This window comes from Nicotiana sylvestris, chromosome 9 (assembly GCF_000393655.2).
Source record: "Nicotiana sylvestris chromosome 9, ASM39365v2, whole genome shotgun sequence".
NCBI lineage: Eukaryota > Viridiplantae > Streptophyta > Magnoliopsida > Solanales > Solanaceae > Nicotiana > Nicotiana sylvestris.
In genome coordinates, this window is record NC_091065.1 from 41,467,817 (window position 1) to 41,539,905 (window position 72,089).

Sequence of the window (72,089 nt, forward strand, 5' to 3'; positions counted from 1 at the left end):
ACAATATACTCATGACAAAATGATAAAAAACCCCAAGTAATGTGGTCACATTTTAAGATTTACAGAAGAAGAAGAACCTATTGCTCTCAATACTACAAAAGTTATATTGCAAATCCAAAGTAGATACTATTCACGAATTCCGATACTAAATGACAGGGAAGCAAAATCATGCAGCTTTTAATTAAATACAATCCGAAAACTAACTCACAAGCAATTACATTGAGCTTTAAACCTTAACCAAGACCTTTCAACAGAATACCCAATATCAACACTTAATGCAACACATCAGGCTTAACCTTATAGCATTCAAATGCTAGCAAATAATTCAACACCAACCTAAATGTTACTGCCAATATAAACAAAGCATTTATTTCACCTATAGCCAATTTCATACAAAACTGACAACTAAATAGAAGAATCAAACCACTTACAACTTCGATTTCATACTATGACATCCTATTCATGATCAACATACTAATTAGAACATTTCCAAGGCTAAATATTACAACCATACATGAGATTGAAAGAATAAGAAATGAGATTCAACAACAAATAACATCAGTTTTCATCATATTTCTAGATCCAAACTTCATACTACACTTAAGTGTTGTCCATAGTGCCGGAAATACCTGGAGATTAAAACAGGAAACAAAGAAGTGAAGAATCAACAATAAGCAGCAGCAAAAACCAACACAGAACCAGCAATGAAATAGTGCTAAGATCAGCAAATCAAGTTTCAGATTCTTGAACTAACTCCCATATTCAAAACCCCAAATGCTCGATTTTCTGACTTATCACATTGGAGTCAGAACTTGAAATCAAGCAGAAATTTAAACTGTTTTCAGCATTTTCTTAAAAGAAAGCACTCAGTCGTTTCGGTTTTTTAGAATTTTTAATCTCTAAAAATCTGACTTGAGAGTGAAGAAACAATGCCTTTTATAGGGAGCTTTAGGGCAGCAGAAATGAGTCAAGTTATTTGCTTTTTACCCCTTCTCAAATTTTTATTTTTGCTATTGAATCCTTAGTTTAAAATCAGTTTTTCAAAATAGGTCCCAATTCCCCACCTTCTAGGCAGCTTCCTAAATCAGTTACTAAAGATTCCCTTGCCTAAATTCCCCAAACTAATCCTTAAACCACTGTCAATTACCCCAGCCTACCTCACATGTCAAGTTGACCCAATAGCTTAAACTCAATTGAGCGAGCTTCCCTTGAAAATGGGTCAGAAATAACCCCAAAGCCCAAAGCCAATCAGAAAATCCATATGGTAATTCATGAAAAGCAGAAGAAGAAACCAATTAAATGATTTCAAAACCAGAATCTAAACTAAACGACTGATTTAAACCAAATAATGAGCTAGAATTAACTATATTACCAAGTCAACAACATCTAATTAAACTAATCATACGACTAAAAATCAAAAGCTTATAGTCATGAGTGACAATTAAGCATGGCGAGTGAATAAAGCAACGTTTAAAAGTTGAAAGGAAAACTGAAAAACAGCCGGAACAAATACAGACATGGATCGATCTAGAAAAAAGAAAGCCTAGGTTCAGAACCTTGGTCAATTTTCAGTTTACTCACGAAAAAATAAGAAGAGAGGAAGAGGAATAAGTGATGAAATAACAAAATGGACAGAAAAGATAAGAGAAAGGAGGACTTACCAACTCAAATAAACACTTCTGGATGCCCTGATTTAAACAAAATTGATGCTAATCACTTGTTCTTTGTCAAGAACAAACGGACAACATTAATTTTGCCTTGAATCAGATTTCAAAACTCGGAAAACTAGAAGCCTATGTCATGCATGCCACAGATTAAAGAGATTCTGATTTTGGGCTTTTAAAGCTTCAACTTCCATTCAAGATTCGACGAAAGTTAGGGCTATTCGAGGGAAAAGAGTGACAGATTTGGGACGAGGAAGACTTGGGGGTTCTTTGGTGTTATTTTGGGGTCGATTGGTGGTGGCGCCGCCAACGGAGAAACTATGATGGCGCTAGGGTTCCAAGTTTTAATATGATATTCGAGGAGCTTAGGTCGGATTTGAGGGAAAGCGAATGGGGATTTGGAAAGAGGGGGGTGAAGAGAGTATTTGGTGTTAATTTCATGGCGATAGGACGTCGGCCGCCGCCGTGGGCGATTTCCGGCAGGCGGCAAGCGGTGGCGTTACATGAGAGACTGAAGGGGTTGTGAGAGATGAGTGAGGGGGTAGGGGGGGACGTTTTCGGACATTAATATATTAAGTGCTCCCCCACTTCTGAGCCGTTGGATTAAAGAACCTCGATGGCTCAGATCTGTTGGTCACCTAAATGATGTCGTTTGATGAGTGGGAGGGTTGGACTGGTTTACAGGCAAGTTTGGGCCGGGTATGGTCATTATTTGGACGGGTATTGAGAGAGTGAAACGATTGGGCTTGGGATTTTAATCTGAATGGCCCAAAATATAGACCTCTTTTATTTAAAAATCTTTTCTTTTTTTTTTCAATTTCAAAAATCCTTTTTTCTTTTAGAATTAAAAATTAAGAGTAAAAACCTAAATTAATTCTTAAAAACTAAATTAGCATAAATAATACTAATCAATAATTATCACAAATAATAAAAATCCAAATTTTAAAGGGAAACTACCTGAATTTGAAAACACGCAAAAGATGCAAAATAAACTATTTTTTGTGATTTTCTTTTATTTTGTAATATTAATTAACTAATTAGCATAAAATATAAAATTGGATCCTAAATGCAAAAAATGCAATGTATTTTTAATAAATTAAAAATGCACACAAAAATGCAAACAAACACGAAAATTGAGCAATTCATTCCTAAAAACCAGATAATAAAAAAATCCTAATTTTGGGGATTCTGTAGGAGTAATTCATGTGAGGCAAAAATCACGTGCTCACAGCTGCCCCTCTTTGCTCTGAGACACGAAGGGTTTTCGGGCAAAGTTCGATCAGACTCTTTTCAAAAATGCTTCTCCTGGACTGTCAAACATGCAAAAATCCCTCATAATTGCTCATTTTATCCTTGCTTCAAAAGTTGCCTACATATCCTTGGCTATAAAGGAATCAGGTCAGTGTAGTTCTGGAAGTTTTGGTAGCTGGGACTACAGGGAAGCTGTGATTTCGCTGTTGTTGTTGCTGCTACTGCTTATTGATCCCCTTATTACACCAAAAGGAAAATCAAAAGCTAAGCTAGCTAGGCCTATCAACTACGAGTTACAAGATCCCTATCTATAAATCTCTTGAAGCTTGATCTCGGATCTTGGCTGTTTCTTGACGTGGACTCCGATCTGAATCTTGATGCTCGTCAGCTGTAGGTACTGGTTCTTTATTCAGTTTTGGATCCAGGCGGGACATGCGAAGTCTATGACTTCAATGATATCTTTAATAGTCCGCATCCTTCTCCACTTCAGCACTTTGAGTTCATTTCTTTTTCCTCTTTTTCTTCTTTTCTTTGTTCTGGATTGAGACTCATTCTTTTGGTCATCTCAAACCCTGCGCCTCGAGGAAAAACCTGCTCAGACAACAAAACAAATAGACGAACGATATTTTCTGCCCCAGTTTATACTAGGAAAATTTTGTGAGTTATTTGCAACCAACTTTCGGAAAGCGATAACATACGGATTGTGTGCCTTCAGGAGGAAGAGATTAGGGAATGGAACCCTATATCTAAAAAAAATCTCAACTCAAGGATTGGAGCCCTAATGTTGGTAAAAAGGGGACTAGGGAATGGGGACCCTATGTCTAAAATTCCCAACTCAGAGATTGGAGCCCTAATATTGACAAAAGGCGACTAGGGAATGGAGGCCCTATGTCTAAAAATCTCAACACAGGGATTTGGGCCCTAATGTTGGTAAAAAGGCGACTAGGGAATGGAGACCCTATGTCTAAAAAAACTCAACTCTGGGATTGGGGCCCTAATGTTGGCAAAAGGCAACTAGGGAATGGAGGCCCTATGTCTAAAAAGCATCAACTCAGGGATTGGAACACTAATGTTGGCAGAAGACTAGGGAATGGAGGCCCTATGTCTAAAAAGCATCAACTCATGGATTGGAGCCCTAATGTGGGCAAAAGGCGACTAGGGAATGGAGGTCCTATGTCTAAAAAGCATCAACTCAGGGATTGGAGCCCTAATGTTGGCCAAAGATGACTAGGGAATGGAGGCCCTATGTCTAAAAAGCATCAACTCAGGGATTGAAGCCCTAATGTTGGCAAAAGGCGACTATGGAATGGAGGCCCTATGTCTAAAAAGCATCAACTCAGGGATTGGAGCCCTAATGTTTCCCAAAGGCGTAAAAGATTGAGGTTGGGAATCTAAGATATCATTTTGTTTGGATTTTCTTCTTTTCTTCTCTCTTTTTTTTTTATTTTTTATTTTTTTTATTTCCATAAAATGCAGGAAAGAATTTTGGAGGAAAACTTCCCTTCTGGATTGATTGTTACTGCGAAGCTGTTTCTAGCTATCGCGCAGTTTTTCTTTTAGCTGCACCTACTTTTGCACGGTTGCCTTGGGCTGCACTTATTTCAATTTTAAACGAAGAACAATTGTTACTTTGAAATGGTGGATGGTTGTGGCCTTAATTGTTTTGATCACTCGATCTTGGCTCAACTCTTTTGGTGAGAACCTCTGCTGTTTGCTAGATTTTCTGAAGATTGATCTCTCTCCTAAAACCGAGGAACTCAACTTTTAAAGATTTCTCATGATGGCTCGCCTGTATGGGTTTTTGGCCCTTTCACTTTATTCTGCCTCTAGGGGCTTTTGACTTTGTATTTCTTTTCCTTTTCAATAACTTTGGTTTCAGAGCATCAACCATTATGGCCAGTCGGGATCGACTTGATGCACCCGCTGAGGCTGGGTGCTTTTCTTTAGCTTTTGTTAGGCAGAACCCTGCAAAGTCGGTCTTGCCACCTTTTCTTTGTATTAATTTCGGAACAGAGTTAAACCAAAAGGGATTCAAGGAAAAGTAAACAAAGGAAAAGAAAATGAATTTAAGGAGAAGTATCCCTTTCGGGGAGGAAAGAAGGACTTATCTAGGGTGTATGCAGACTTTAATAGACATGACATGCTTCTTGGATTGGATACCCGATCCGCATAACTATCCAACTTCTCACATACCCATTATGACCCATGTTTTTAAACTGAGAAACCTTGCCAAGACTCTTTCAATACCAATGGTGGTGAGGGGTTTCTTCTTTTCGATCAACAGAGCCCTTTGTGGGTTTTCGCCAATCGACCTCTCTCATTTCTCTTCTCACCGTCGCCTTATAGTGCTCTTTACGAGTTTTTACTAACAAGACTCTCTCATTTTTTATTTCTCTGCTTACCATCACCTCATGGTGCCTGTGTGGGTTTTCACCAATAAGACTCTCTCATTTTATTTCTCTTGTTTTGATTGCGGATCCAAACAACTGCATTCTCGGATTTTGAAAACCTTTCGCCGATTGATCGGAAGGACTTGAACAAGGTTTGGGGTAAAAAGAATTTGGATTGAATTACAACTTTGGAACCATTCAGGTGGGATCATCGCCGAACAATTATAAAATCTGCTCTAGTTTCACTTTTTGGGGAACTTTGAATTTTTATTTTGGTGTGACTGAACCCCAGAGAGAGGCTGCCTACGTATCCTTTCGGAAACAAGTCAAACGTAGTTCAGGAAAACATTTTTTCATTTTCTCATCATTTTTTCATTTTTTTTGTTTTCTTTTTTTTCGTTGTTTTTTTTTCAAAGAGGGTAATGAAATAAAAAGAACCGACTCAAAGGGTTAGCAAAAGGACTGGAGTGTTTGGGGTAGCGAGATTTAAATCCTTCGTCATCCCAATCGGATAGTGCTATTGCTGCAGAAGGACTAGACATAGTACCTTTTGACTGTGTTTGCGTTCACAACTGCCTCGGGATTATTTCCTTCGATATCTCCCAAGTACAATGCTCCTCTGGGCAATATCTTTCTGATGATGTATGGGCCTTTCCAATTGGGAGCAAATTTCCCTTTTGCTTCCTGATGATGGGGAAGAATACGCCTTAGAACGAGTTGACCCACTTCAAAATTTCTAGCCGTACTTTCTTGTTGTAATCACGGGCCATTCTTTGTTGGTACAACTGCCTGTGACAGACTGCGGCCATTCGCTTCTCATCAATCAGGGTTAACTGTTCCAGGCGGGTTTTGACCCAATCACTGTCTTCAATTTCAGCTTCCACAATGATCCGGAGAGAATGGATTTCGACCTCTACAGGTATTACGGCTTCAGTGCCATAAACCAAAAGATACGGAGTTGCTCCAATCGATGTGCGCACCATAGTGCGATATCCCAACAATGCAAAAGTCAACTTTTCATGCCACTGCCTGGAACTTTGGATCATCTTTCTCAAAATCTTTTTGATGTTCTTGTTTGCTGCTTCGATGGCACCATTGGCTTTAGGGCGATAGGGAGTAGAATTCCGGTGCGTTATCTTGAATTGTTCATATATCTCCCCCATCAAATGACTATTCAAGTTTGCAGCACTATCGGTGATAATAGTTGCAGGGATACCAAAATGACAGATAAGATTGGAGTGCACAAAATCTACCACAGCTTTCTTGATGAAAGATTTGAGAGTGATTGCTTCAACCCATTTAGTAAAATAGTCAATGGTGACCTATATGAATCTGTTCCCATTTGAGGCTTTTGGATCGATCGACCCAATGACATCCATGCCCCAAGCCACAAATGGCCAAGGCGCTGACATGTGATGCAGTTCTGTGGGAGATGCATGAATCAAATCACCGTGCACCTGACACTGATGACATTTCCGAACAAAACTGAAGCAGTCTTTTTCCATGGGCATCCAGTAATAACCCACTCGAAGGATTTTCTTTGCCAAAACATACCCATTTATGTGGGGTCCGCACACTCCTGCGTGGAGTTCGAACATGATTCTTCTAGCTTCTTCGACGTCAACACATCTTAACAAGTTGAGGTCCGGGGTCATTTTGTATAAGACATCACCACTCAAAAAGAAACCACTTGCACGCCGTCTAATGGTTCTCTTTTGATCCCCACTGGCTTGCTCGGGGTATTCTTTAGTTTTCAGAAATCTCTTGATGTCATGATACCATGGATGAATATTTGGTTTTGCCTCAACTGTATTGCAGTAATCGTGCCACTCCCGAATTTGGATTTCCAAAGGATCAATGTGGGCATTACCTGGGTATGGCAGCATCGATGCAAAAGTAGCAAGTGCATCAGCTAATTGATTATGACAGCGAGGGATGTACCTGAACTCTATTGACTTGAATCGCTTGCCAAGATCTTCCACATGTTGCCTATAAGGAATAAGCTTGACATCTCGGGTTTCCCATTCTCCTTGAGCTTGTCGGATAATTAAATCCGAGTCTCCCATGATTAACAATTCTTCAACATCTTGGTTGATTGCCATGTTCATACCCATAATACAGGTTTCATACTCAGCGGTATTGTTTGTGCAGAAAAACCGAAGCCGGGCTATGGCTGGATAATGCTGGCCGGTGGGTGAGATCAAGATTGCTCCAATTCCAAAACCTTTTGCGTTCACCGCCCCATCAAAGAACATTTTCCAAGCATGGGTGTCTTCAGATACTGACTCAACTGAATTTACCTCTTCATCTGGGAAGTAAGTACTCAAAGGTTGGTATTCATCATCAACCGGGTTCTCAGCGAAATGATCTGCTAACGCCTGGGCTTTCATTGCCGTGCGAGTGATATATACTATGTCAAACTCTGTGAGCTAGATCTGCCACTTTGCTAATCTCCCAGTGGGCACTGGTTTCTGGAATATGTATTTTAAAGGATCCAACCTAGTTATGAGGTAAGTAGTGTAAGCTTGCAAATAATGCCTCAGCTTTTGAGCGACCCATGTTAAAGCGCAGCAAGTCCTTTCCAATAAAGTGTACTTGGATTCATAACTAGTAAACTTCTTGCTCAGATAGTAAATGGCCTGCTCTTTCTTTCCGGTCACATCATGTTGCCCGATGACACAACCGAAAGAATTTTCCAAGACTGTCAAATACAAGAACAGAGGCCTCTCTGGCTCAAGTGGGACCAATACCGGCGGATTCGACAGATATTTTTTGATTTTATCAAAAGCCTCTTGGCACTCATTTTTCCATTTGATTGCCGCATCTTTCTTCAACAATTTGAATATGGGTTCACACGTGGATGTCAATTGAGCAATAAATCAGCTGATATAGTTCAATCTTCCCAACAAACTCATAACATCTTTCTTGGTTATTGGAGGAGGCAACTCTTGAATAGACTTTATCTTTGTTGGGTCCAACTCGATGCCCCTCCGAGTGACTATGAATCCCAAAAGTTTGCCGGATGGTACCCCAAATGCACATTTGGCTGGGTTCAGCTTCAAATCATATTTGCGCAACCGCTCAAAGAATTTTCTCAAGTCCCGAACATGGTCGTTCTGAGTTTTGGATTTGATGATTACATCGTCCACATACACCTTTATCTCTTGGTGCATAATATCATGAAAAATGGCAGTCATGGCTCTCATGTAGGTTGCCCCCGCATTCTTCTGAACAAATGGCATGACTCTGTAACAGTATGTACCCCAAGGTGTGGTAAAAGATGTCTTTTCTGCATCTTCTTCATCCATCAACACCCAGTGATATCCTGCATAACAATCCACGAAAGACTGTATCTCATGTTTGGCGTAGTTATCAACAAGGATATAGATGTTCAGCAAAGGGAAGTTATCTTTAGGACTTGCCTTGTTTAAATCTCTGTAATCCTCACACACTCGAATTTTCCCGTCCTTCTTTGGCACTAGAACTATATTGGCTAACCATGTGGTGTATCGAACCACCCGGATCACCCCCGCTTTCAACTATTTTGTGACCTCTTCTTTAATCTTGTCACTGACCTCGGTTTTAAACTTTCTTTGATTTTGCTGGATAGGGGGACAATGGGGGTAAGTTGGCAACTTATGAACCGCCAAATCAACACTTAGTCCTGGCATGTCATCGTATGACCAAGCAAACACATCTTTGAACTCAAACAAAAGTTGGATCAATGCATCATGGGTTTATCACCTGTGTGAATGCTTATCTTGGTTTCCCTGACTTCTTCAGAACTACCTAAATTAAGCGGCTCAGTATCATTCAAGTTCAGCTTAGGTTTATTCTCAAACTGTTCCAATTCACGATTTATTTCCCTAAAAGCCTCTTCTTCATCATATTCCGGTACTTGGCTCATTATTTCACAGTTAGACAGCATGTTTGGATCTGGGCATGAAGTCCGCAAGCATGTCATGTTACTTAAAGCCGCATTATTAGAATTGAAAGAAGAAATAAAATAGAAAAATAACCTAATTAGAAAGAATAAAGAGAAATGGACGATGAAATATTGATTTCATTTCATTGAATTTGAAGATAACAGGGGTTACATTGGAAATTAAAAGACAGGAAACTAAAGGAAACATCCGAGTTACACCCTAGAATAACTCTTGATGCAGAAAAAGTGGCAGGAAAGGTCTACCGAGACTCCCGCCTGATTGGGAATGGTGTAGCCTTCCAATTCTGCAGTTTGGCATTAGGTCCCATACACAGCACCTCAGTGGTGCTTGTGCCTTCCCCTAGTTGAACCATGTGGGCTTCATACAGTATCTTTTTCATGGCCCCACAGATTTCTTCAATTTCTTCGGCCGTAAAGGCCTTCTGTTCCTCTTCTTCATTGTATTTTGGCTTGACAAATGTTCTGAACAGATACGGCACTGGCTGAGGCAAGACCCAACCATCATTCTTTCTATCATCTGTCCATCTTACATCAGCTGGAGTAGGTTGGAAGCCTACCCCAAAGAACTTTTCACTGGCGGTCAGGGTGGTAGGTTCAGCTATTCCTTGCAACGATTTCCCAAGCCTTTTCCCAGGTTTGTAGCCATGCCTGATCATTTCTTTGGCCACCATGATTGATGCATTAGAAAGGAAGGGTTGAGGGCAAGGTTTTCCTTGTTCACACTGATTAGCGACCACGATTTCAAAGGCCTGATAGACTATGTGCTCACTCACCTCTCTTGCTTCAAGACACGGGACTGATGGGTCCCGATAAATTGATTTCTCATCTTCCCCGTGGACCACAATCTCTTGATCCTCCTACTCGAACATCACCATCTAGTAAAGAGTAGAGGGTACAGTCCCTGCTGCATGGATCCACGGCCTCCCCAAAAGAAAGTTGTAGGATGCGTCCATGTCCAGAACCTGGAAGGTTACTTCAAAGTCTACTGGGCCGATGGTCAGAATCAGATCAATCTCTCCAATTGTGTCCCTTTCGATACCATCGAAGGCACGTATACAGACGTTGTTGGGTCAGATTCATTTGGTACCAATTTCCATACGCTGCAGAGTTGAGAGTGGGCAAATGTGTACCCTGGAGCCTCCATCCAACATAACCCTTTTCACGTAGTACCCTTCACATTTGACTGTCAGGTGCAGGGCTTTGTTATGTGCGGCCCCTTCTGGGGGCAAGTCATTTTTGCTGAAGGAGATATGGTTAATTGCGAAAAATCTCTCAGCCATTCTCTCCAACTGCTTTACTGAAGTCTCAACAGGCACATATGCTTCGTTAAGGGTTCTGATCAATACCTTTTGATGTTCGGTGGAGTTCATCAATAAAGATAATAAGGAGACTTGCGCGGGAGATTTTTGAAGCTGGTCGATCACCTCATAATCCGTCATTTTCATCTTTTGAAAGAAGGCCTCCGGTTCTTTGGCACTCACGGGCTTCTTAGATGAGAAGCGCTTTCTAGTGGCATTGTTCACCTCTTGCAAATTGAAATACTTTTCATCCAGATTATTTTCTTGAACTTCTCCCAAGATTTCTTTGCCTTTGTAACTCACCACTGATTTGTTGTAGTCCCAGGGCAGAGCGGTAGGATTCGTCATAGGCTTTTGTGGTGCGCGACCAATAACCACAGGCTCACTCAGCCTTAGTGGATTAATTGGCCCCGGCATCACATAAACTTCCTTGGGCACATACATTTGGGTTGTCTTATTCAGTTCAAATCTCCTGGGAGGACTCAAAGTCATCTGCATTTATTTGCGACCTCGAGGTACATAGAGAACAACATCTTTGGGAGGCATTGCCCCAGCTTCAACTTCAACTTTCTTTTCTAACTTTGGAAGGGTGGTTTTGTTCTTTTTCTCTCCTTTGTCTTGCTCCGGGGCAGATTTTGGTTTCTTTTCTACGTCAGCGATGGCAATGATGGATTTCAATGCCGGGTCAAATTCCTTATCCTCACAAATCATTCTGATTACCGACCCGTTGTGGGCCGGCAGCGGGTTGTTAGTCACATTGGGAATATCTTCATCCCTTAGCACTATCTTCCTTTGTTCTATCAAGTTCTCCATGTCTCTCTTCAGAGTCCAATAGTCATGAGTGTCGCGCCCTTCTGTCCCTGAGTGATAGGCACATCGGGTACCGGCTCTGTAAGCGAGTGATGCTAGGTTTTGCCTGGTTTGAGGAACAGGCTGTAGCAGACCCATTTGAACAAGCTTTGGTAACAGGCTGGAGTAGGGTTCGCCAATTGGTGTAAAATTTATCCTCTTGGGTGGTTCACGAGGGTGGAAATTGTTTTGTGGAGGCCGAGGGTTGTAGTGGTTTTGGTAAGGGGGCTGGTTTCTAGGAAATGAAGCTTGGTTCCGGTTGGCTTGTTGTTGTGGCCGGACGTAAGGTTGAGCATTAATGACCGGGTATGGCTGAGGAGCATAGGCTACGTCTTGGTGGGGGTAACAGTGTTGTGGGGACCTTTATGGGCAAAAGGATCCGGGAGTATGGTGTTTTCTTGCACCCGACGCTGCCATGGATGTTTCTTCCTTTTTCTTTCCCTTTGCTACTCCTCCAGACCCACCCTGAATGGCTTGGGAGGTAGCTCTGATGGCGGATTGTCTTAGAATTCGACCCGTTTTCATCCCATTTTCAACCATTTCGCCAATCTTGATGGCTTCAGTGAACGGTTTACCCATTGCGGACATCATATTTTGGAAGTAGTTAGCTTCCTGAGCTTGGAGGAAAACTGTGACCATTTCAATCTTATCCATCGGAGGCTTTATCCTGGAGGCCTATTCATGCCATTTAACTGCATGCTCTCAGAAGCTTTCCGAGGATTTCTTCTTCAAGTTTGTCAACGAGTTCCTATCTGGAGCAATATCAATGTTGTACTAGAATTGCCTTACGAAATCTCTATCAAGGTCATCCCAGATGTGCCAGCGGGATATATCTTTGTCCATGTACCACTCAGATGCGATGCCGACCAGACTTTCTCCGAAATAGGCCATGAGGAGTTCTTCCTTCCCACCGGCTCCTCGCAGTTGGTTGCAATATCTCTTGAGATGAGCAGTAGGATCACCATGTCCATCATACTTCTCAAATTTTGGGGTTTTGAATACCAATGTTAGATGCACATGAGGAACATACATAAGTCAGCATAGGATACACTTTTCTGTCCACTTAAGCCTTGTATGCTTTTGAGACTCTGTTCCATACTCCTCATCTTCTTTGCAATCTCTTCTTGCTCAGGAGTTTTGGTGATCTTTTCTTGCCCCATAGTGAATTCATATCGGGGTGGTTAAGAGTAAGTATAAGTGGGAAAGTGAGGAGGTTCCATTGGGAATGTGGGTGTTTGGAAGGTGAAAGCTGAGGGGTTGTGGCCGAGCAAGGTGGAGCGGTGAAGATATTTAAGGCTGCACCGGACATTAACACCTGGGGGCGAACCTCAGAAGGTGTTCCCACAAAATGGGCCGAGATAGTTGGGTGTCCTAGTGGTGTGTTTGGGTAGTTTATGGGGATGTTGGAGGTCCCAAATGCCCTGGGAAAAAGCTCGGGAAATCCAGGGATTATACTTGGTGGTTCTCTTCCATTTGCCTAGGTGTCCCACATTTCCATCATGCGGAGACGCAGTAGCCTGTTTTTCTCGGCAACGAGATCGGCCTCTCATCCACAATAGGAACTATTGGCAGAGTCATTTCTGAAGACATTTCAATGCTTCCCTTCGACCTCGTGAAGTATTGATGGGAAGCCAGACTACCACAAAACCAACCACCTTTGTATAAAACCTGTACTGGAGATAATATCAGTAAACGGTTAGTTTGGAACAAATAACAGACAGGTAATCGCACGTTAGGGGTGTGATGCACCTATATAGTTAAATGTATTTTTACATGTTTTGCAGCGGTTTCATGCTTCATTTTGGCTTTTCTTTTTCTTTCCCATTTTTCTTATTTCCACTCTCACTCTTTCCTTTATATCCTTCTTTTTTTTAGTTATGGTCGAGTCCTATGGAGATTGTATACGTATCATGAGCCCGCATGAATCAGACCGGGCGTAGTTCTGGGGATAATAAATAACAAAATATTTTGGGATTTTCAAATTTTCATAAAAAAGAAAATGTTTTGATTACAATGACTCAAAACTAATAGACTTGAAAAGGAAATCAACAGACTCTAATAGCAAGATGACAATACAGACTCAAGAACCCACTAACAGACTTTGACAAAAAGAAAATACAGACTCGAAAATAAACTAACAGAATCCAACAGAAACAAACTAAAAAATCAGGAATACATTAATGCTCCTAGGGCCCTCGGACATCATTCGGTCTCGTCGCAGGCCTATATGCGAGATCCACTTGCAGCCGCTCCAAATCACTCATTATCTGGCGAACGAAAGTCATCACTGCAACGAAGAAGGTGGTACGAGTCATGTCCTCACACGCTTGGCACTTCACAGTAATGTAGTCAGCAATGGCTCTGATCCTCTCTCGAATTCTACCCTTTTCCTGAAGCAATCTCCTTATCTGCTGATTCCTGACTTCTAATACCTGAGAGTCGTGAAGGTGTTGATTTTGCAACTGTTGTATTCCTTCCTCCATCTAAGCCATCAAATCATAACAGTGTTCCCTGTCATCTTTGAAGTCTTTAGCCTGCTTGGCTGCCTCATTCTTAAGAGTATTTACCTTTTTTCTCAGGCTAGTGATTGTCCCTTCATACTTTCTCTTCAGTTGCTGCACAAACTGTGTCCGACCTTTTGCATTTTCCGCTAATTGAGCCCGGGCTTTTGCTAGACTGGCCTCAGACTTTTCTAAGTCATCTTGACACTCAAGGGCTTTCTTTTTCAGACTGCTTATAAGCCTTTCATCCGCTCAGCTTCTTTTCGGGTTTCTAACAGCTATTTTCATCTTCCGAATTTGAGCTTTGCGGGCTTCATTTTCTTGAGTTAGCTTTTTCTTTTCTCATTCATCTGCGGCGGCTTGCAAACCATTTTCAAATTGAAGGTCCATGACTTGTCTTTCCAACTAGCTTATTTTAGCCCTGTAGCTTTCTTCTCTTTCCAACCAGCCCCACTGCTCTTGCGAGTCGTTGGTGAATTGCTGAACATGAGCTCTCTTAGCAGGTCTCTCCGAAATCTGGAACCTTTTACCGAACCAAATATTGTACTTGGGGTCTACTTCACCTCTAGCTAGATCCCGCACCATAGTCTTAGGTTCAAGAAATCTACATTCATTCCACACCTGGCAAATTCTCCCTTCTGGAAATATGGCTTTTGGGCCCAATTCAATGACATGTTTACTCAAATCTTCGTCATGGGGAACGGTTTGAAATCTTCCCAATTGGCGCAAAACCCTGTGGGGGGCATACGGCTAGATGCTCTGGATGCCCATCAGGAGGAGATAACACACTTTAGCTGACATGTATACTGCTTCGGTGACGAGAAGCCATCCGAACGCCCACTCAATTTATCGGCGGTCAAGCAGCTCAAATGTCCAAACAAAGCTTCAGTACCCTTAGGGAATTCAATACTCACTAGTCGGCTTTCAAATTATTCAATGCAACTCAAACCGGTCATACTGTAATTCATATACCCAACCCGGTGGCAGAGATGTTCCTACATCAATAATTGTAGTAACAGATTGCAGCCCTGGAAGAACTTTCCCCCTTCCCGGCAGATAGTCAAGGCTTGGTAGATTTCAGATAAGATCAGGGGAACCATAATGTTGTTGGCTCTCTTGATTGCAACATCGATCATTCCTACGAAACCCACCTCTATATTACCATCTTTTCGCGGACATACTACAATACCCAAAAAGGCTACTATAAAAGCCAAACCTTGCCTTGCCTCCCATTTGTCTTTATTCCCGGCATGGGTCAGACCAGTGTTCGGCTCTTCAAAACCTCGGGGGTTACCATAGCGTTGATACAAGAATTGGAGAGTGCAATACCCTTCAGATAAATTTCCATCCTGAATATCCCGACTAATACTCAGCAGATCCAGAAATCTGTGTGGAGATACCGGTCTTGGTGACACTAGATATCGACTTCTAAGGTTTCCATTAAGGCCCACATAACCCGCAACTTCCTCCAGCGTGGGTGTGAGCTCAAAGTCAGAGAAACGGAACACATTGCGAGTTGGGTCCCAAAAAGGTACTAATGCTTCAATTATGTCCAACCTTGGCTTAATGTTCAATAGTCCGACGAGACCTCCCAGAACCTTTACCATGGTTTCTCTACTGCCTTTTCCTAGATCATTCCACCACATGTGGAGCTGTAAGGGGATCTCTTTAAGGACTTTGAAGGGTTCAATTCCATTTGTGCTCTTCCTGCACCTTTATTAAGGTGATTTAATAACTTATTTTGACCCAAAAAAAGTAATACCATTTTTTCAAAATTTTACTTTAAAAATGAAACCCGGTTTTTGCAGATACGGCCTTTCAGTACTTTGGGGAAGAAAATTTTAAGGCTGTGCCTGCTAACCGGTCGAAAAATAAAAAATGAACAAAAGTGGTTGTTCTTGCAAAAACAGCCTTCCGGCACCCTTTTGGGGACATTCGGCTTATTTTAAACAAGAATGGCCTCACCCTGGTTATTTGTGACAAAAAATAAAAATTTATTATTTTTGGGAAAGTTGGACCCGATGGGGGTTGCCTACGTATCCCACATCCAGTGAGAATCAAACTAGCGTAGTTCAAGCAGATTTGACAAAAATGAAAACCAACTAATTTGGCAGAGTTTCGGCATATTTTGGACACTGATTTTTCAAACCAAGTAACTACCTCTCTGAGCCTTCACACTGTTATTTTCTTCTCCCAATTTCTTCTATTATCCACAAGCCAGTCAACACGCAAATCCGGAACAAATAAATGCACAAGTAGCATATAGGATACATCAGGATCGTCTTTTCATTTCGGGTACGCTTGTCCTAGACAGACCCAACCCCTATGTTGAGTCTCCTATGTCAAATGCGCGTGATGCAAACAAACGTTCCTACTAGGGATCCGGCATGAGGTTTTGTTATACTAGGTTCAAAACCTGGGTTTATTATTCTAGACCTGGCTTACCCGAGCGGACAACTCGAGCCGGTTGGGGGGAAGCGTACTGGGAATACAAAAGCTTCACCGGCTTAGCAACTTATTCGAACCTCTTTCTAAAATGGGATAAGACTCTAGATAGAAGAGAAGTCACACGAAGTGCACCCTTCTCCATGATTTAGAAGACTCAGAGAGAGGAAGGACTTCGTAGCAGTTTATATACAATTCACAGAATATCAAAGCGGTAAAAGCATTTAGCACATTGGGCTCAAACATGTAGGAAAATTAGATAACATAAAAAGCCAATCATAATAGCTATTCTAAGCTCGAATTCTTGAACCCTGAACCAGAGATTCTAGGTTCGATCCCCAGTAGAGTTGCCAGAGCTGTCACATCTCCTTTTTTACACACCCAAGGGTATATATGGGGAGTTTTTCCAATTAAAGTGACATTATTTGACATGGAATTATTTATTCAATTTTATTCAGAGTCGCCACTTGGGATGGTTTGTTTTCTGGTTTCCCAAGTCACCGGTTTATTTTAAAATCTCAAATCGAGGAATTTCGACTTTCTTTTTGAAGTCTGCGAACTAGAAATTCTAAGTATGGAATTCTCTTAACCCGAGAGAAGGTGTTAGGCACCCCCAGATTCCGTGGTTCTAGCACAGTCGCTTCAACTATTACAATTGGCCTATTATTTGATTTTAATACATGTTTTAGCCTATGGTATACTTTTAACTTGTTAGCCGCTTTTAAATTATTTTTAGGAAGATTCAACGTTATTTAAAACTCATCTTTGAACCACGCCACATGAAATGCACCCGCAGTCCGCGACATATTTTATTTAACGTTGTTGATATTTGGATTTGGGTCACATGAAATGCACACCCGAGTTTAGGAAATTATTTTTTTTAAAATAGCGCGCCTAAAGCAACTACATACTTTCAACTTTGCGAGGGCTATGAAAAATTCAACTAAATGGCGTGCCTCGATTTCTGAGGATTTAAATATTAATTAAGGGAGGGCCATGCATTTTGAGATTTTATTTGGCACATCACACCTCGATCCAATTATAAAGGAATTCAAACAAAAGCTTTTGAGGGTCTTAACTATATCTTACTTAATATGGCACGCCTCAAATCTACTTTAAGAATCTAATCAATTTATTAAAAGACTAGTGGAACTTCTGATTCACTTTTAAACCAAGTTAATCTAAATTTTAATAGCCACGGAATTAGTAGTAACAGAACCCAAATTTGATTATTGAAGGAATCTAAGCTGGCTATGGGCCTAACGACCAATTGTCAATAGCCTGAACAGGCATGAGAATGCAACATGGGCCTATCCTGAAGCCCAAATCGAAGACAGGCCTGCCGAGAAGGGAAGTTCAGCACATGCTGGGCCAACAACATTAAGCCCAAGCAGCAATGCAATAAGACCAGTTTTATTCACAAACCACACTACATTCATGCTCAAACAATTTTGATTCTCCAAATGTCTTCAAAACCCCAAGTTCAAGGTAAACATTATACTCATGACAAAATGATAAAAAAGCCCAAGTAATGTGGTCACATTTTAAGATTTACAGAAGAAGAAGAACATATTGCTATCAATACTACAAAAGTTATATTGCAAATCTAAAGTAAATACTATTCACGAATTCCGATACTAAATGACAGGGAAGCAAAATCGTGCAGCTTTTAATTAAATACAATTCTAAAACTAACTAACAAGCAATTACATTGAGCTTTAAACCTTAACCAAGACCTTTCAACATAATACCTAACATCAACACTTAATGCAACACATCAGGCTTAACCACATAGCATTCAAATGCTAGCAAACAATTCAACACCAACCTAAATGTTACTGCCAATACAAACAGAAACATTTCTTTCACCTATAGCCAATTTCATACAAAACTGACAACTAAATAGAAGAATCAAACCGCTTACAGCTTCGATTTCATACTATGACATCCTATTCATGATCAACATATTAATCAGAACATTTCCAAAGCTAAATATTACAGCCATACATGAGACTGAAAGAAGAAGAAATGAGATTCAACAACAAATAACTTCAGTTTTCATCATATTTCCAGATCCAAACTTCATACTACACTTAAGTGATGTCCATAGTGCCGAAAATACCTGAAGATGAAAATAGGAAACAAAGAAGTGAAGAATCAGTAGTAGAAACCAACACAGAACCAACAATGAAATAGTGCTAAGATCAGCAAATCAAGCTTCAGATTCTTGAACCAACTCCCATATTCAAAACCCCAAATGCTCGATTTTCTACTAATCCTTTAAAATTCTGACTTATCACAATGGAGTCAGAACTTGAAATCAAGTAGAAATTCAAACTATTTTCAGCATTTTCTTAAAAGAAAGCACTTAGTCTTTTCAGTTTTTCAGAATTTTTAATCTCTAAAAATCTGACTTGAGAGTGAAGAAACAATGCCTTTTATAGGGAGCTTTAGGGCAGCAGAAATGAGTTAAGTTATTTGCCTTTTACCCCTTTTCAAATTTTTATTTTTGCTATTGAATCCTTAGTTTAAAATCAGTTTTTCAAAACAGGTCCCGATTCCCCACATTCTAGGCAGCTTCCTAAATTAGTTACTAAAGATTCCCTTACCTAAATTCCCCAAACTAACCCTTAAACCCCTGACAATTACCCCAGCCTACCTCAAGGGTCAAGTTGACCCAATAGCTTAAACCCAATTGAGCGGGCTTCCCTTGAAAATGGGTCAAAAATGACCCCAAAGCCCAAAGCCAATCAGAAAATCCATTTGGTAATTCATGAAAAGCAGAAGAAGAAACCAATTAAATGATTTCAAAACCAAAATCTAAACTAAACGGCTGATTTAAACAAAATAATGAGCTAGAATTAACTATATTACCAAGTCAACAACATCTAATTAAACTAATCATACGACTAAAAATCAGAAGCTTAAAGTCATGAGTGACAATTAAGCATGACGAGTGAATAAAGCAACGTTTAAAAGTTGAAAGGAAAACTGAAAAATAGCCGGAACAAATACAGACATGGATCGATCTAGAAAAAAAGAAAGCCTAGGTTCAGAACCTTGGGCAATTTTCATTCTGCTCACGAAAAAATGAGAAGAAAGGAAGAGGAGTAAGTGATGAAATAACAAAATGGACAGAAAAAAATAAGGAAAGGAGGACTTACCAACTCAAATAAACACTTCTAGATGCCCTGATTTAAACAAAATTGATGCTAATCGCTTGTTATTTGTCAAGAACAAATGGACAACATTAATTTTGCCTTGAATCAGATTTCAAAACTGGAAGCCTATGTCATGCATGCCACAAATTCAAGAGATTCTGATTTTGGCTTTTAAATCTTCAACTTCGATTCAAGATTCGATGAAAGTTAGGGTGATTCGAGGGAAAAGAGTGAGATTTGGGACGAGGAAGGCTTGGGGGTTCTTTGGTGTTAGTTTGGGGTCGATTGGTGGTGGCGCCGCCACCGGAGAAACTATGGTGGCACTAGGGTTCCGAGTTTTAATCTGATATTCGAGGAGCTCAAGCCGGATTTGAGGGAAAGTGAATGGGAATTTGGAAAGAGGGGGTGAGGAGAGTATTTGGTGTTAATTTCATGGCGATAAGATGATGGCCGCCGCCGTGGGCCATTTCCAGCAGGCGACAGGCGGTGGCGTTACATGAGAGACTGAAGGGGTTGTGAGAGATGAGTGAGAGGGTAGGGGGGGACGTTTTCGGACATTAATATATTTAGTGCTCCCCCACTTCTGAGTCGTTGGATTAAAGAACCTCGATGGCTCAGATCTGCTGGTCACCTAAACGATGTCGTTTGATGAGAGGGAGGGTTAGACCGGTTTACAAGCGGGTTTGGGTCGGGTATGGTCATTATTTGGATGGGTATTGAGAGAGTAAAACGATTGGGCTTGGGATTTTAATCTGACAGCCCAAAATCTAGACCTCTTTTATTTAAAAATCTTTTTTTTTTCAATTTCAAAAATCCCTTTTCTTTTAGAATTAAAAATTATGAGTAAAGACCTAAATTAATTCTTAAAAACTAAATTAGCCTAAACAATACTAATCAATAATTATCAGAAATAATAAAAATCCAAATTTCAAAGGGAAACTACCTGAATTTGAAAACACGCAAAAGATTCAAAATAAACTATTTTTTGTGACTTTCTTTCATTTTGTAACATTAATTAAATAATTAGCATAAAATATAAAATTGGATCCTAAATGCAAAAATGCAATGTATTTTTGTATTTTTAATAAATTAAAAATGCACACAAAAATGCAAACAAACACGAAAATTGAGCAATTAATTCCTAAAAACCAAATAATAATAAAAAAATCCTAATTTTGGGGATTCTGTAGGAGTAATTCATGTGAGGAAAAAATCACGTGCTCACAAGCATGGGGATTCAATATCCAGGAATAGTAGTGGCATCGTTAGTGGCATATCTTCCAGCCTATGGTTTCTACGTATCGAGAGGTGTAGTTAAAAGAGTATAGAAGAGTTAGAGACGATGTGATGCCTCTCTTGATGTTCCGGAATAGCACAAAGAAATATATGGTGCAAGCAAGTTGAAGAAAGGTTGCAAGTAGTATAAATGGATATGTATAGGTTGCAAGCTAAAGTATGGTAGAGCGACAAGGTTTTAAGAAGACAAGAATACGGATAAGAAAGGGCAGTAAGAAAGTGATGAGAATGGATTAGTCCTCAGGATTAGGCCCATGTAAACAAGGGAGCTAATGGATTCTCTATGTTATAGAAAGCTCAGTATAGCCTGAATGAACTCAAAAGAATGTAAGACTAGTAAAATTTAGAAAAGATGGAATGATGCCCTGATAGTACAATGACAATGTAATTGTGATGGATAAAGGATAACGTTTAGGCCTTCGAGTGAGTAATGATTTGAAGAGGATTTCAAGGATTGTACGAGATTAAAATACCCACATAAGTGAATCACATTGGGATACTATAAAATATGGTCATTGAAGTATAGTATCACCCCTAAGTAGATCAGGAAAATCATTTCAAATATTCCTCGATGAAACGTAAGTCCTAGTGGCAAGGTATGACGTAAGAAGTTTCAAGTTATCAGTGGTATATTGTTGACTAATATTGAGGTGAATCAATAATGGATGGACAAAAGTCACAAAGTATGAGATGAGATTATGCTGCCATTCTTAAGACGAATGGTAATGAATCAGCATTGAAGGACTGAGATTTATACCTAAAAGATAGGCAACAAAAGTAACTGGGAGCTTGGTAAGCATACCTCAGTAAAGATAGATTGAAGGAAAAAAATTATGGTATAGTATAACCCATGGAAATGCAATAAAGTCATATGAATGGATAACCAGATCTATGGAATATGATATGCCATATTCGCAAGTTCTACAAAGTATTGAGCAAAGGACTTCAATATACCTATAGAGGACCATAGAGGCATCCTATTATGACTTGTATATACAAAGTAAGGCCTACAGATTGACTAAAAGATAATAGGAAAAAGGAAAGATGAATTGCATAAGTGCACCTATAAAGCCAGGGTTACACAGGCTGCATGACAGGAGGTAACAGAAGTTGCAAGATTAGGAAGATTTCGACCACAGGTCATGATATGAGCAAAAAGACTAAAGGGGGGGGGGATACCCTAGACTTTGGATTTATTCACAGAGCAACTGCTTAAATGGCAAGAAGAGTATTAAGGTATTCACAAGAGCTATAAGTTGCGAAAATGATAAGAGCATTAGTCAACATTCGACGACGAATGTTCCAAAGGGGGGAATGATGTTACGCCCCCCAATATTACGTCAATATTAAGTCCCGCAGTATTATATTACGACGATGTTATGCTCTGCAGTAATATGTTACGATGGTCTTACCCTCTGTAGTAATATATTACGATTAATGTTACGTCCTGCAGTATTAAGTTACGACAGTGTTGTACCCGACAGTATTACATTACGGTGATATTACGCTTCGCAGTAATAAGTTACAACGATGTTGCACCCTGTAGTATTTTACGTTGAATTTGTCGTAATGTAATTGACATCAGTCCAAGAAAAAGATTATTTGGGAATTATAAGGATTATACTATTTCACAAGTGATTAGTAAATTCATAAAGGTGAAAGGGGGAGCAAGTCTAAGAAAATGAATTTTTGTCAAAGTTTAGCATTTTGGGATAAAGTACGGCCCGAGCTAAAATACCTGGTATTTATGGACTAGTGCCATACAAAGTACTACGTGGCCATGATAGTAAGGTGTACAAGGTATATTAAAAGAGAGTAGTATTTAATTAAGTTGAGATAATTTTTAAATTATACGGGTAATTGATTAATTATCGGGTAATAGGATATTACCCGGTTAACTAATAAGTGGGTAAATTTAATCTATAACCCCTAAGAAAATGTGGCAGCCCCCCCTTGTTTTAAGGTGACTCATTAAATTCATCTTCACATGTATCATAGTACAAATTATAAAGTCTTATCAAGACTTTAGTGAGCTTTATCCATTAAAAGTGATAAACCCTCCACTTAAGATCAAAGGACCATTTACATTTTGTCCTTGACCAAAATGAAAAGCAGAATCATTTTTAAGCCTTTCCAAACATCCAAGACTCGCTCTAAAAAATCAGATTTAATGCGTTACTTTGGCATTAAGCCAAAAACTATGTCCATTTCGTCCAAAAAAATTCGAGAACCAAGCCAAACTTTGTACCTCAAAGTTCAAAAACGCAGAATCTTAAAATTCAATTTTTGGGTCTAAGTTCAATCCACGAAGGTTTCCAATCGGATAATTATATGGAGTTATTCCTATTTCAGGTATGTTAAGGCTATCCCTTCTTTCTTTTGGCATGATCTATATGATACGAACGAAGTGTACAAACACACAAATTCCATGAATGACTCTATTCATATAAGTATTAGAGATATCTATGTTCTTGAATTTTCATGTGTCATAATATTTTATCATCTATTCATGGATCTCAGAAAAAATATGAAAGTTGAAAAGAGTTTACTTTATGATATTACTCAAAGGCAAAATGGTCCTTTGAAGCTCCGAAAGATTTTATTAATGTGCTTTCCATGCATTGCATTCATGTGCATTGACCCATAACCATATGGCGTTATATACGCATATATATGCATGTATATATATGTATATGGTATATGGGAAAGGTTATGACGTTATATACGCATCACCACCTGATCAGTTGGTATATGATGATGATGTTGCCTACAGTGGCTGAAATATGATTCAAATGACATTATATACACGTATATATGTATGTATATGTATGTATATGGGATATGGGAAAGTTTATGGCGTTATATACGCACCACCACCTAATCAGCTGGTATAAGATGACAATTTTGCCCATAGTGATCGATATATGGGATACCCTCATAGGCTGATGATGTTATGAAACATATACCTTCACACGACATGACATTTATACGCATATGCATGATGCTAAAAGTAATTATGATTTACAAAGTTATTCAGACTGACAGGTTGAGTCATATACTTTATATTTCTTCCATGTCTCTTATGTATTTATTTATGTGCCTTACATACTCGGTACATTATTCGTACTGACGTCCCTTTTGCCTGGGGACACTATGTTTCATGCCCGCAAGTCCCGATAGACAGGTTGAGAGCCCTACAAGTAGGCTATCATGTCAGTAGAAGATGTTGGTGCGCTCCATTTGCTTCGGAGTTTCTTGTTGGGTTAGTATGATTTAGACGTGTATTGTTTAGTTTGGCGAGACTCTGTCCCGACCTTTATGACATTTATGTACTCTTAGAGGCTTGTAGACACATGTTGTGTACGTGAAAGATTGTACGGCCTTGCCGTCCTATGTTTTGAGTTTATAAATGATTGTGTTGGCTTGTTAGGCCCATATGCCACGTGTATATGATGATGTAATAAGAAATATGCGTTACCTTGGTACTCGGTTAAGTAAGGTACCAGATGCCCGTCATGGCCCATCGGTTTGGGTCGTGACACCTTGATCCCCTCACTAGATACCATGTGGCCCAAGAATGACACCGAGTCAAGCCAGAAGTCACACTTGGAGAATTTACCATATAGCTTATTCTCCCTCAAGGTCTAGAATACAATCCTCATATGCTTATCATGCTCCTCTTCTATGCATGAGTATAACAATATATCATCAATGAATACTATGATAAATGAATCAAGATATGGATGGAATACACTGTTCATAGAACGCATGAAGGTTGTTGGGGCATTGGTTAGCCCAAGTGACATCACACGAAACTCATAGTGTCCATAGCGGGTCCTGAATGCCATCTTCAAAATATCAGAATCCTGAATCTTAAATTGATGATACCCTGACCTCAAATCAATCTTCAAAAACACCATCGCACCGTGAAATTGGTCAAATAAGTCATCAATGATTGGTAAGGGATACTTGTACTTAATGGTAACTTTGTTCAACTGCTTGTAATCAATGCAGATCTACATAGTAGTCTCCTTCTTCTTCACAAATAGAATTGATGCGCCCCAAGGTGACACAATGGGCCTGATGAAGTCCTTATCGAGCAACTGTTGAAGTTGTTCCTCTTACTCTTTCAATTTTGCTGGTGCCATGTGATACGATGGAATAAAGATGGGATGAGTGCCCGATACTAGATCAATACCAAAATCCATATCCATGTCGGGTGGCATGCCCGACAGGTTTGCAGGAAACACATTTGGAAAGTCTCTAACTACCGGAACAGACTCAATGGTAGGAATATCAGCATTAACATCCCTCATAAAGGCCAAATAGGCCATACATCTCTTCTCAACCATCTGTTGATCCTTCAAATATGAAACCACTCTACTAGGAACATAATCTAGGGAACCTCTCCACTCAACCCTAGGCAACCCCGGCATCGCCAATGTGACAGTCTTAGCATGCCAATCCAGGATAGCATAACATGGTGACAACCAATCCATGTCTAAAATCACGTCAAAATCAATCATGTTAAGCAGTAAAAGATCAACTCTCATATCTAATCACCCAATAGTCACCACACACGACCGATACACATGGTCAACAAAAATAGAATCACCCATCGAGGTAGATACATGATCATGCATAAATATGAAATCACAGGGTGTTGTGCCCCTTTTTTCTCGCGAAATCGGGCTTGTGACATTTAGGAGGACAACTCGTTCCCTTTTGGGAATTGGGTTTTTGGAACTTGAAGAGTCGCCACCTAATGATTAAGTGCACTAGGACACTAAGAAGGGTTTGAGTTTGAAGGACCAGAGTTCGGGTAAGGGCTAGAAATTATCTCGAGGGGAAGGTGTTAGACACCCCTCAAGATCCACTAGTGTGGTTCCCGGCCATGTTACAATTGTGACTTCACATAATCAAACAAGCAATTAAGGGCTCAAATAGAGGGGCTTGCATGGCAAATAAATTGAAAACTTTTGAGGAACAGCAAAGAGGGCAGAAATTTATGAAAGATTTAAGAAATTCTAAAGAAAGCAAATAAGGACAGGTAAAGGGGAGGGGGTCCTAGGTTTATGATTAATATGGATCACATCAATGCAATACCCGGCAATCGCTCTTCAGGAGAGGGGTTGCACGTGGTATTAGCGCACCGGTCATCATATCCATACCTACCCTTTCCCATCCCGTTAAGGTATTAGGCGCAGAATAGTATCATTACTTATTGCATGCTAGTACGCGCCCCAATCCTATCAGTCTCGGAGGCATTTGGGACTACTAGTCCTAAAGGGAAGAGAGATATGGTTTTCAGAGTTTTAAAAGGACAAAATTCTAGGGCGACAATCAAAACATATAAGGCAGGTATGGGGATAACACATAACAGTTTAAAGGGTTCAAACATGCCTCCTCATTTAAAGAGACAAATTGGCTAGCATGTCTTACATGTACTAGTTATGGTCTGAAATCAAATTAAAGCGTGGGATAGGCTGATTCATCACATATTTCTCATATGAGGAGTCCGAATTAGCCTTCCCTGGTTGTAATTTATCAAAGACTGATGCAGTTAATTAATTACCTAATGGTTTGCCTAAGTGAGACCTATAGGCATGATATCTAACAGTGCTTGCTCTGATTTTGAAGAAAACTTACTGATTATAGAAAAATAGAAAGTTCCGTAGATTTTAGACAACATTGCAAATGATTTTAAACTTGCAGATGACATAAGCGAATCAGATTCAAAGGTTAGTCCTATAGGCATGATTTCTAGGCGTCGTTGGTTTTAAAATGATTATGAAAGTGCAGGCATCCTATTGACATGGTATCTAGAATGCAATTGAATATTATTTAACCTATGACTATTTGCCTAATGATAGATGTAAAATGCAGAATCCTATAAATAGGTTATCTATAAGATACGCGGAAGTGAAGAAAACCTATAGACATGATCTCTATATATGTAGAAGTGCGGAAAACCTATTGGCATAATTTATATATGAAATGCATAAGTGAAGAATCCTATACTTAGGATTTCTATATGAAATATAGAAATGCAGAATCCTATAGTCAGGATCTCTATATGAAATGCAGAAGTAAAACAGGTTGTGATTGAAGGAATAAATACCTAAGATCATGATGTCTACCCGTATGCATACATAATTGACCCTTCCCTTTTCACTAGAACCCCATAAGTTATTACAACATATTACAGGCCAGAATGAATTAAGAAAAAGGTGAAATTACATCAGAAATTAAGCTACAACCAAGGAGCCTAATTCAGACTCAAAGTCCAACAATATGAGGTGAACCAACTTCCAGGAACAGATTTCCAAAGCCTTCTCTTATTTGGGATGTGTCAAAGCTCCCTAAGAGCCTCGAGTCGACTCCGGGCAGTGCTTACAACCCAAATATATTGCAGAATTAAGACAGTGCAGTGTGGAAATGCCAGCCCTCAGTTGTCCAAGTTCAGAGGGAACTCAAGGTCCCAAAGCAAGGCTCATAAGAGGGGGGCAGAACTTAGAATCTAAGAGTAAGTGTAAGTGCATAGAGGGGATTTAGGGAAAGCCATGGCAGGCTGGTGGTCATGCCCAACAATCAGGAGTGTTGGCACACCCCTGACTAGCCTATTAGCCACATTTTGAGAGTTGGGATCCATTGAGGATCAGGTTTCAGACCTAAGCAGCAATTTAGGTGTTGTCAGGACATGAACCTTAACTCAAACACATAGAAGGGAGTGGGGTATAGGGAGTTCATAACAAACAATAGATGCAAAGAGAGAGTAGCATATTCAATACAGAACATGAACAGCAAATAGACAGGAATGTAGCAACTGTAAAATAAACACATAGGGATGGTGCTGAAATCTAAATTAAGGCAAACCAGTTTCAGGGAAACAAATAAGTGAAAGCTGAAGTCTTGTAAACCAAATTGCAAGCAATCAGTACAAAAGTTCTCAGAAGAGAGTAGAGTATTGAAAGTGTATTGAAATTGAAAGGTCTGTATGCAAAGTATTGAATTTGAAATGTTGAACTGAAGGTTCAAGGTTGTCTAAGTGCAGAAGGGTCGTGCCCTTTTATAGTGCAGAAAAAAAGTAAGAAAAGGTAAGGGAATAGTTTGTAATCAATCACACAGAATCTCCGTTCAGTTAAGGGATTCTGATTTCAAACGGGCAAAAGACAATTAAGGAAAGAATTGGATTAAAATCTTTTCCAAAGTAGTACAAGAAGGGCAAATACATAGAAACTATGTAAGGAAAGAGTTTGATAGCAACACGGTTTGTGCAAATAAGGAAAGGCAATCAATCATTAGCCAGTAAAACCAGAAATTGAGTTTTGGGTATGAATGAATCCAACCAGAAAAGGTGAAGAAAGGTTTAATTAAAGAAAATCAGTAACAACCAATCGAACGTTATTAAAAAAGGAATTCTGAATCAATCACAAATTGGCAAACCTTTTTTTGAAGGAAGAATTCTTCATATATGAAGCATACAGACATGTCAAATAGGAAAGAACTGTCATGCTAATTAGAAAGTTCAAAGTCATAAACAAAGAAATCCAAGTTCAGTACATAGACTCGAAACGAGTCTGAGGAAGCCTAGAGTTCCAAAGTAGAACCCTAGTCCGAACACCAGATCAGAACTCGCCCAAAAAACCCCAAATCCTAGGGTTTCCAACTCGAGTAAGATACAAAGAGGAGGAGGCAAGTAATTGAAACATGCTAAGGAATCTTTTTCGGAGACTTATGAGAAAAATAAGCAGATACAATAACATGTTCGAGGCAAACATAGTGAAGAAACTCATTTGAAGCATAAAGAACATATTTTAAGAAAAACTTGGAACTTAAACAGGTTCAGAAGAGACAAGAAGCAGCATAGTACCTAAGAGAACAATCAAAGAACTCAAACAAAATCTAGAAGAAGGCAAATAAGAACTAAGAGCTTAGTAGAAAATACAGTAAAGGGACACAGGGTTAAATGAACACATAAGATAAACGTGTGAAAGCATGATATATAAACCAGTAGAAGAAAGAATGGAGTACAGTATAAGAATATGCATAATAAAGCAAACATAAGAACACAGGGGAGGATCATGCGAGGCATAAAAAGGAAACATAAGAACATAACATAGGCAGATACACACAAAGAAAAGAAGAAGAAGACTCAAAAAACATTTTGAAACTTTTTCAGAAACCCTAAATCGAAGAGAAACAAATTTTGAAAGAGAAGATTGGGGAAAACGTTTTAAAACTCCGGCAGAAAATAGATATAGCATGGATCTAAGAAAACAACCAGAGAAAAACCTTGAATAGCTAGGGTTTCAGAGGAACCCTAGAAATGAGAAAGGCTTGGAAGAAGGTCCGATCTCGAGTCGGAGAGGTCAGAAAAGGCTTCTAGTGCTTGCATATGCCGGAGCATGGCCGGAGAAGCCATAGATCTACACATCTGAGCAGGATATAAAGAGAACCATCAGAGTCGGGTTTCAAATCATCAAACAGCTTAGGTTTAATGGTGAGAGAGGGTGGGTACAGGCCATCCATGGCCTGAGAAGCCATAGATTCCGGTGAAATAACGGTTGAAAATGGTGGAAGTCGACTAAGGTTCCGAAGAACCTTCGAGAGAGTCTGAGAGACGAAAGGATTCAAAGGCGGCTAGTTAGGTGAAAGTGATTAGGGTTAGGGGTGTTTGGGAAATTAAAAAGGAAAGGGGGAATTACGGCCGTTGATCAAAATGATCAACGGCCTGGATCAAAAGGGAATTCGGGCGGGTTTTTTAATTGGGTCATGGGTCGGGTAAAAGATGAAATTGGGTCGGTCCAGCTGGGGGTTAGGATTGGGTTAATTTGAGGGCTAAAATTGAAATGTAAATAGGCTGTAATTGAAATGAAATGAGGCTAAATGTTAAATAGCCAGTTTTTCTCTTTTATTTTATAAAAAAATAGTAAAAATGATTTTAAAAGAAAATTAAAAGTACTGAGCCAATTAATAATATATAAATATTAATTTAAAAATACTGGGACCAATTTTACAATAAAAAATGCTATTAATTTTAAAGTAGGTTATAATTGCAATTATATGCAATTTAGTCTTTTAAATACCAAATAAATTTGTAAAATATACAAAAATTATCTTAACTATATTTTGGTATAAATATGGGAATAAAATAAATCATTCACCAAATTGATGATTTTGAGAATAATTATGAATTTTGTACTGCTAAAATAGACAATAAATTGATTTAAAAAATCTTTACAAATTAGGAAAAATACCAAAACTCTTGGGCATGCTTATTTATGCATGTACATGCTATTTTGAAAGTATTTTGTATATAAAATACATAGGGAAAAATTGGGTATCAACAGTTGCCCCTCTTTATCTGGGAAGGATGAAAGAGCTATTGGGTAAAGATATGATGGCCAATTTTGACCGAATGAAACGATTTGAAGAATTTGGACCGAGCTTTGGTTCCTGAGCTTCCTACATATCCCTGGTCTTACAGTAATTAGGCCATATGTAGTTTAGGATCTATTGGCGGAATATACCGATGGAGATTTCAAAGAGCGGACGCGATGTTCGGGTTGAGAAGGATAGTCAGAGTCTGATAAGCTGCGGGAACTGGAGTGAGATCGCTCCTGCTGAGACGGTCGTTGCTAGCCGGTTTACCTGCAAATGAGCAATACGAACATATATTGTGCATAATTTTAAACGTGATGCAAGTTCCCATTGGACCATGAGTGTTGTCCTCGGACGGTTGGGATGACGTCCTCGGACTATGATGTCTTGGGCTATGAAGCGTATGATAAAGGATTCGCAAGCTATGAAATGATGTTCTCGGGATATGCGAATGATGCCTCCGAACTATGATGCCTTTGAATAATGATATGCAAGAGATAAAATAAGGTCCTCAGGTCATGGCATGGCATTCTCGGGCTATGCAAATGGTTCCTCTGAACAATGACGCCTTTGGACAATTTGGCGATCTTTCTGCCCATGAAATGCAGAATGTGGCGATATTTCAGCCGATGCAAGACGTAAATAAAAGATTGCGATATTTCAGCCGATTCAGGGGCGATAAAGTTGCGATATTTCAGCCATGTAGGATGGAGACAGTGCTTAGTCTTGGAAGGAAGAACAATAGCCATATGCAATACAAAGCAATGTAGGATGGAGACAGTGCTTAGTCTCGGAAGGCAGAAAGGTAGCCTTATGCAATGCAGAGAAATGCAGATGAAGACAATGCTTAGTCTCGGAAGGCAGAAAGGTAGCCATATGCAATGCAGAAATGCAGATGGAGGTAGAGCTTAACCTCGAAAGGCAGAAGTGTAGCCTTATGCAATGTAGGAATGCAGATGGAGGTATAGCTTAACCTCGAAAGGCAGAAAGGTAGCCTTATGCAATGCAGGAATGCTGATGGAGGTAGAGCTTAACCTCGAAAGGCAGAAAGGTAGCTTTATGCAATGTAGTAATGTAGATGGAGGTAGAGCTTAACCTCGAAAGGCAGAAAGGTAGCCTTATGCAATGCAGAAAATGCAGATGGAGGTAGAGCTTAACCTCGAAAGGCAGAAAGGTAGCCTTATGCAATGCAGAAAATGCAGATGGAGGTAGAGCTTAACCTCGAAAGGCAGAAAGGTAGCCTTATGCAATGCAGGGAAATGCAGATGGAGGTAGAGCTTAACTTGGGAAGGCAGAAATGAAGCCTTATGCAATGCAGAGAAATGCAGATGGAGGTAGAGCTTAACCTCGAAAGGCAGAAAGGTAGCCTTATGCAATGTAGGAAATGCAGATGGAGGTAGAGCTTAACCTTGAAAGGCAGAAAGGTAGCCTTATGCAATGCAGGAATGCAGATGGAGGTAGAGCTTAACCTTGAAAGGCAGAAAGGTAGCCTTATACAATGCAGGAAATGCAGATGGAGGTCGAGCTTAACCTCGAAAGGCAGAAAGGTAGCCTTATGCAATGCAAGGAAATGCAGATGGTGGTAGAGCTTAAACTCGGAAGGCAGAAAGGTAGCCTTATGTAATGTAGAAATGCAGATGGAGGTAGAGCTTAACCTCGAAAGGCAGAAAGGTATCCTTATGCAGATGGAGACAATGCTTAGTCTCGGAAGGCAGAAAGGTAGCCTTATGCAATGCAGAGAAATGTAGATGGAGGTAGAGCTTAACCTCGGACGGCAGAAAGGTAGCCTTATGCAAGGAGTAAAGGGGAAAATGATGATAGAATTTTCTTAGTTGGTAGCGAATCGAGATATTGCGACTGCTGGGGATACTATGTTTGCTGGGAGCACTGTATGCAGATAGCAGTTGTGAGTAAGTGCAACGGTTCCGAGAGTTATATTCTTGAGCAATGTGAGTCTGGTGAGTGTATAGTATATTTGATGATTTTGCGACTCAAGTGCCTGCATCAAAAGAAAAATCGTGATTTTGTAAAGGGGAAAAAGTTAGTTCGTATCCCCGCTGGCTTTGCTTGAGCTGCTCGGCTTTGATCTGGTGATACTGTACGTATCATTGGGGTAGTGTTGCTAAACAAGGCAATTTTAGTAACAGACATGCATGATTTAGTAAAGAAATGTGACAATAAATACATAATTAAGAATAGTTTTCTTTAAATGAACTGACGACAGTGACATGGTCCAAGATACAACAACTTCTCTCGCTCCGGTATTTTGAGGGTCCTCCTTAAAATTCTGCCCCAATTTATCGGGTTGCTGCTTCCGACGACTGCTTGCGTCGAATGATTGAAATCACTTCGGAATTTTGAGGGTCCTCCTCAAAATTCTGCCTCAATTTCCAATAGCGGGGGGAAATAAAAATTTTATTGAATTATAATCGAACCCATAGGGCTGCCTACGTATCCCCTCTTAACGGGAATCAAGTCAGGCGTAGTTCAAATTACATCATATGAGGAAAGCATAAAAGTCACACATAGTATCGCTTCACTGCATCTGAATTGATCGGCTTAGGCCAAACTTCACCGTCCATTTCCGCATGTATGAGGGCTCCTCCTGTTAGAACCCGGTGAACCATGTATGGACCCTGCCAGTTGGGAGAGAACTTCCCTTTGGCTTCATCTTGATGCGGGAAAATCTTCTTTAACACCAGCTGCCCCGGTGTAAACTGTCTCGGCTTGACTTTTTTGTTGAAGGCTCTGGACATTCTGTTCTGATAAAGTTGACCATGGAAAACTGCATTCATTCTTTTCCCATTTATAAGAGCTAACTGCTCGTAGCGACTCCTTACCCATTCTGCATCGTCGAGTTCAACTTCCTGTATGATTCTTAAGAAAGGAATTTCTACCTCGGCGGGAATGACTGCTTTTGTACCATAAACCAACATATAAGGAGTTTCTCCGGTTGATGTGCGGACTGTGTTGCGGTATCCCAACAAGGCAAATGATAACTTCTCATGCCACTGCTTGTGCTTTTCTATCATCTTCCTCAGTATCTTCCATGTGGTCATTGGCTCTCTTGGATTTGATGATGACATCATCTACATATACCTCGATCTCTTTGTGTATCATGTCATGGAAAATAGCAGTCATGGCCCTCATGTAGGTGGCCCCAGCATTATTTAACCCGAATGGCATCATCTTGTAACAATACATCCCCCACGGCGTAATGAAAGGTGTTTTCTCTGCGTTTTCCTCATCCATCCATATCTGATGATACCCAGCAAAACAATCAATGAACGAATGCAGTTCAAGCTTAGCACAGTTGTCAATTAGAATGTGAATGTTTGGCAAGGGGAAATCGTCTTTCGGACTGGCCTGGTAGAGATCCCGGTAGTCAACATAGACTCTAACCTTCCCGTCCTTCTTCAGCACTGGAACAATATTGGCTAACCATGTTGGATACTCTACTACCCTGAGAACCTTGGCTTTGACTTGCTTGGTGACTTCTTCCTTGATTTTCAAACTCATGTCAGGTTTGAACTTCCTGAGCTTCTGTTTTACTGGTGGACATGTCGGATCGGTTGGCAGTTTGTGAGCTACAATAGATGTACTGAGACCAGTTATGTCATCATAAGACCAGGCAAATATGTCCTTATATTCCCTTAGAAATTCTGTGTACTCTTTCTTTTCTGATGGTGACAGATGAACGCCGATTCGTGTTTCTTTGACATTTTCTACATCTCCCAGGTTGACAATCTCGGTTTCGTCCAGGTTAGACTTAGGTCTGTTCTCAAAATATTCAACCTCTTTAACAACCTTTTCTGGTATATCATCTTCTTCTAAGTCCATATCCATTTGTTGTGTTGCCTCGTCGCACGTCACAATCGCCGGTTCATCAAGATAAGTAATAGTAATGCTGTGTAAATAAAGTAAACGATAAAAAGTAGTAAGAGTAAGATTTATAAGAAACTGAAATGCTTTGATAAATTTCATAATTGTTCTGAACATTGGAGCTCTTATTTCAATATTAAAAATGCGGAAAGAAAGTCAATTAGCGAAAAAATAAAGATAATGCATGGTGCTTTGTTCAGCCTTGCTACCCCGAAGCTTTCCTGGGCCCTGGTGGTTCTGATGGACCAATTGTTGAGGCATGCTCCTCGGCTCACAGCTTGTATAGAAGGGCCTTTCTCCCCCTCCTCCTCGAAAATGACACAATAGTCCATATTATTATCTTCCAAAAAAAATTCCTAATCGCCGCTAGTGCTTCTTCTTCTTCCGACCCATATATGACATCGACTGGCTGGAAGGTCTGCTCTAAGTGAGGTCTCGAATGCTCCAGCGGGTAGTAGGGACTGCGCCATGGTGGTGACAAGTGGTTGAACTCCTCCCAAGTGTATTCATATCCCAAACCGAAAGTGGTACCGTGCTTCTTCAGCTTGATAGGCTTAGCGATTCCTTGGAGATTCTTGCCAAGTTCCTTGCCAGGTTCGTATCCACACCAATTCAGTATACTTTCAATTTTGTTATCCCACCATTTATCCTTGTCCACAGCATTGACTCGCTCAATGTGATGGTAGGTTTCTCCGCATATCTTTCTTCTTCCTCCGATTTCTAGGATGGTCTAGCGACTGTATATGGGATTGCTACCGTCACCGTGAATAATTACCTCTTGGTGATTCCACTCGAATTTCACTACTTGATGTAGGGTTGATGCCACAGCCCCAGCGGCATGGATCCAGGGCCATCCCAATAGTAGGTTGTAAGATGTTGGGACGTCTATCACTTGAAAATAAACGTCGAACCAGGTCGGTCCCATTTGCAGACACAAACTGATTTCCCCAATAGTGGACCTTTGGTATCCATCGAAAGCTTTGACATTGATGGCTCCATCCTTGATCTCATGCAGGCTCTTTCCCAATGTTCTAAGATTCACTAATGGGCAAATATTGAGGCTGGACCCTCCGTCAATCAGGACTCTGGTGATGAAATGATCTTCGCACTGCACAGTGATGTGTAAGGCCTTATTGTGGCTTAGCCCTTCAGGTGGCAGCTCATCTTCGTGGAAAGTGATTTTGTGACTCTCCAATACTTTCCCACCATGTTTGCCATTTCTCCTCTAGTTATGTTGCTGGGTACATATGTCTCGCTTAGCACCTTCAATAAGGCATTCTTATGTGCGTCAGAGCTTTGTAGCAGAGCCAAGATAGAGATCTGGGCTGGCGTTTTGTTCAACTGATCAATGACCGAATACTTTTTGGCTTGTATCTTCCTCCAGAGATCATCAGGCCCAGTTTCAGTGACGGTTGGTCGTCTAGAGGCCTGCTTACTGGACTCGACTAGGTGTTCTAGGGTATAAACCCTGTCGGTTCTTGTCATACCTTGTGCTGCAATTGCTTTTCCAGATTTGGTTTTCCCTTTCCTTCTTACCTCGGCGGTGTAATCCCATGGTATGGCCTTTGGGTGGAACGGTGTTATGGCTGTCATGGCCACCGGGATGGGTACCTTTGCCTTTGATGGTAACACATCCACTTCGAATGGTACAGGTGTCTTCAGAGACCCAAACTCGACCTCAATAGGTCCTGGCGTCTTTGTAGAAGAAGGTGCTTCAAACTCAAGTGGCATGGACATGTCTAATTCAGCGTTTTCAGAAGGCTGGATCTGGACCACAATCGGATTAAGTGTAACCGTTTGTCCTTTTGGCTTGTCACCTTCAGCGATCAATCCGATCGACCCTTTGGGGTCCCAATCGTCCTCTATCTCAATCATGTGAATGCCCTACCCTTGTGGTCAGGCAGAGGGTTATTGCGGACATTCGGAGCTTGCTCATTTGCTATGATGATCTTGTTGTCAATCAAAGCTTGGATCTTATCCTTCAGAGAGCAACACTCATCAATGGTATGCCCCTTCATGCTGGAATGGTATGCACAGTTTTTGTTTGGGTTGACCCATTGGGAGAGGTTTTTGGGGTTTATTGCAGGGATAGGGGTGATGTAACCAGCAGCTTTGAGCCTTTGATACAGCTGGTTGATAGGTTCGGCAATGGCAGTATACTATTTGGGGGGTCTGCGGTCGAAGTTCGGTCGGGGTCTAAAAAAGTTTTGGCGGGTGGGAGATGGTTGATAGTGAGAGGGTTGAGTATTGTAGGCTTGATAGACATGTGCGGGTTGGGAATATCTGGGCGAAGTGGGCTGATATGTGGGAGGTGGAGGTGATTGGTAAATAGGTGGTGGAGCTTGGCAGGAGGGTGAGGGTGCTTGATAATTTGGGGTAGGTTGATATGTGAGTGGAGGTGTTAGGTAGGTTTGGTATTCAATTGGGGATTCGTTCTTTGTGCAACCATCACGGCCCTCACGTCCCATTTCTTGGACGTGCCACCAGACTGTAGAGCCTTGTTGGTGGCCTGCAAATCTTCAAAGTTAGTGACCATACCACTTTTGATACCTTCCTCGATCCTTTCCCCTAGCTTGATGATGTCGGAAAATTTCTGGTTTTCAGTCAGCATTAACCTTTCATAGTACTGTGGGTCTTGAGCTCAGACAAAAAATCGGTTCATATGCTCTTTTTCTAAAGCCGGTCTAACCTTAGCGGCTTTTGATATCCAACGAGTAGCATACTCGCGGAATATTTTCAAGGGTTTATTTTTTAAGTTCTGGATGTATAACACATCTGGTACATTTTTGCATTGAACCTGAACCTGTCCATGAAATCGGACGCCATACTTACCCAATTTGACCACTTCCTAGGGTCTTGGTTGATGTACCAAGACAAAGTATCTCCTTTCAGACTTCTCATAAAGAGTATCATGCGAATCTTTCATCCCTTCCTACTCCGACCAGCTTGTCGCAGTACGTCCTCAAATGGACTCTGGGATCCCCTGTGCCATCAAACAATTCGAACTTGGGAGGTTTGTACCCCTTAGGAAGTTCGACATCTGCCTGAATGCAAAGGTCCTTGTAATTCAGTCCCTCAATCCCATTGCTTCTTTCAACACCATGAACACTGCTAGTCAGCTTCTTGAGTTCCGCAGCCAGATTCTTGATAATAGAGTCTTTGTCATCAGACTCAGGTGTTCTTGAAATAGGTTGAGTATAGCGTGGTACGGTTTCCACATAGATGGGGGTATTGTGGGGATGATCATTTGTGGAGTTTAGTGGTTCAGGGATGAGCAGTGGGGTGTTGTCTGAAGTGTGGCATGTGTTGCAATGGTGATGGGGAGCGGGTTGGTTTTGTGGTTTCGGGATGCTTTGTGGAGGTGTGGGGTTTTGAGTGTTGGCGAAGTTGACATTTGGGGTAGTGAGGGAAAATGACAAATTCGCCAAGTTCCGAACTTGGTACAGTTCTTCGTGAAACTTCAATAACTTCTGTTTGAGCTGGGAGGCACTTTCAGTGGAAACCTGAATACCCTGAGGAGCCTCTACCCTTTCAATTGAGTTCTCCTTTCTGATGTTGCTCAAATCTTCCATCTTTCCCGTGTTCTTGTTTCTGATAGGACTCGGAGGAGGAAGAGGTGGAGGGCCCTTAGATCTTATGGAGTATGATGACGATGCCAGAGTTCACGAACTAACCTTTGGGGAGGGGAATAAACAAAAGGTAAAACAAAAAAGGTAGCAAGTTAGTGCGGATATTGGGAAGAAAACGTTGCAATATTTACACACATAGTGCAAGAATATAAATCGTGTCCTAATTTGGAAGCCTTGTTGTGCCCGAGGTAGGCCTAGCAACAAGTTGATTTGGAGAACTTATAATGCTAAATGCCTTATTTTATTGATAAAAAATAAGACGGATCCCAAAACGACACTAAAATAGAAGAAAAGTAAAATGTCACTAATGGTCGTTGGCCTTATTACATTTTTAAAGCAAAAGAAAGGACTCCTAGCTACTTGGTCCCAGAAGGGCCTTCTTCAGGTTGAATGCTTGCATTAATCACATCTTCCAGCTCGCACAGATTTCCTAGTAAAAATGCCTTTGACAGGGGTTCTCCTTTGCTTTCCTTAGAGTTCTGACAATCGGTGACTCTTTTCCTCATTTTCCCTTCCAACTCTAGCAGACGGTATTCCAGATATTCCATCTTCTCACTAGCCCTGGTGACTCTCTCTCTATCCATTCGTTGATTTGATTACTTGATGGGAGGTTCCTTCACCAGGTCAGCAAGAGTGAGGGTATGTTGATCATACCAAAGTCGGGAACTTTGTCATTCATTTCTACAAAACAAAAGGGCGGGTCCTTACCCCGCCGGACTCGACTATTTAAACCAATAATTAGCATAGGTAGCATTTAGTTCTACAAATAAATTCACAGAATATGGTAACGTCCATTTGGGTTCCCAGGGAACCCAGTGGACTTTGGACAAGGCTATCTTAAAGAGTCATTATGTGGACAACATGACTGACTCGGCTAGGTTTGATAGTGATGCATGCACAATTGAACAGAGTAGGGTTTCTATATGGTATTAGACTGGTACCCTTGAGCGGACAACTCAATAGAGAAAGGCACGGAACTGTCGACTACACCGTTGATCGACTGGTTTTACCGCAAATACGCATTTGCCAAATTTAGGGATTAATGATATTGGAAGGGCGCAACCACTCATTATAAGCATTTCTATGGTATTTTGTTTGGCACGAGTAGAATATGATGTTGAATATGCAGTTAAAAGAATGAAACAAGTTGTCATGTATTTGCATGTTCATAAAGTAATGATTACAATAATTGCTCATAATTACAACAGTATTAAAGGAAAGAAGTAAAGTAAAGAAGTAAAGGAAAGCATTAGAGAAAAGAAACAAAGGAGCCAAGTCAGTTTCGTAATAGAAGAGAAATAAAGACATTAAATAAAGACAATAAAGAAGCAGTAAAGTCACAAATAACTTGAAATGGTAAAAGCCTAAAGAAAGTCCCCAGTAGAGTCGCCACACTGTCGCGCCCCCTTTTTCTCGCGAAATCGGGCTTGTGACATTTAGGAGGACAACTCGTTCCTTTTTGGCAATTGGGTTTTTGGATTGAAGAGTCGCCACCTAATGATTAAGTGCATTAGGACACTAAGAAGGGTTTGAGTTTGAAGGAACAGTGTTTGGGTAAGGGGTAGAAATTATCTCAAGGGGAAGGTGTTAGGCACCCCTCAAGATCCACTAGTGTGGTTCCCGGACATGTTACAATTGTGACATCACATAATCAAACAAGAAATTTAGGGCTCAAATAGAGGGGCTTGCATGGCAAATAAATTGACAACTTTTGAGGAACAACAAAGAGGGCAGAAATTTATGAAAGATTTAAGCAATTCTAAAGAAAGCAAATAAGGACAGGTAAAGGGGAGGGGGTCCTAGGTTTATGATTAATATGGATCACATCAATGCAATACCCGGCAATTGCTCCTCAGGAGAGGGGTTGCACGTGGTATTAGCGTACCGGTCATCATATCCATACCTACTTTTTCCCATCCCGTTAAGGTATTAGGCGCAGAATAGTATCATTACTTATTGTATGCTAGTACCCGCCCCAATCCTATCAGTCTCAGAGGCATTTGGGAATACTAGTCCTAAAGGGAAGAGAGATATGGTTTTCAGAGTTTTAAAAGGACAAAATTCTAGGGCGATAATCAAAACATATAAGGCAGGTATGGGGATAACACATAACAGTTTAAAGGGCTCAAACAGGCCTCCTCATTTAAAGAGACAAATTGGATAGCATGTCTTGCATGTACAGGTTATGGTCTGAAATCAAATTAAAGCGTGGGATAGGCTGATTCATCACACATTTCTCAGATGAGGAGTCCGAATTAGCCTTCCCTGGTTGTAATTTATCAAAGATTGATGCAGTTAATTAATTACCGAATTATTTTCCTAAGTGAGACCTATAGGCATGATATCTAACAGTGCTTGCTCTGATTTTAAAGAAAACTTACTTATTATAGAAAAAACGAAAGTTTCGTAGATTTTAGACAACATTGCAAATGATTTTAAACTTGCAGATAACATAAGCGAATCAGATTAAAAAGTTACTCCTATAGGCATGATTTCTAGGCGTTGTTGGTTTTAAAATGATTATGAAAGTGCAGGCGTCCTATTGACATGGTATCTAGAATGCAATTGATTATTATTTAACATATGACTATTTGCCTAATGATAGATGTAAAATGCAGAATCCTATAAACAGGTTATCTATAAGATACGCGGAAGTGAAGAAAACCTATAGACATGATCTCTATATATGTAGAAGTGCGGAAAACCTATAGGCATAATTTATATATGAAATGCATAAGTGCATAATCCTATACTCGGGATTTCTATATGAAATATAGAAATGCAGAATCCTATAGTCAGGATCTCTATATGAAATGCAGAAGTAAAACAGGTTGTGATTGCAGGAATAAACACCTAAGATCATGATGTCTACCCGTATGCATACATAAGTGACCCTCCCCTTTTCACTAGAATCCCATAAGTTATTGCAACATATTACAGGCCAAAATGAATTAAGAAAAAGGTGAAATTACATCAGAAATTAAGCTACAACCAAGGAGCCTAATTTAGACTCAAAGTCCAACAATATTTGGTGAACCAACTTCCAGGAACAGATTTCCAAAGCCTTCTCTTATTTGGGATGTGTCAAAGTTCCCTAAGAGCCTCAAGTGGACTCTGGGCAGTACTTACAACCCAAATATATTTCAGAATTATGACAGTGTAGTGAGGAAATGCTAGCCCTCAGATGTCCAAGTTCAGAGGGAACTCAAGGTCTCAAAGCAAGGCTCATAATAGGGGGGCAGAACTTAGAATCTAAGAGTAAGTGTAAGTGCATAGAAGGGATTTAGGGAAAGCCATGGTAGGCTGGTGGTCATGCCCAGCAATCAAGAGTGCTGGCACACCCCTGACTAGCCTATTAGCCACATTTTGAGAGTTGGGATCCATTGAGGATCAGGTTCAGACCTAAGCAACAATTTAGGTGCTGTCAGGCCATGAACCTTAACTCAAACACATAGAAGGGGGTGGGGTATAGGGAGTTCATAACAAACAGCAGATGCAAAGAGAGAGTAGCATATTCAATACAAAACATGAACAGCAAATAGACAGAATGTAGCAACTGTAAAATAAACACATAGGGATGGTGCTGAAATCGAAATTAAGGCATACCAGTTTCAGGGAAACAAATAAGTGAAAGCTGAAGTCTTGTAAACCAAATTGCAAGCAATCAGTACAAAAGTTCTCATAAGAGAGTAGAGTATTGAAAGATTGAAATTGAAAGGTGTGTGTGCAAAGTATTGAATTTGAAGTGTTGAACTGAAGGTTCAAGGTTGTCTAAGTGCAGAAGGGTCGTGCCCCTTTTATAGTGGAGAAAACAAGTAAGAAAAGGTAAGGGAATAGTTTGCAATCAATCATACAAAATCTCCCTTCAGTTAAGGGATTCTGATTTCAAACGGGCATAAGACAATTAAGGAAAGAATTGGATTAAAATCTTTTCTAAAGTAGTACAAGAAGGGCAAATACATAGAAACTATTTAAGGAAAGAGTTTGATAGCAACACGGTTTGTGCAAGTTAGGAAAGGCAATCAATCATTGGCCAGTAAAATCAAAAATTGAGTTTTGGGTATGAATGAATCCAACCAGAAAAGGTGAAGAAAGGTTTAATTAAAGAAAATCAGCAACAATCAATCGAATTTGGAAAACCTTTTTTTAAAGGAAGAATTCTTCATATATAAAGCATACAGACATGTCAAACATGAAAGAACTGTCATGCTAATTAGAAAGATCTAGTGTAGAAAGTTCAAAATCATAAACAAAGAAATCCAAGTTAAGTACATAGACTCGAAACGAGTCTGAGGAAGCCCAGAGTTCCAAAGTAGAACCCTAGTCTGAACACCAGATCAGTACTCGCCCAAAAAACCCCAAATCCTAGGGTTTCCAACTCGAGTAAGATACAAAGAGGAGGAGGCAAGTAATTGAAACATGCTCAGGAATCTCTTTCGGAGACTTTTGAGAAAAACAAGCAGATACAATAACAACTTCGAGGCAAACATAGTGAAGAAACTGATTTGAAGCATAAAGAACATGTTTTAAAAAAACTTGGAACTTAAACAGGTTCAGAAGAGAAAAGAGGCAGCATAGCACTTAAGAGAACAATCAAAGAACTCAAACAAAATCCAGAAGAAGGCAAATAAGAACTAAGAGCTTAGTAGAAAATACAGTAAAGGGACACAGGGTTAAATGAACACATAAGACAAATGTGTGAAAGCATGATATAGAAACCAGTAGAAGAAAGAACGGAGTACAGTAGAAGAATATGCATAATAAAGCAAATATAAGAACACAGGGAAGGATCATGTGAGGCATAAAAAGAAAACATAAGAACATAACATAGGCAGCTACACACAAAGAAAAGAAGAAGAAGAGTCAGAAAACATTTTGAAACTTTTCCAGAAACCTTAAATCGAAGAGAAACAAACTTTTAAAGAGAAGATTGGGGAAAACGTTTTAAAACTCCAGTATAACATAGATATAGCATGGATCTAAGAAAACAACCAGAGAAAAACCTCGAATAGCTAGGGTTTCAAAGGAACCCTAGAAATGAGAAAGGCTTGGAAGAAGGTCCGATCTCGAGTCGGAGAGGTTAGAAAAGGCTTCTAGTGCTTGAATATGCCGGAGCATGGCCGAAGAAGCCATAGATCTACATATCTGAGCAGGATCTAAAGAGAACCATCAGAGTCGGGCTTCAAATAATCAAACAGCTTAGGTTTAATGGTGAGAGAGGGTGGGTACAGGCCATCCATGGCCTGAGAAGCCATGGATTCCGGTGAAGTAACGGTTGAAAAGGGTGGAAGTCGACTAGGGTTCCGAAAAACCTTCGAGAGAGTCTGAGAGACGAAGGGATTCAAAGGCGGCTAGTTAGGTGAAAGTGATTAGGGTTAGGGGTGTTTGGGAAATTAAAAAGGAAAGGGGGAATTACGGTCGTTGATCAAAATGATCAACGGCCTGGATCAATAGGGAATTCAGGTGGATTTTTTAATTGGGTCATGGGTCGGGTAAAAGATGAAATTGGGCCGGTCCAGCTGGGGTTAGGATTGGATTAATTTGAGGGCTAAAATTGAAATGCAAATAGGCTGTAATTGAAATGAAATGAGGCTAAATGTTAAATAGCCAGTTTTTCACTTTTATTTTATAAAAAATAGTAAAAATAATTTTAAAAGCAAATTAAAAGTATTGAGACAATTAATAATATATAAATATCAATTTAAAAATACTGGGACCAATTTTACAATAAAAATGCTATTAATCATAAAGTAGGCTATAATTGCAATTATATGCAATTTAGTCTTTTAAATACCAAATAAATTTGTAAAAATATACAAAAATTATCTTAACTAAATTTTGGTATAAATATGGGAATAAAAAAAATTGTTCACCAAATTGATGATTTTGAGAATAAGTATGGATTTTGTACTACTAAAATAGACAATAAATTGATTTTAAAAATCTTTAAAAATTAGGAAAAATACCAGAACTCTTGGGCATGCTTATTTATGCATGTACATGCGATTTTGAAAGTATTTTGTATATAAAATACATCGGAAAAAATTGGGTATCAACACAGGGCATATGCAAATTACGAGCAAAGTATGATAACACATATGAATAAACAAAACCAGGATCAAATAAAACCGAACTGTCCTTGTGGCATACTGAAACAATACCTCTGATCACGGCATCAGAAACCTACCTTTGGCCACATTGGAAATTATGGCAATAGGCCTGACCACCACCTGATCAACCTCCCTCTCTAAGGCAGCCTCGAGCTAATTGGACCCCACCCCGAGCTGGATGTGTGGCTGGTGTAGCTATTGGTGCCTGAATCATTGAATGAGAGCTCTACGTTGGAACCCTGCTCAATAGTCCGGGGCAATCTCTCTTGAGATGACTCAAGTCTCTTCACCCATAGCAGCCCCTCCTGTTAGGCTGCTAACACTGATAGCCCAAAGAACTGCCTATGGAAACCTAGGAAGATGGAGAACAGTAAGAACTTTGTGCCGGTAATGCACTGAATGATGATGTACCTGGGCGTGCACTGTAGGATCGGTGGCTAACAGAAGAACCACGAGGAACATGGTGAGCTGCCTGAACGGGCATAGAAGGGTGACCTCTGTTATAATGGGACTAGCCTCAATATGAGGCACTACTAAAACCACCTAAACTACGAGGCCTCTTGGCCTCCCGCTCCTCATGCTCCTGCCTATGAACTAACCCTAAGTGTCTAGCAATCTCAACCATCTGGTCAAACCTAACATCTATTCCAACCTCCTAAGCCATAATGAAGCGCAAGCCATAGTTGAGGCCATAAATAAACCTCCTAATATTCTCCCTCTTAGTGGGAACCATCAATACCGCATGACAAGCCAACTCTACAAACTTCATCTCATACTGAGTCACTATCATACCCTCCTAACGTAGTTGCTCAAACTGCTTATGTAACTCCTCTATATGAGTCTATGGGGAAACTCATGCCATATCAGAGGCGTTGCATCAGCTAGCCTACTCAACTCATAAGTTTGCCACCATTGGTAAGCTACCCCTATCAACTAAAATGTAGTAAATGAAACCCCACTGGTTTCCAAAATACCCGTTGTACGAAGAATCCGCTGACACAGGTCTATAAAATCCTGAGCATCCTCTGATTCTACTCCAGTAAACTCTAGAGGCTTAAGACTCCCAAACCGCTCCAATATCTTATGCTCCTCATCAATCATATAGGCACCAACCTCGGCCCCAGCGGCAGCAATAGGCTGAACTGACAATGCACCTGGTGTTTGATGACCCTGAACTAGCTGCTCTCGAGTATGGGCAGAAGGAATTTGGGCACCTCCCTTGGCCTGTGAAGTGGGTGGTGCAGTTGGGGCTAAGAATGTCAGAGCTAGGCTAGTGCATAGAGTCAAAATCTAAGATAAGGCCTCGTGAAGGAAGGGATAATAATGGGCACTATTGGTGCCTGAGCTGGTACCACCGGCTCAACAAAATTTGGTACCTGCTCTTGAACTGGACCAACTGGTGGCTCTACATGTGCTGCTTTGGATGTAGTGTGATATATACCTCGGCCTCTGTCGTGGAACCTGCCTATCGCAGCTCTAACTTGTAGTACTGGTGGCCGTCCACCTGATCCGATAGAACATGTCCTCACCATCTGTGAGAGAATAGAAAATTCAAGTTTAAAACTTCAGAGATAATAAATCCGCATGACAAGAATAAGAAAGTAAAGTTTTTTAATAGCTCAATAGCCTCTCGAAGATAAGCTCAGACGTTTTCAAACCAATCCGCAAGACTCTACAAAACGTCCTCATGACTCGTAATACCTATTAATCTAGGGATCTAATACCAACTTGTCACGATCCAAAATTCCAACCCGTCGTGATAGCGCCTAACACACTTGCTAGACAAGTAGAACATAATAATAAATAACCAAAATAACAGAAATATATAGCAACAACATAAATATGAATATCTCAATGTAACAATATACCGCTAATACAAGATAAATCTCCCATAACTGGTAAATACGAAGTCGTAAGCTATACAACAGAGTACAAGTGTGGAAGTTAATTAAAAATACTATCTGAACTGAAACAACAGTAAATAAGAAAAGACAAGTCAAGACTACGACCGTAAATGCAGCTCCACCTCGTCTCTCGGTACTCCACTCAACAGGCAACTCTGCTACTAATAGCTAGTAGCAATACCTAGATTTGCATAATAAAGTGCAGAGTGTAGTATGATTGCAACCAACCTACTGTACCTAATAAGTATTGTAACTAAACTCAACGAAGTAAAATAAGCGAGAATTATAAATGATACTTGCTATAACCTGTACAGTATCATCAATTTTGTAAGTACATAGCAGTAATGTAATCAAGTCATAAAACACATAAAGAACCCTATGTGTATATGTGTGCAATTTCTCAAGTTTGATGTTCAGTCAATGATACAATATATAAATATGATATGCACATGAATCTAGTAATTAACCACGAACATTTGCAAATAAAGATGAAATGCAAATCCAAACAATATATTGGTTTGATTTCCTCAACCTTTCCATTTCTATACCAAACGACTGATCAATGTTCCTCAATATTTGTGTGTACACCATCAAGAGAGAAACATGAGAGGGTGATCCTAAGGGGATGTATCCATATCCATATACAAGAACGACCAATTCAACGTGCTACCAGTCCGGCGTGGTCACAATCTCAATACCATAATCTGCCCGGCATGGTCACAGGCTTTATATAAAGGATCCGCACGGCATGGTCACAAGCGTAACAACACAATCCGCTCGACGTGATCGCAGATATCCAATCCAATCATATCACACATGAGCAATTAAACAAGAACACATGCATATAATGAGTGAATAACAGATCTCATGCTCCTCGACCGGTATAAATGACATGCTAAATTGTAGGCATGTGCAAAGTGTGCTATCATACCTCAAATCGACAATTTCATTACAGAAATAGCATTTATCAAGTTCATTTAGGTATTTAATCTCTATGTTACCTGGCTCAGATAGTTCACAAATATGAGAAACTTTATAGCTTAAAGCTTAACAGTCAACTCTAGGCATATCATAACCTAAGCACTACCCCAGCATTTATAAATACCTTGGTGTTAGCACATGGGCTAGAACCCCCACACATGTGCACACCCATATCACGTAGCTATCATAAATAATTCAGGTAACTAGTACCTCAACCATGTTTAGATGAGATACTTACCTCAACAAAGCCAAATCACTCCTCCAACAAACCCTTCCCATGCTTATCAATCTTTGTATGGCTCAAATCTAGCAAAAATAACCCAATACCATCAATAAAACTCATAGGAAGTGATTCCAAAAGATAAAGCTAAGATCTTTAAATCAAATCAAAAAGTCAACCCCGGGCCCGCACCTTTGAACCCGACAAAATTCACAAATTTCGAACACCCATTTAATTCCAAGTCTAACCATACGAATTCATTCAATTTCAACCACAAATCGTCCCTCAAATCATCTAATTTCACTGTCCAATAACATAGTCCGAAAATCCTCAAATTCTATCTTAGATTCATGTAAATTAAGTGTAATATAAATAAATGATAAATATCTAACACCAAAATCGAATAAACATCATTTACCTTTTCAATTTGGAGGAGAAATGCTCCATAAATTGCCTTGGACCGAGTCCCACATTTACAAAAATGAGAAGACAATGAATACCCTCGACTTTATTAACCCGTCCAGCATGTTCGCACATGCGCCCCATATTTCTGCTTCTGCGGTCTAAAATGTCCATCTACGCTTCCCACTTAACACTGCATATATGATCAAATTCCCGCACCTGCGAAGACCTTCACATCTGCGACTCATGCTCACCCAGTCGCCTTCCATTTCTGTGGACCTTACCTCGCATCTGCAAATGCGCTTCTGCACACCTACGTCTGCTTCTGCGGTCCCACACCTGAGATCCATTGTCTTCATCTGCGGTCCCTTGAGGCCCCCAACTATTCTTTTGCTAACCTACAGCCACACCTACGACTTCACATCTACAGCCAAACCTACCATAGATGCGGTTACACAAGAAATCACCAGCCTTTAGCCTTCATCCCAAGTCTAAAACTAATCTGGATTCAATCTGAATCTCACCCAAGGACACTGGGGCCTATCCAAATATACCATCAATTCCTAAAACACCATACGAACTTAGTCGAAGACTCAAATAACATCAAACAAAATCAAAATGATGAACCGCGCCACAATTCAAGCCTAATGAAACTAATGAATTTCAAACTTCTAAAACCGATGCCGAATCATATCAAATCAACTTCGATTTACCTCAAATTTTTAACACAATTCATAAATAGCATACAGAGCTATTCCAACTACCGGAACTGAAATATGAACTCGATATAAACAAAGACAACTCTCGGTCAAACCCTCTCAACCTTCCAAACCTTCAACTTTCCAATTTTGCCAAAATGCATCAAATCAACCTACAGACCTTCAAATCCAAATTTGGACATATGCCTAAGTCCCAAATAAACCATACGAAGCTATCTGGACCATCAAAATTCTGTTTGGGAGTCATCAAATCCAAATTAAGCTTCCAACCTTGGGACTAAGTGTCTCAATTCACTCCAAAATATCTCCGAAACTGAACCAACCACACAAAAATGTCATGTAACCATAAATGAACAAAGAATAAGTAGTAAACAGGGGAATGGGGCTACAATACATAAAATGACCGTACGGGTTGTTACATGAGGCATGCTTGGTCATCGCGTTTGCGAGGTTGGTTCCGCAAACATGATGGGTTATTTTGTGGGCGCAAGCTTTTGTGCTTCGCGAATGCGAGGCATGTACCATGTTTGCTAAGGGTACCCCTGGGCAGAATATTAAGGTTGTCCTTTCAGGATTTTAATCCATTCTTTCCTAATTTGAACCCTACACTTGTAGAAGGACGATTTTGCTTGGAGATTTTCATATAAGGATTTAGGTTAAGTAATTTCTACTCATTTTTTGTATTATTTCAAGAATCTATATGGATTGTTAAAACTCAAAAACATGGAATTTTGAGGTACATTTGGGTTTTATTCCTACAAAGTAAGAGAGTTAAAATTGAGGTTTTGAGCTATGATTGGGACTTGGTTTTGGAATCTAAACACCTATCTGGACTCATGAGATTATGGGTAGTCGGGATCTACCCCTTGACTCGAGTTTTGACCATGTGAACCCGATTGACTTTTTGAGAATTTAATAAATATTGAAGCTTTATTTTTTGAAATTGATTCTTATAGCTTTGTTTGATGTTATTGAGTTATTTTTGGAGAAAATTTCACATAAAAATAACTGGGCTCCCTACTTTTCAATTTTATAGACCATATTCTAATTTACAACTAATTAACCCTAAAATAATAGGCTAAGATTCAACATCTAATTCCAATAGGTTTTCAAAATTACTATTTAATTTTTAAAAAAGATTGTTCAAGCTTTTAAGTTAATATTCGAATAAGTAACATGACTCAAATATCAGTTACACAAACCAAATCCATTTGGGTGGTGAAAATTAGAATTTTAACAAGCTTAAATATGTGGGTTTAAATTTCAAATTTGATTTTGTGAGAAATTTGGAGTGGGTGTTATTTAGACTTATTAGAAATAGTATAAGGAGGTTGTACATAAAATTTGAAGTCATTTAATGGAGATTTGGACTAGTTTTGAACAAGAATTGCAACTGAAAATCGTGAAAGAAATTCGTCTACAGACGCTTGTATAACGGTGTATAAAAGTATATAATAGTGTATAAGATATATTTATACACTCATATACACTATTATACAATATTATACATAATTATACAAAAAACTGACTTCGTCTTCTTCCTTGTGTCTTTTCTGAAATTTAACTCAAATCTTGTTCAAATCTACTCCAAATCACTTCACATTTAAATCTCTTTTTGATATTTTCAATCAATTAGAACAACACCCAATCCAAACAACTAACAAACTCAAAAAATTCTATTTTCGAAAGCAAAGCTTTGAATGGCCTTCAATGGTGGACTCTACTCTTCAATTTTCTTATATTGCAACTAGGTGACACAGAGGGAGAAGCAGAAAATACATGGCCCTTGAAGCATAAGTAGAAGATGTGAGAAGAAGAGAGGGTGAATGAAATGGTTGTGAGAATACAAATTTAACTCCATAACTTTTAGAAGCAATGGTTGTAAGAATACATATTTTGAATTTGCTAGTGCTTTCAAAATATGCACAATATGGGTTAGGTCGGGTAAAACTTAAAAAACATCGGCCATTTTTTGTTATAGTGTAAAGTCACATGTATTTTCTTGTAATTCTTTCTATTATTTTCTAGATTCGAGGCGGTTGTAGGTGATTGCTAAGGGAAAAATATTCTTGGAGTATTGATTTTTTTCTCTTTCAAGTTAAGTATCTTGCCTAGGATTGGATTAAGAGTATTTACCAACATGCTATGATGCTTGTTATATAATGGGGTTGAAGTAATTTATCATTTAAGTGAATGTTAAAACTGCTTTCTTGTAGCAAGATTGTATCGTATTTTACAAATTGCTTGGGAATATTTTATCCCGTGACTATTTTGGTAACCTAAACTTGAAATTTCTCAATTTTTTTCTTGAGATCTTTTATCTACATAAGATAAAGTATTCATGTTCTTATATGGCCTCCTTAGTGTTAGAGTTTGAAAAATGAAAACTTGAACACTAGATCTTCAAATGAACTTTAAAGGTTTCTTCCCTTGGTCTTTTTCCTAAAAAGGTAACGTGCACGGGACACGGGATTGTTCTTAGATGAAGATTGTGCTAAAACCTTTCCTTCATAGTTATTGTAACTTTGACCGGAAATAATTAAGTATTCCGCGTGTCATTTTGAGTCTAATGTCATCATTTGGTTTGTGTTATATTTGTGCCTATCATCTAAAAATATTAGTAAATTTATATGAACCAATAAATGATCTACTAAAAGATACTTGACCGTGGGTGCCTCTTTAGAAGTAGTACTTATTTTAGTGTATTTCGTTCCAATTTGAAGGCAGTACTTTTTCGTCCATAGTTTCAAAGTCATACGCTCCTTTTCCAGCCATGCGTCATACTCAATATGGACCCTCTTAGCTAGGACCTATTTTTTCGGAATTAACTTGCGCAGATTTGAATACTTTTAAAGACGAAGTCGCCAATTTTGAAATATCGTAACTATGCCCTTCAATTGTAATATCGCTTTATTCTTTGCTTCTGAGCTGCCATCGCATTAAAGCTAACTCCCTTTCGCTCCTTAACCATGTCCAAAATTGTACATAGTGCTTCATCATTCGGTAACTCAGTTACATGATTATATCTCAAACCTAGTTCTCCTATCTCCACTAGAATTAAAGTTTCAATAACGTAAATATGTGAGAAAGTATTTTATCCCGTATTTATTTTTGATATGATCCTATAGGCCCACAACACTTCCAGTAACACTTCTGGCCATTTGCCTTTAGCTGCTTTCAAGCGCTTCTTCAAATTATATATAATTTTTTGTTTTGTCGACTCCTCTTGTCCATTAGCACTAGGATAATATGGTGACAAAGTTATTCTCTTGATTTTACAACTTCTAAAAAGTTCAGTAGTTTTTTATCCCATAAATCATGGACCATTATTATATGTGATTTCTTTTGGTACACCAAATCGGCAAATTATATTCCTCCAAACGAAGTCTATGACCTCTTTTTATCATACTTGTTTGAAAGCACATGCTTCCACTCATTTAGTAAAGTAATCAATCAAAACCAATAAGAATTTTGCATTTCTTGGCACTTGCTGTAATGGACCTATGATATTTTTCCCCCGTTTGATAAACAACTATAGAGCAAGCACAAAATGTAATGGCTCCACTGGTTGATGCAATTGATTAGTGTATCGTTGACACTTATCATATCTTTTCATAAAACATTCTTCCTCTTCCTCCATTCATGCCAAATAATATCGGCTCTTATTAGTGTTTTTACCATGGCGATTAACCACCTACTAGATTACCACAGTGCCCTTCATGCACTTCTCGCATGACATATGCAGTTTTCTAGGATCAAGATATTTAGCCAATGGACCATCAATCATTTTCTGATATAAGTTCTCTTCCACTAAACTACAACAACCATCTTGTATTCGTAGCCATTGAGATTGTTTTTTAACCTCAGGTAACATCCAATGCCGCAAGTAATTTACAAATTCATATCGCCAGTACCATGTAATACTAGTAAAATTTACCTCACTTTTTGTCTGATCGAGCTCTAAATGAAATATATGCACAACTATTGCATTTTTAGCGTTGGTAATTGTCATGACCCAAAATTTCACCAGAACTGTGATGGCACCTAACACCACTTGCTTGACAAGCTAATAATAGATATACAAAATTAAACTTCAACAACAAAAAAAATATTCTCAAATAGTGGAATAACATAAATAAATGATTTAAAAATGATAATAACTGGAACCACCCAAAATCTGGTGCACCTAAGTGCATGAACTCAATATAGTGCGAAATATAAAATCTGAACAAAATACAATATTGTCTGAAAGACTAACAGTAACACATATGATAAAAGGAGGAGACTTCAAGTACTGCAAACGGAATAACAATGTTACCTCAAAATTTCCAAGCAAGTCTAGAAATATAGCTCACAAGCAACCACCACTATCAGCAACACTTAGGTCTGCACATGAAGTACAGAGTGTAGTATGTGTACAACAGATCTCATGTACTCGATAAGTACTAATCCTAACCTCGGAATAAGTAATGACAAGGTTGATAAAGTCTGATGCTTACTTTCAACAGTCAACAACAACAATAACAGCAGAATAGTGATATATAAGGAAAAACAACTCAAATAACAGGCTGAACTCTAACACAATAAGAGCAGAAATAGGTATTACTTTTCAGGTATATCAGTTAAGGCATCATGTTCTCCATAGAAATCACTTAGACAGGGATTTATCAATGTAAACGGTAATATCGAGCTCTAAAAATCAAGTACAGACATTAAATACCAATTATCATGAGGAGAATAATACTACTATATGCATGCATGTTAATTATATATGACTTTACGCCCGCCCCCATGCCCGAGGTAGAGAAAGAACTCATGCTGAAAATGGGCACATCTTCGAGGGTATGGACCTTATTCACTGATGGTGCCTCGAACGTGCAAGGGTTCGGGCTCGGCATGGTTCTGAAGCCGCTTACGGGCGGCATGATTAGGCAATCTATAAAAACCGCAAGGTTGACTAACAACGAAACCGAGTATGAGGCTATGATTGCAGGTCTGGAATTGGCCAAAGGCCTAGGAACGGAAGTAATCGAAGCAAAATGTGATTCCCTTCTGGTGGTAAATTAGGTAAATAGGAACTTTGAGGTTCGGGAAGACAGGATGCAAAGATACTTAGACAAAATTCAAGTCACATTGCACCGCTTCAATGAATGGACTCTGGTCCACATACCTCGGGAGCAGAATACCGAGGTCGATGCCCTCGCAAACCTGGGATCATCAGTCGAGAAAGATGACATACTCCCCGGGGTTGTTATTCAACTATCCAAATCAGTGATCGAAGAAGGCCATGCCGAGATCAATTCCACTAGCCTGACATGGGATTGGAGAAATAAATATATCGACTATATGGAAAGTGGAAAGCTACCCGCAAACCCAAAAGAGTCGAGGGCCCTGTGAACCAAAGCAGTCGGGTTCTCGCTCGGCAAAAATAGAACTCTATACAGAAGAACCTTTGATAGGCCCCTAGCAGTGTGTCTGGGACCGGGGGACACAGATTATGTGCTCCGAGAAATCCATGAGGGCACCTGCAGAAATCACTCCGGTGTTGACTCCTTAGTTCGAAAGATGATCAGAGCAGGCTACCATAGGGACATCATGGAGAAGGATACCAAAGAATTTGTCCGAAAATGCGACAAATGCCAAAGATTTGCACTAATGATTCACCAACCTAGTGAACATCTGCATTCAGTCTTGTCACCATGGCCGTTCATGAAGTGGGGGATAGACATCATCGGACCCCTGCCGACGACACCAGGTAAAGCAAGATTTATTTTATTTATGACTGACTAGTTCTCAAAATGGGTGGAAGCACAGGCCTTCCAATAGGTAAGGGAAAAAAAGTCATTAACTTCATCTGGGACCATATCATGTGTCGATTCGGGATTCCCTCTGAGATAACATGTGATAATGGGAAGTAGTTCATCAGGAGCAAAGTAATAAAATTCCTCGAGGTTCCAAAAATTAAAAGGATCATGTCAACACCCTACCACCCATGTGCAAACGGCCAGGCCGAGTCCACAAATAAGACCATCAATCAAAACTTGAAAAAGAAGTTGAAAAATGCAAAAGGAAAATGGAGAGAAATGTTGCATAAGGTGCTATGGGCATATCCAACAACTCCAAAATCGAGCACAGAGGAGACGCCTTTCTCTTTGGTATACGGCTCCGAGGCTTTAATACCGATGAAGGTCGTAGAGAAAAGCGCCAGATTTCGACGTGCCACTGAGAGCTCAAACAACGAGGCTATGACTACAGCCCTCGAACTATTAGATGAAAAGTGAGAAACTTCACAGGTCTGAATGGCCGCCCAAAAACAAAGGATCGAAAGGTAATATAACAAGAGAACAAATCTCCGACATTTCAGGGTCGGGGATTGGTGATAAGGAAAGTCACCCTAAACACCTGAAACCCTAATGAAGGGAAGCTAGGCCCAGGCTAGAAAGGACCGTACCGCGTCCTCGGAATTATCGGTAAAGGGTCGTATAAGCTTGGTACTATGGAAGGCAAACAACTTCCATGCAATTGGAACATATCAATGCTCAAACGCTATTACCGCTGAGGTGTCCGATGGAAGACACCGACGCATCCTAAGACTCCGACATCGATCCCTTCAACATCGAAGGAGACCAAAAGATAAACAAACAGCAAAGTAGCAATCGCAAGCCACACTCTCGACTGCACCCGAGTGAATGAGCAAAGGAATGTACCGCATCCCCGGAGCAACAGTTGAAGAATATCAAAGCTCGAAGCACCATAACTGCTAAGGTATAACTGCCTCCCTTTTCATTTACGCCTTACACTAACCTATATACAGATGTCCGGTTATAAAAATCGAAGCACTTTCCATCTTGGAGATTTTAGGTTTTAAAGCATGCGCTGAACTCTTTTCCTTCGATCGGATTTTCATCCCAAGAAGGGTTTTACCGATAAGGTTTTTAATGAGGCAACATCTATATGCTATCTAAGGAGAGCTTAATGAGTATTCAAGGATCCTCTTCAATCAACCTCAAATACTGGAGGGAATCCCCCCGAGATATCACCTCCCCGCAGAAATCAAGATAAGTCAAAGAGGGTCTCAATAGAAAAATAATGTATCAGGCCAAACGGTTGAAAGAACTGTGTCCACATAGAATAACCAACCCTCGATGACGAAAACATGTATACTTGTACCAAGTAATCACAGAACTATCTTCTTCGTGCGTCAAAGAAGTTTGCTATTTTTATAAGTAATGGCCCCAAGGCCAAAACTTTCCCGAAAACTCAAGATCTGACATCAAAAAATCTGATCCATAAGACCTCCGAGCTAGAAAATTCAAGCTCGTAAGTCCTCATTGAAGCAACATCAATCTTACAAAGAACGACCCCAGGGCCAAAAACTTTCGATGTCTTGGGGACTGTCACCAACTGTCGGGGCCCCATCAAGCTATCAAAAACTCGAGGTCATAAGACCTCGAGAGGGCAATCTCGAGCCCGAAAAGCCTTCCATGAGGCATTATCAACAATATAAGCCCTCCATGAGGCATCATCGACGCTATAAGACCTCCGGGCATGCCTAAATCTGTAAGACCTCAAGCCATGCATGAATTATACTTATACCAAGTAACCTACCTGTAAGACCTCAAGCTTGGCATGAATCACACTTGTACCCAGAAACTGTAATACCTCAAGCAAGGCATGAATTATACCTATGCCAAGTAACCTATCTGTAAGACCTCAAGTAAGGCATGTTCAAATTTATAAGACCTTACAAAAGGCATAATCCCGACCTTAATGTTAAGGCTATATATTCGAACTTGTAAGACCCCTAAAAAGGCATACCCTCGATATAGACACAAATGCTACTTCACTCGAGGACTAAAAGGCTATGACCAAACATAACGACCACGGTCATAAGGCTTCGGCCAAACTAACACGACTCGGGGACGCCCGGCCATCGCCATAAAATCACAGACCTTTAATTATTTTGAAAATATTTTGAAAAGAACCGGTTAATCAGGCTACCCTCAGCATAAGCAAAAGAGCTTTGATCATATCAGTTCCAAACAATAGGCTTCGAAATAATTCAGCCATCGAGCGAAACCTCCCAAGGTTCTCATTCATCGCTACATAACGGCTCACAATCGAGGTTCTTATCGAATCGTTAAAGAGTCGGGCGAACACAAAAAATTCATAAAGTCTTTAATGAAGGAAAATAAAGCCTACATTAGAGGTCGCACTGACCCAATGCGTAAGAGCCATTGTCTCCAGCTTAAATTAAAAGGTCATACCGACCCAATGCATAAGAGCCACTGTCGCTAGCTTAAAATTAGAGGTCGTACCGAGCCAATGCGTAAGAGCCACTATCGCCAACTTAAATTAAAGGTCGTACCGACCCAATGTGTAAGAGACACTATTGCCAACTTAAATTAAAGGTCATACCGACCAAATGCATAATAGCCACTATTGCCAGCTTAAATTAAAGGTTGTACCGACCCAATGCGTTAGATCCATTGTCGCCTGCTTAAAAGAGCCTTAGGGCCGATTAGAAATCACACCAACCCAATGGCCTGCCCAAATAATCTCAGGGCCTATTTGTATACCTAATGGTCAATAAACTCAAGTCAAGAACCTGACTCGGGGACTAAGTCCGAAATGGTCAACTTTCGACCGTCACAAATTGCCCAGCAGTGGCAAGAACCCATGGGTTTAATCTGAGGCCCAAATTTTCTGGCCAATCGTCAAAGGAAAGGAAAAACGAGAAATGATGAAAAACGAAAGATATATATAAATATATATATTGCTCACATGGGTACATTTACAAGGCCTATAAAGCCCTTACAAGGGAAGGAACAAATAAAACCCTAATCTACCACTAGGTTTATGACTTCGACGGCTTCCTCGGAGGTTATGCTCCACGGCTCCAGCCATGGTCCCAGGGTCTTCAATGGCTTCTTCCCCTTTGGGGATTTCACCGTCATCCTCATTATCTTCTGAGCCACCGCTCGACTCACTTTCAAAAGAAAGCAGGGCAACAGCCTTTTTTCTAGGGCCTTCACCCTCTCGAGCTCGGCAAATAGATCGATGCCCTCTACGTGTTTATCCTTGAGAGTCTGCCTCCGAGATTCTAACGGGGTATGTTTCATGGCTCGACTAAATTGAAGCTCTGTCCCTTCGGGCACTCTCCTGGCCTGAGCATTTGCAGCAACAACATCCTCTTTGTGCAAAGCTATGAGCGCCTCAGCTTTAGCTTTGATCCCGGATAGCGCAACAACTAACTCAGTATGAAGATCTTTATACTTATTACTCTCCGCCCTTGCATCATGAAGTTGATGCCGGACTAAGACCACCTTCCTACGGAGATCAGGACACCAAGCAGAATTTATAAAAATTATTTGCTCACAGAGCCTATCTATCTCACTGAAAATAAGTGATGCACTAAGCTCAGAGTTTTCCTTGGGCGCAGCAAGAAGCTTCTAAAATGCATATTTATCTCCGACGGGCGCCCCCACATCGGAAGATTCTTTATTCTGATCATCCCACATCTCCCTGGGAAGGAAAGTCAGTATCGAAGGGGAATCGCTCACTTCAATAGCCCCGACTGGATCAATCGGGGCCATCACTTGTTTCAGGAAAGCTTCAGAACTAGGCTCCCCCAGACCTTCTACCGAATGCACCTCAGCTCATGGAATATTTTGGCCATCAACTGGCTTGAGAACATTACCCGATACATCCTCGAAGGAATCTTCAGCCCAAGGTAGGATAACAACAATATCAAGTTCCGACATGGAAGCCACTGTCTCAGAAGTATGAGGGGCAATCGGGTTTTTCCCTCCCTCGGATGCTACCAAGGAATCAACTTTCTCCTTACCTTCAACTCAGGGACTCCCCGCTACTCCTAGAGTTAAGGCTGCTGAATCAGCCTTAGGTTCTTCCACTTTGTCCTTCTTGGATTTCATAGGATCAGTCGATGATTTCCTTAGACGAAGATCAGGATGCCAAGCAGAATTTATAAAAATTACCTGCTCGCAGAGCCTATCGATCTCACTAAAAATAAGTGATGCGCCGAGCTCATAGTTTTCCTTGGGCGCAACAAGAAGCTTCTAAAATTCATATTTATCTCCGACGGCCGCCCCTACATCGGAAGATTCCTTATTTTGGGCATCTCGCATCTTTCTTGGAAGGAAAGTTAGTATCGGAGGGAAATCACTCACTTTAATAGCCCCGACTGGATCAATCAGGGCCATCTCTTGTTTCAGGAGATCTTCAGAACTAGGCTCCCCCGGATCGCCTACTGAATGCACCTCAACTCGAGGAATATTTTGTCCATAAACTCGCTCGATGACATTACCCGATACATCCTCGAAGGAATCTTCAACCCAAGGTAGGACAACAATAGCATCAAGTTCCGACTTGGAAGCCACTATCACAGAAGTATGAGGGGCAATCAGGTTTTACCCTCCCTTGGATGCTACCAAGGAATCATTTTTCTCCTCACCTTTAGCTCGGGGACTCCCCGCTACTCCTGGAGTTAAGGCTGCTGAATCAGACTTAGGTTCTTCCACTTTGGCTTTCTTGGATTTCGTAGGCTCAGTCGACGATTTCTTTAGTCTTTTCTCCTCTTTGTCAGGTTTTGGGGTATCCGCTTCGCCAGGCAGTGCTTCCCTCATCAAGGAGGCCTCTCCCAGTCCTGCGCAAATACAAAATATAAACATAAGGAATAAGGGTACAATTGTTGATAGTTCTTCTAAGCGATTCAACTATAGCAGAAGTGAGGGCTCACCATGGTCCTTGGCCTCCCATCGAGCCCTAGACAGGTCGTGCCACACATGATCTACACATGGGCATAGCCCGAGAGATCCATAACCGCGCGAGGGTACACCATGTCAGCTGCATCAGCGAAGGAAGTCAGTTCGGGGGGAAATTGATCCTAAAGGGAAAGAAAAAGCTTAATCAGCGTATTTATTTACGTTTTGTGTTCTACTTTTCGGGGAACAACATCTTCTCCACTAGGATTAGGTCCGAGGTCCTAACTCGAATGAAACAGCTCATCCACCCTCCATCCATAACCTTATTAGTACAAGCAAAAAAGGTTTTCGAGGCCCGGCATCAGAGCTTAATCAGGCCCCCTCGAAAAAGTCGGGGATTGTATATTCTGATCAGGTCGTCGAGGGTGAAAGGCACCCCCTTAATCATGTTCGCATAATATTTGGTCATATAAACAATACACCAGAATGACAGATGAATTTGGCCGAGAGTCATTTCATATCGTTCACAAAATTCGAGGATTGCGGGGTCTATTGAAGGCGAGGACGGCTCTACCGGGCTGAGAGTAAATAGGCAGGTATACACACTAAGGAAGCCGGTCTTGTATGTTGTTATGTCCTCTCCCCGAGAAGGAATCTCCACCAATACCGCGTCCCCCCAGCGGCAGTTAGTCTTCACCTTCTCAGTGTTGGCTACTAAACTGGTATATCGGGACACGGGTTCACACCGTCCAGGTTTCGAAGAAAGCTTCTCGACCTTGAAATTGGAGATCATTTCGTAGGATCCTAGGATGAATTCCTCAAGATTAGGGGGTGTTATTGCCTTACCCTTAGACGAGCATGAAAAAGGGGGAGGCACATCCTCCTAAGGGACAGAGATGAAAGCCTTCGCCATTCTTGTTTAAAGGTAAGAAGAGAGAAGAGAACGTAATCAGAAAAAGAGCACAAGAGAGAAGTAAGAAGAACTCTTTTTGCAATAAAAAATATTGGGCGAAGGAAGAAGTATTTATATAGGACAAACATGTACGTTGGAGCAGGCCCAATGGTAGCCAACCACTACAGTTAATTCAAAGGCTCTTCGAAGGTTGTATGGATGCGACTTTTAGTCATCCTTTTTTGTCACATCAATCGCTTGATATAATGCAAAGTATGTTGTGATGGATGTATCAAAGAGGCAAGAATTCAAGGCCATTTCTTATCATTTTCACTCTAAGAAACGCAGGGACTATCTGTACATGGCTAAAATCGGAGAGTCCGATTTTATGATCGTTACAACATTCCGTAGCTTAGAAGACTCGAGGTCCAGCTCTAGTCCGATCCCGAGGGTTCCCTATGCCCGACCTAGGGGAAGCACAGTTTGACGGCTATCATAGATAAGTGCAAAGTTCCCGAGGCGCGTGATCAAAACTAACAATGCCTGCAAGAATAGTATAAGTCTGTACCAGACCTTTAAGTAGTTGTACCAGCTACTTTTCCTTGTAATAATTATACATGTACCATGTTGGGATTTTCCCTCTTATATAAGGGGGACCCTTGCTATTTCTTACACACGTGATATTGATACAAGAAAAAGAACATTCTCTGCTCTCTAACTTAAACACTCTCTATTATATTTCCTTTGATTTATTGTTTACATTTATTGTGTTTCGTTGATTGTTCTTCATTTATTACTCATCATTGATCATAAAGAGCCACCATCAAGGCTCCCAGAACTATTACTTTTTCACCAATTGATTCCAGTCCAGTGCTTAAGGTCGACCTCGAGGCCTGACATATTCCAACTCGAGGCCCCGATTCTAGCCATTCGATTTGTTAACATATTATCTTCAAAGCTCTTATCTCTTTTTCTTATCTCACACTTAGCATCTATTGCTAACAACTAGCATAAAAAAAATCACGTATTTTAAGAACCACAATATCAAATCTAATTGTAATTACCATTTTTGAGGTAAACAAACTTTAACATAGTAATCGGGTAGCAGAAAATGATAGTCTGTGCTTACTGAATAATATGAGTCACTCCCTACCTCAAAGGAATTGCAAAGTATTATTTATGTTTCACGGGGTAATCCTTTAGGCTAAAAAACTTAGGACCCCCTGTCCATTATATGTTGCTAATAGATCTAAATAGTTGTATCCCTATATTCATACTAAGATCTGTACTAATTGGGCTGTAATGAAATTCTTTTACCTTTATATTCCCTTTGTTTATTTGATCACTTAGCCTAATTGTAATCCGCATAATCTTATGTTCGGTCGGGACCCACAGTTGTAAACCTCGAAGAGTGCCTAACACCTTCTCTTTGAGGTAATTTGATCTCTTACCCAATCTTTGGTGGCGTTGACCAGTCAAACAGAGTTATTTGCATAATAGGTGCCCTAACGCACCTCAAAAATCATTAGGTGGTGACTCTTCTTATTATAATACTCTATCTCCCATCCAAAGGAGTTGTCATGACGTTAAAACCCGCTTTCACGAGAAAATGGGGCCGATAACAATAGCATAAACAAAAGAGAAGGTTGTAACGAGCCTACTGACCTTTAACCTTCTCTCATCAAACTTTGTCATCTTTCCCTTGTTAATAGAGAGTGTCGATAGAGATTTAATTTTCCAATCGAAGCCCCTGCTGAAGTCGATCTAATAAGTAACTATCAAGGAGGTTCTTCGTTTGTCTACACTTACTCCTTTACACCATATAGAATTTTGATGATTCATCTCAAAAGAAGGTTCCCCAATAACTTCCAATAAATATCTCATTTTCATTCAGCAGCCCCATTTCCCTCAGGTTTGAACTTGCAATAGACCTAGTGATCATCGAATTCTATTAGTACTTCAATGTGTGCCTTGGTTAAATAGCCCCTATAGTTTGGAGGGTAGTAGCGTGCCTATGCTACTTGTCGAATTTTGTTTTAACAAACTTTAGTTTTCATGTTTTCCTTTGTTGCCTTGGTACCTCCCGTTTTCTTGTTTTCCTTTGTTGCGTTAGTTAAATTGGTGCCATCTTAGTTCATATTTGTTTATTCACCGTATTAGTGTGCCTGTAGTTGCAACTAGTCTTCTCTAGTTTGGTTTGTTGCCTTGCGTGTGTTAGTGATTACCATTAGCCCACCGTAGGCATAGTGGCTGTGGTCTGGGATGGTCGAGTGAGGTCATGTCCTCGGGGGAGCGGGGGATGGGGCAGGAGGTAGGGTAATAGTTAGGGGGTGGGTCGGGAGGCAAGGGAGGCAAAAGGAACAAGGGTGTCTATAGGTGAAGAATTGGGTCATGGAACGTAGGTACATTGACGGGTAAGTCTATAGAGTTCGCGAAGATCCTTCTGAAGAGGAGGGTCAATATAGAGCGTGTCCAAGAGACAAGGTGGTTATGGTCGAGGGAGAAGGACATGGACGGGTATAAACTTTGGTACTCAGGAGTCTAGAAATGTAAGAATGGAGTAGGTATCTTGGTGGATAGGGATCTTAGAGAGTTTGTGGTTGAGATTAGACCAGTGAATGATAGATTGATTATTCTTAAGTTAGTGGTTGGAGAGTGCACCCTAAACGTCGTTAGAGCCTATACACCACATGCGAGCCTAGATGAAGAGATTAAACGTCACTTCTAGGAGGGGTTAGATGAGATTGTGTGCCAAGTTCTGCCTGTTGAGAAGCTATTCATAGGAGGGGATTTCAATGGTCATATTAGGTCGACCGCAAGTGGTTATGGCGAGGTGCATGGAGGCTTCGATTTTCGGGAGAGGAACGGAGGAGGTAGCTCACTATTGGACTTCGCTAAACTTACAGAAGAGGGGGGAGCATTTAGTTTCTTTTTAAAATGTGGTGGCGAAGACTCAAATTGACTATCTCCTCCTCAGGAGGTGTGACAGAAGGCTCTACAAGGATTGCAAGGTGATTCTAGGTGAGATACTCGCGATGAAGCATAGGCTTTTAGTAATGGACGTTGGTATTATGTTAAAGAGGAGGATAAGGTCCGCTCGAGGAAGACCAAGATTCAGGTGGGGAGCCTTAACTAAGGAGAAAGTCCAAGAGTTGGAGGGGTGGTTATCAGCTATGGGAGCTTGGAGGAGCAGTGGTGATGCGAGCATTATATGGAAAATTATAGTAGTCTGTATAAGGAAGGTCGCATGAGAGGTGTTAAGGGTCTCGACAGGCGATTCTGGTGGGCACAAAGGAGACTTTTGGTGGAATGAAGTGGTCCAAGGTAAAGTGGAAGCGAAGAAGGTGGTGTACCTGGAGTTAGTGGGGAGCATAGGTGAGAAGAAGAGGCGTGCGTACATGGAGAGGTATAAGGTAGCTAGGAAGGAAGCTAAGCTGGCGGTCACGGAGGCTAAGACTGCAGCTTATGGTCGTATGTACGAGGAACTGGGAGAAAAAGGCAGGGAGAAGAAGTTATTCCAGCTGGCCAAGTTGAGAAAGAGGAAGGCTAGGGATTTGGACCAAGTGAGATTCATCAAGGACGAAGATGGTAGAGTATTGATGGAAGATGCACAGATTAAGAAGAGATGACAGACTTACTTTCATAAAATTTTGAATGAAGAAGGGGATCGGGATATTGTGCTAGGCAAATTGGAGCATTCCGAGAGCCACTGTGACTTTGGGTACTACAGGCGTATCAAGGTTAAGGAAGTCGTGGGAGCTATGCGTAAGATGAGTAGGGGCAGAGCGACCGCGCCAGACGAGATTCCGATGGAATTTTTGAAGTGTATGGGGAGAGCAGGTTTGGAGTGGTTAATTGAGTTGTTTAATGTTATTTTTAAGGTGAAGAGGATGTTGGATAAGGAGAGGTGGAGTACAGTGGTTCCATTGTATAATAACAAAGGTGATATCGAGAGTTGTAACAACTATAGGGGTATCAAATTACTGAGCCATACCATGAAAGTTTGAGAGAGGGTGACTGAAGCGAGGGGGAGGATGACAGCGTCTATATCCGACAACCAGTTTAGGTTCATGCTGGGTCGTTCTACTACTGAAGATATACACCTTGTTAGGAAGTTGGTGGAACTGTACAGAGAGAGGAAGAAGGATCTGCATATGGTGTTTATTGACCTAGAAAAAGCATATGAAAAGGTTCCTATAAAAGTTCTCTCGAGATGCTTGGAGGCAAAAGGTGTGTCGATCCCCTGTATTATGGCAATTAAGGACATGTATGATGGGGCTAAGACTAGAGTTAGGATTGTAGGAGGCAACTCTGAGCATTTTTCGGTTGTAATGGGGTTACACCAAGGTTCTGTACTCAGCCCATTCTTATTCGCCCTGGTGATGGACACGTTAACACACCATATTCAAGGGGAGGTGCCATGGTGCATGCTATTCGTTGATGACATAGTGTTGATTGATGAGTTGCGAGCCGGTGTTAACGAGAGGCTGAAGGTTTGGAGACACGCTCTTGAGTCAAAGGGTTTCAAACTGAGTAGGACGAAGACAGAATACCTAGAGTGTAAGTTCCCGCTAAGCCGGGGGTAGTGGGCATGAATGAGAGGCTTGAATCATAGGTCATCCCAAGTAGAGGTAGCTTCAAGTACCTTAGGTCGATTATCCAAGGTGAGGGGAGATCAACAAGGATGTCACACACCGTATTGGGGTAGGATGGATGAAGTGGGGGTTAGAATCTAGAGTCTTGTGTGACTAGAGAGATCCACCAATTTTCAAAGGTAAGTTTTATAAAGCGGTGGTTACACCGGCCATGATGTATGGGGCTGAGTGTTGGCTTATTAAGAACTCACATATCCAGAAGATAAAAGTATAAAAAATAAGGATGTTGAGGTGGATGTGCGGGAACACTAGGATTGATAAGATTAGGAATTATGATATTCGAGAGAAGGTGCACGTGGCTCCAATTGATGACAAGATGCGGGAAGCGAGGCTCAGATGGTTCAGGCATGTTCAGAGGAGAAGCTCAAAGGCTCCGGTAAGGAGTTGTGAGCAGCTGGTTGTGGAGGGCACGAGAAGAGGTAGATGGAGGACTATGAAGTATTGGGGAGAGGTGATCAGATAAGATATAGCGAGTCATAAGATTTTTGAGGACATGACACTTGATAGGAAGATATAGAGACCAAGAATTAGGGTTGTAAGATAGGAGGTACTCGAGTCTTGACTTACTTCGTACCTTTGTGAGACTATTCTGGTATTGTTTTCATCTAATATAGCTAGTGGCAATGTTGTGTCTTACTATTTCGCTTTTGCTTTGCATCTTTATTTTGGATTTCATGTTGTTCCTATTTTTCCTATGATTTCCACGATGATACTAATATTGTCTCCTTTTGTTTTTTGTTCTTTTGTTTTTTTTGAGCTAAAGGTCTTTTGGAAATAGCCTCTCTACTCCTTCAAGGTAGGGGCAAGGTCTGTGTACACACTACCCTCTCCAGACCCCACTTGTGGGATTTTATAAGGTTATTGTTGTTGTTGTTGTTGTAATTTTCATCATCTTCTTCATTTGTACTACAACTTTTCCGTTCTTGAATTTTCACACTTGCGACAAGAAATAAACAAGTTGTTGTTGGTCCCAAGGATGATCACGACCGAGGGTGGTACAGTAGGTTCGTGGTTGTTGCAACTCAGGAGTTGGTGGGAGATGAGAACATGTCTTTCTCTGAAAAGTGGAACTTCAAACGCAAGTTTCCATCACTACCTTCAAATTTCGTTCTTTTTAATTGAAACTCTAATTTTTTCATATACTCGTTTTGTAGCAACCATTGAAGTTTCTTGTAAAATCCTAGTCCTCTGTGAGTTAGTGTCACTGATGTTATCATCCGCTCCCATGGATCAGAGGAATTGAAAATTTCTTTCCAAATTTTTTGGATGGAAAGTGAAAACTCACAATAAATCATTTTTTGTGTCGTGCTTATTTTTGTGTTCATTTAATTTTCATTTTTAACACTTCATTTTCATATGTAGGATTTGGAATCTATGGTTCCCCTTCTTCCGCTTCTACTGTTAGACGTGATGTCAACATAGCTTAGGAGCGTATCTTAAGTTTGTCCTCTTAAAAGAGAAAAGATAGAGAAACCATTTTCTGTGAAGAAGAGGAGGAAGAGGAAGAGGAGGAAGATTCACCACTCAAGAAGAAACCTTATTCCACAAAGTAGGTTGTGTTGGAAGAAGACCATAATAATCCTCAAGTCCAACCTTCCGAAATAGTTTCATTTCATTTGGTTGATGAACCATAAGATACTCCGATGGTGATTTCGGAGGAAAAACCCGCTGAACTAGCTTCGGTAATGATCGAAGAATTATTTGGTCAAGGATTTGGGTATCGTGATGGTGGAGACCACCATATTGATTTTACAATGAGGTCCAACCTTCCGCAGCTCCAGCTTTAGCTTCTTCTATCTCTGCTAAAAATAAAGTCGATCCTTCTAATAATGGAAAGATGCGACAAATGATAGTAGAGGTCTCCAAAGGAAAAAAATTAGAGTTGTATTCATCAATCACTTTCATGAATGATGTGATTCATTTAGCTCTCAGTTATAATTTCTTCCGTTTTATTCCTTTTTTCTTTTTTCTTCGTGCTTATCCAAAAAATTTAACCTCCTTAACACAAATCAACTTGATGGGTACAAAGCTGATAAAAGGGGGTGGCTTGGACTGAGCAAAAAGTTGATGAGTTAGGTGTAGAGGCTGATAACTGGAAGGCGCAATTTGAGAGCTTGCAGTTGGAGATAGAGGAGCTGGAAAAATTAAAATAAGTTTTTCAATAACAACTCAAGTTGTTGATCGCTGATTTAGCGGTGGCCAGGGCTGAGGTAAATCAAACAGAGAAGGAAATGGCTAAGATAAAGGCTAGGTTTTCTAAGCAACACTCCAAGGCCACAGAGGAAATTCGAAGTTTGAAAGAAATTTTCAACTAGAAAGAGATATACACAGGTGAACTTGTTCAAGAGTTCACTTAATCCAAAGAGGATCTCCGTGCCTCTTCTGAGCGGATTGCTTTCCTCGAGTCTTATTTGAACCTTTGAAGGTTTCTTATGATGTTGCTGAAGTAGAGAAAGAGAACTTGCAAGCTGAAGTAGATTAGTAGGAGGATAAATATGATGCTCTCGAGGACAAATTGACTATGGATGTAAGTTGAGCATATCTCCGTACCCACTTCAAGACTCTGATTGAGGCTAGTCAAGATGGTTTTAGCCTAACTTGAACTTGTGAAGGCTAAGGAAACCATGGAAGTATCTAAGCACGTTCAAAGCTTCTCCACTCCCTAAAAAGAATGTTTTGGGGGTGATATGAGTGAAGAAGATGTGGAGACAGAACCTCATCCACCATCTTCGGGTCCCAAAGCTGATCCTTCCCAAGCTGTCGATCCTTCCCCAGTTAGGCCACAAAATTCGCCAAAATTTGGTACTTGATAGCCGTTCGAGGTTGATACGCGATATCATACCCCCCGAGCTCGATGGCCCATTTGGCCAGTCGGCCCAATGGTTCGGACTTATGCAATATGCTTCGAAGAGGATATGTCGTTAAAACACAAACATGATGGCATTGAAAATAAGGTTTTAATTTTTGAGATGCACTTATCAATGCGAGAGACAATCATTCTAGCTGCGGATACCTAGTTTCGGCATCTCCCAAGGTCCGATTTACATAATAAACAGGGAATTGCGTACTTTGTTCTTCTCAAACCATCACACCGCTTTCCGCTACCTCGGATACGGCTAGGTACAAATCTAGCGTTTCACCTTCCTTTGGGGTGTGGAACAAAGGTGGGCTTGTCAAATTTCGCTTCAACTCCTCTAAGGCGCGTTGGAATTCCGGAGTCCATTCGAAACTGTTTTTCTTTTTGAGTAAGGAGAAGAAGTGATGACTTCTGTCTGATGACCTCAATATGAATCGGCCCAAGGCTGTTATCCGCCCGGTCAGCCGTTGCACGACCTTCACAGTGTTTACCACCGTAATTTCTTTGATGGCTTTGATTTTATCGGGGTCGAACTCAATCCCTCTGTTTGATACCATGAAGCCTAAGAATTTGCCCGAACCCACTCCGAACGCACATTTCTCTGGATTGAGTTTCATGTTATAGCTTTGGAGGATGTCGAATGTTTCCTGCAAATGAGTCAAATGGTCTTCTGCACACAGGGACTTAACTAGCATATCATCAATGTAAACTTCTATAGATTTGCCTATTTGATGTTCGAACATCTTATTAACTAGGCGTTGGTATCTAGCTACCACATTTTTCAGCCCAAAGGGCATCACATTCTAAAAGTATGTATCGTACTTCATGATGAACGAAGTCTTCTCCTTGTACTCGGGGTTCATCTAGATTTGATTTGTTACATCTCGCATTTTTCGTACATTAATGTTTCATCTTCAGTTAATTGACGTAGACTCGGGGATGATATTATCTTGAGATTAGCATATTTATGCTATTTATAACAAGCAAAAAGTAAGGGCCAAGAAGGATAAAGGTACACAAATAAAAGAAAATATACTTTGTTGAAGGTTGTCAATTTGGGATAAAATACGGGCCGAGCGATACTACCCGATATTTATGGATTAGTACCATACAAGGTACCATATGACCGTAATAATATTATGCATAAACTATATTAAAAATAAGTAGAATTTTAGGTAATTTGAGATAATTTTTAAATATGTGGGTAATTGGTTAATTATCGGGTAGCAGGACAATACCTAATTAATTATTATTTATAGGATAAAATTTAATAAAACCCCTCCCCCACCTTATGTGGAATCAAGACACCACCCAACCCAAATGAATCATTAGTCATGTTGGGTAGGTGGAAATTTAAGGTGCTAACTAAATTACACCTCATACTAACATTTCCAACGCAAAATGACTACACCCTTATATTGGCTAAAAGAAGAGATTTCTTAAGAGAGATATTCAACTATGTTCTTATAACCAGATACTAACGAGTTCCTAATAATTTAACAATTCTCTAAAGGATTTGTACACCTTAACTAGAGTGTTTAACGCATGTAGCAACGAAAAACGTCCACAGTACAACGTAAAATTTTTGCAATTCTAAAGGAGTACGGTGCAATCTTTTTCGGGAACATCATATGGATTTTTCTCACTATAGGTATGTTAAGGCTAAGCTCTTCCTTCATATTGTATTATCTCATAATTACACAAGTTTGATAACGAGTCATAAAGAAAAATTCATATCCCGGAATTTACGTATATTTTGCGAGTCTCGCAAGTTACATATATTTCCCTAATTTTGTAAGTTACGATATTCTCCTTATCGAGACTTCATATTCAATTGAGTATTTCATTCTTCCAGTCAAGAGAGCATAGAATTTATATATACAATATTAAAGTATTTTCAGTACCATCAAGCTATAATCGATGGGCAAGCCCTTATTACGCAACCTCTGATCGGATGGTAAGCTATAGACCAAGCCTACTGTGGTCGAGCGCCTATGAGCAAGCCCAGTTGGCTGAGATATAGAGCCTAGTATGGCCGAGCTTCGATGAGCGAGCCTACTACGGCAGGTTAGTTAAAAATATACACCGAGCCTTATAGGGCCAGACAACTATTTTACTTATTATATTTAAAGAGTCAATATCAGCAGGTAAGCATATGTTCAAGTTATCAGTTCAGTTACAACTTTCAATAGAGTGCCTTACATACTCGGTACATTATTTCGTACTGACGTCCCTTTCTCGGGGCGCTGCATTTCATAACTGCAGGTTCGTACATACAGATGGGTAGACCTCTTCAGCAGGTGTTTGCCCAAGTTCAGCCTTATCGGTAAGCTTCCCGTCTTTCGGAGTTGTCGGGTTTAGCAGTTTGGTGTACATCTTATGCATATATGTAGATAGGTTAAGGGTAGGTTGGGGCCCTATTCTGATCACAGTACATCTATCAGCAAAGGCTTGTAGATATATTCTGTCACTTAGTGCAGTATGTTGGGCTTGTAGGCCCTGTACGTATATTTTGTTGGCTTTTCAATTGTAGTAATTATGACAGCCTTGCCGGCCCAGCTTTATGTTGACATTTAGTCGGTGTTAGTCTCTATTTAGTTTTATATTTTGCATCGCACATTATCTTGGAAAGTGGCCCACGGCCTAAGTATGATATTAAATGTTCAGAGTCTCTTAGTCGCAAGTGGTATGCAAGGATAGGTGAGGCACTGGGTGGTGGTCTCACCCCCACGCTCGGGGTAGGACAAAAGTGGTATTAGAGCAGTTCTATCCTACGGAATCTACAAGCCATGTCTAGTAGGGTCTTGTTTATAGATGTGTGGTGCACCACATTATATAAGTAGGGGACTACAGGGCATTTAGGAGTTGGTTAAACTTCTTTCAAATCTAAATCGTGTTGTAGCACTGAGTAATAAGGAAATTTGAGTAAAACTTACATGCTGATGTGTGCATGCACAGATGATGGTAACTAGGAAGACTACGACTTTCCAGAGGAGAGAAACAACAGTAGGTGAGGGGACTAGCAGGGTACCCCCCAGAAGATGGGGTCCAATCGGAGTCCTAGAGAGAGACCCTTACCCAACAATTACCGGCTCCTCCGCCACCTGAGGATATTCCTAGGGAGACCGCACATCCAGCTCCTCATCTGCTTCCATCAGATCAAAACTTGAGAAGTGCGGTGCATTTGTTGGCACAGTTGGTAGCTACCGAGCAATAGGCTAGGGAATCCGCTAGTGCAGGACCTTTTGAGGGATTTGGGAGTTCAACGGTCCGAGAGTTTATTGCTTTGAATCCCCCATAGTTCACGGGGACAGATCAGAGTAAGGACCTGCAGGATTTCATAGATCAGCTTCATAGGATCTTTCGTGTTATGCATGCTATGGAGAAATAGCCAATTGAGTTAGTAGCTTTTTGACTTCGAGATATAGCCATCCTTTGGTACGAGGGATGGTAAAGGTCCAGGGGACGTGATACACCTCCTGCTATTTGGTAGAATTTTTCATATGCCTTCCTTGACCAGTACTTACTGCGAGAGATCCGACAGGCCTGACTCGATCAGTTTCTAGCCCTCAAGCAGGGCAATATGAGTGCTCGAGAGTATAGTCTCCATTTTGACTCATTGGCAAGATATTCACCATCCATAGTTGCTACTATGCGGGATAGGATCCACAGGTTTATAGTAGGGTTGGCCCCAGAGTTGACCGAGGCAGGTGCCACCGCTGCATTACAGAATAGTATGGATATCTCTCGGATTCAGGCATTTTCCCAGAATATAGAAAGGGGTAGGCGTCAGCAACAGGGTATGGAGAGGACTGAGTAAGGGCAGTGGAAGAGGATGAGATTTGCCAGATCTCAGGAGCAGCCTCAGGGTAGTTATAGGCCCCAATACTTCAAACGAACACTTATACCTTCGCCACCTCAGTCACAGGGTTACAGGTATGATCGTTATACTCAGTCAGGACTAGGTGAGAGCTCCTACGCATCAAGTTTGCAGCGATAATGAGGTTCAGGGCAAACATGGCCATTTTTGCCACGTTGTGCCATCTGCGGTAGAAGACATTTGGGCCAATACCGAGCCAATTCCGATGTTTGTTATACATTTGGACGTCCAGGACATATGATGCGAGATTGCCCACATAGAGATTCTGGGGGTATGGCGCAACCAGCGAATTCAGCAATAGGACCAGCTATGTTTGTGCATCTTTCAGGGCACAAGTCAGTCTTCAGCTGGTAGAGGTTGAGGTTGAGGGTCCAGTTCAGGTGGTAACTAGAATTGTATCTATACTCTAGCAAGTCGACAGGACCAAGAGTCCTCACTAGACGTTGTGACAGTTATGTTGACCATTTGTTCTCACGATGTTTATCCCTTGATAGACCTAGGATATACTTTATCATGTATTACCCCATTTGTCGCGAGGAAATTTGGTATAGTGCCTAAAATACTAAGTGATCCTTTTGCGGTATCTACACCGGTTGGAGAATTGATTATCGTTAGATAGGTTTACCGAGGTTTTACAGTATCAGTTTGTGGTCGTCATACCTCAAACGACCTAGTTGAGCTAGAGATGTTGGATTTTGATGTTATCATAGGCATGGACTGGTTGGCAGCTTGTTATGCCATAGTTGATTGTCGAGCAAAGACATCCATATTTCATTTTCAGTGTAAGCCAGTTCTTGAATGGGTAGGTAATACAATGACACCTAGAGGTAGGTTGATTTCCTATCTGAAGGCGAGGAAAATGATCGCAAAAGGGTGCATTTATCATATTGTGCAAGTTAAAGATGCAAATTCTGAGATACCTACACTTTAGTCTATTCCAGTAGTCAAAGAGTACTCGGATGTATTTCCAGATGAACTTTGAAGTATTCCTCAAGAGCGAGAGATTGATTTTGACATCGATTTGCTTCTGGGAACATAACCAATATCCA

At 40.4% G+C, this 72,089-nt stretch overlaps 1 protein-coding gene across 1 annotated transcript; it reads right to left on the reverse strand.

Moving 5' to 3' along the window:
- Positions 1 to 3,401: 3,401 nt before the first annotated feature.
- LOC138877490 (uncharacterized) lies at positions 3,402 to 8,613 on the reverse strand. Its single transcript, XM_070157101.1, has 5 exons — positions 8,446 to 8,613; positions 7,901 to 8,133; positions 7,176 to 7,294; positions 6,052 to 6,593; positions 3,402 to 3,506 (listed from the first exon to the last, which is right to left on the reverse strand). The coding sequence occupies exons 1-5, from the start codon at positions 8,611 to 8,613 to the stop codon at positions 3,402 to 3,404; spliced, it is 1,167 nt and encodes a 388-aa protein (XP_070013202.1).
- Positions 8,614 to 72,089: the final 63,476 nt, after the last annotated feature.

Bases quoted from the DNA above. Each gene is read 5' to 3' on its own strand.
- LOC138877490 (XM_070157101.1), bottom strand. From the start codon at position 8,613: ATGGATGAAGAAGATGCAGAAAAGACATCTTTTACCACACCTTGGGGT. The intron at 6,594-7,175 runs GTAATGCCCACA...AATGGGTTGAAG, and splicing joins ATCGATGCTGCCATACCCAG to CAATCACTCTCAAATCTTTC. The intron at 3,507-6,051 runs GTACGGCTAGAA...TTGTCTGAGCAG, and splicing joins CCCGTGATTACAACAAGAAA to GTTTTTCCTCGAGGCGCAGG.